General features: G+C 37.2%; 2 protein-coding genes, 2 long non-coding RNA genes and 4 pseudogenes across 8 annotated transcripts; 7 read left to right on the top strand and 1 right to left on the bottom strand.

The window, feature by feature from the left end:
• Positions 1 to 12,330: 12,330 nt before the first annotated feature.
• On the top strand, positions 12,331 to 30,904 carry LOC148869965 (calmodulin-binding protein 60 B-like). Of its 2 annotated transcripts, none has more exons than XM_088969660.1 (9): positions 12,331 to 12,711; positions 12,932 to 13,102; positions 15,042 to 15,117; positions 19,320 to 19,378; positions 23,831 to 24,324; positions 24,405 to 24,565; positions 24,649 to 24,852; positions 28,918 to 29,146; positions 29,721 to 30,904. In XM_088969660.1, the coding sequence occupies exons 2-9, from the start codon at positions 12,984 to 12,986 to the stop codon at positions 30,311 to 30,313; spliced, it is 1,935 nt and encodes a 644-aa protein (XP_088825786.1). In that variant the 5' UTR covers positions 12,331 to 12,711; positions 12,932 to 12,983; the 3' UTR covers positions 30,314 to 30,904. The 2 variants fall into 2 exon arrangements, with proteins under 2 accessions (XP_088825786.1, XP_088825787.1); XM_088969661.1 differs by having other exon boundaries at positions 12,557 to 12,711; positions 12,839 to 13,102.
• Positions 30,905 to 30,973: 69 nt separating this feature from the next.
• Positions 30,974 to 31,390, top strand: LOC148869966 (uncharacterized). Its single transcript, XR_016107215.1, has 2 exons — positions 30,974 to 31,109; positions 31,209 to 31,390. It is a non-coding gene; the product is annotated as an uncharacterized LOC148869966 (long non-coding RNA).
• A 4,002-nt stretch (positions 31,391 to 35,392) lies between these two features.
• LOC148869967 (uncharacterized) lies at positions 35,393 to 36,476 on the top strand. 2 transcript variants are annotated; one of them, XR_016106773.1, is made up of 2 exons: positions 35,393 to 35,624; positions 35,741 to 36,476. It is a non-coding gene; the product is annotated as an uncharacterized LOC148869967 (long non-coding RNA). The 2 variants fall into 2 exon arrangements; XR_016106772.1 differs by having other exon boundaries at positions 35,521 to 35,624; positions 35,978 to 36,476.
• A 9,022-nt stretch (positions 36,477 to 45,498) lies between these two features.
• Positions 45,499 to 47,231, top strand: LOC148869968 (xyloglucan endotransglucosylase protein 7 pseudogene; annotated as a pseudogene). The gene has a single exon (XR_016107425.1). The product of XR_016107425.1 is annotated as a xyloglucan endotransglucosylase protein 7 pseudogene (transcript).
• Positions 47,232 to 48,750: 1,519 nt separating this feature from the next.
• On the top strand, positions 48,751 to 50,026 carry LOC148869969 (xyloglucan endotransglucosylase/hydrolase protein 22-like; annotated as a pseudogene).
• Positions 50,027 to 54,013: 3,987 nt separating this feature from the next.
• On the bottom strand, positions 54,014 to 54,373 carry LOC148869970 (uncharacterized). The gene has a single exon (XM_088969949.1). The coding sequence runs from the start codon at positions 54,371 to 54,373 to the stop codon at positions 54,014 to 54,016; it is 360 nt and encodes a 119-aa protein (XP_088826075.1).
• An 8,289-nt stretch (positions 54,374 to 62,662) lies between these two features.
• Positions 62,663 to 63,775, top strand: LOC148869971 (putative xyloglucan endotransglucosylase/hydrolase protein 23 pseudogene; annotated as a pseudogene).
• Positions 63,776 to 69,779: 6,004 nt separating this feature from the next.
• LOC148869972 (putative xyloglucan endotransglucosylase/hydrolase protein 23 pseudogene) lies at positions 69,780 to 71,012 on the top strand (annotated as a pseudogene). Its single transcript, XR_016107102.1, has one exon. The product of XR_016107102.1 is annotated as a putative xyloglucan endotransglucosylase/hydrolase protein 23 pseudogene (transcript).
• The last annotated feature ends 1,077 nt before the right edge of the window (positions 71,013 to 72,089 follow it).

Raw genomic sequence — 72,089 nt, forward strand, 5'->3', positions numbered from 1 at the left:
CTAAAAAAACACCTCTCAAGAAATGGCATTGATCCTAAACACCTCCTATAATTTTATATACATTAGATAGATTTATATTAAATTATAATTATCAACAAAAAATAATTATATTGAAACGAAGATATTCAATGATATATTACTAGGCTAAATAATCTAGTTAAATGTAAGAGTAATTATGCCACTAATTCTCTCTCATCTTTATTACTCCACTGTATTGCCTAAAATTCATTAATTTATCTATACTCTATATCCATTTCAAAATAACTATAATGGTATATATATTAGATATATTTATATTAAACTATAATTATCAACAAAAAATAATTATATTGAAATGGAGATATTCAATGATATATTATTAAGCTAAATAATATACTTAAATTTAAGAGACAATTTATTTTTAAGTTAATTAATTAAGTAATTTATATTTCAGAATAAATATTATTTAATTCACTCAACAAATAAACCGATGTTTTAAAAGTCAACTTGGAGCCTGAATAGTTTTTAACTCTAGGTCATATGCCAAAGATTTAATTGTCCGGGTTGGAAAAATCAAACCATAACACATCATCCATCTATATATGTATAATATGATATAATATAATTACATTTTGTATGTATATTATTTTAGGTTCAATTTGTACTTTTTATTTTAGCTTTTAATTTTTTTTATAAATAAAAAGTCAGAAATTGAAATTTGAGATCACAAAATGAGGTTTTTTTTGTATAGTGGAGTTCTAAAGATCATGAAAAGTTACCCAAATGAAAAAAGATCACCCCAATCAAAAACAATTGGGCACAAAGTTAAGTCCTCTAGAAGTTTATGACCCAATGACTAGATCAAAAGGGTCAATGGTTCAACCGCATAAATTGAACAGGTTTTGACCAAATCAACGGTTTTTGACAAAATACTAGGTTTTAAGAAACCTAGAATTAGAAATAGGGCCGAGAAAAGGTTCGAAAGGTTTAATTGCCTAAGTCAATGATGAGTTGAAAACATTGAATAAAACATCATAAAAATTATAACCCATTTATATATCATTTGAAATAATAAAAATTAGTTAACCATAGTAAAAATAATTTATTAAATTACTTAAATAAGATAAAAATAATTATTAATTATTATTATAGATAAATATATTTTTATTAATATAATAAAAACAAATAAATTAATAAAATGTAATAAGATAAACCAAAAACTAATGTCCATTTAAATTATATAAAACTAATACAAAATTATCTAATAATTATTAGTTTTATAATTAAATTTTACTAATGAACTTAAATTCCATTAAAAATAAAAATTTAATACAATTAATTAAATTTAATATAGATTAATAAAAAATTATTAAATTTAAATATAGTTTAGTTAATTTAAAATCAACTAAAAAGACTTGCCAAGTAGCCCCTCGTTAATGATACTCTACTGAGTATCGAACTTGTTTGCTTTTGATATACTAACCAATGAGATTCTTTTGGGGCTAGATATGTAGGTACGTTGGAGAAAAATGGAATGTCACTTGGGTAAGTGATTATTTTGATAAGATAAACCACTTTGTCAAATAAATAAAATACCTTGAAGTACACTTTCTTTGATTGAAACCTAAAACTTCCATCAATGGATTTTATAAGTCTTAAAATCATTTTGCAAAATGTATGTGTAATAAATAAATAATCTATTTTTATAAAGGTTATAATTTGGTTTTAATCCTAAGATCCATCTGAGTGAAAGGCGTGGCACAACATCTTGTAGTCAGGAAAGAGGTCCTTCTCTATTAACAATGTCTCAATACTATCAATTGATAGATTAACTGCAAATGTTACTTTGGACCAATAACCTGATGGGCATTTCTTAGTTCAAATTATTGAACTTGGGCTCATAGGATAGATGAAACCTAAGCCACTCACTTTAAACATCTATTGGATCTATTTAGGCCTAATATGTTGATGGACAATTCACTATATGAGGGAGTGAATTCGGCCCATGCACTAAGGAGTGTTTGAATTGAGATATTTGTAGGTCCCATGCCATACATAGATAAGGTTCTAGTTCAGTTTTGAGAAAATTAGGAAAATAAGTGGTAATCTAAACTTCAACGTCCTAGTTTAACTAGGAGGTTACCTAGTTTAACTAGTTGTAGCTGAATTAGAAAACTTTTAGTTCTCTTTATCCTAAGTTATTTGGGTTGTTTCCTAAAATCTAGCTTTTCTATTTAGTTAAGAGTGATAGGAAACTCCTAGTAGAACTCTCTAGAGTCCAAAACTATAGAAGTTATAAAGATGGAGACTAGGGTATGCAGTTTGGACCAAATCGATCTAGTGTTTCAACCCTAATTCGACCTAAGTGAGAGAGAGGCTTTTTTCCCTTTCTGCCATCATTGTTTTCACACACAAAAAAAAAAAAAAAAAAAAAAAAACTACCTTTTAGTAGTATATTGGAGTGTAACATTGCTGAATTTGATTTAGCCCAGAGAGTGCACAATATTCACATTGATTCTCTAAATTTTAATTAATAGTTCAATCACCATTGTATCTATGCCATCTTCAGCTACGTGTGGACTCTGCACTTGTGGACTAATATCAAGTGGCATCTCTTCCAATTTGTTGGAACCAATCTTGCCATGTTTATTCTAAATCAATCCCAGAGAAAAACTATTTTTCTCATGTAAAATTAGATTTTTCTGTGTATTGATCTTGGAAATGTTTGAAATTCACCATTCTCCTCATCAATATTTAATCTTTTTGACTTAAATTTATCCCATTCTTTAGTGGTATCTGAGCATTAGGTTTTGATTTAGCATTAGGTCACCTAGAATTGTTCAATGCGATATGAAAAGTTTTGATTGTTTTCTTTGGAAATTCGATTCTCTCTATTAAGGGCCTTGTGATCTGAATAATTTATTGTTATATTACTATGACTGAGAATTATTTTTGTTTATTGTTCAATGGTTGAATGTCTGGTGTGTGGTGGTGGTTCAAGTTCAAATTTTGATTGTGTTAGTTATGGTTGTAAGTACATAGGTGGCCATTTCTGGTAGTCTTTACCATGGTGCATTCTTCATTTTTTTTCCTTTTTTTAAAAAGAAATGTATTAGGGGTTTTTCCATTGTAATCATTAGATTAGGTTTTTGTTTTATTTTGGACAACTTAGAGTAGCATCCAACTTACAAGGTGATGAAGATCATTGATCAATCTTGGAGGTGGAGACCTTGTTTGATGAGCAAGGAAGAACCATTACTCATTTCAACCACCACACTCCCAATTACCTATTTGCATAATCTGTTATGTTATAATTTCTTTGTTGTTTCTATAGTTATTTACATGATATCAATTTTGATTGGCTAAAGCGATGGCACACCAAACCCTATGTTAAAATTACCCGCAATCAATCTAAATGTTGGATCGATTCTAGAGCTTATTGGTTGAAGTGCCAACATTCCAAAACACCAATTTTATGGTCGTTTATGTTAAAGAAATACCAGGGGTTTATGGGTTAACACCTTACCTAATATAGCCCATGCTTGGAAACCTAATAATTTGAGGTTAAACCAAGGCTAGCCCAAATCGACAGACTTAGGGGTCGTTTGATTGAACTTTTTAGAGGTATGAATCTAAAAATGCTACTTTTCAAACCTCACCCCTTGTTTGGTTTTACCTCTTAAAATTGGTCTGAACCTTATTTTCAGATCTGAAAATAATAAACCTTTGGCTGACTCTTAACGCGCTCAGACACGTTTCAGAGCCAGTGCATAGTCCAAAATATCCTTACAATATTTTGGAAATGACGCTAGTTACTCTTGATAACCCCAAACCCAGAAAACCTAAACATTCGAACTCTCTTTCTCTCTCACTCTTTCTCTCTCTCTCCACCCTATCTTCTCGCCACTGCCGCTGCAAGTCTCTCTCACCCCTGTCTTCTCTCGCTCTCTCTCTCTCTTCGCCCTATATTCTCGCCACAAGCACTGCAACTTGTAGCATCTCTCACTCTCTCTCTCTCTCTCTCTCTCTCTCTCTCTCTCTCTCTCTCTCTCTCTCTCTCTCCTGTCTTCCCACCACCGCTACTGCCATTGCAACACGCAATAGCAGTGGTTCGGTGAATAATAATAATATTTTTATTAATTATTTTAATAAATTTTATTAAACATTAATTATTTTTTATTAAATTTATTTGTGTTATTTATTATTTATTTTTATTAACTAGTAATTTTAATTATTTCATTAATTTTTATTTGTGTAAATTATTAATTAGTAATTATTAATTATTTTAATAATTTTATAGTCATTAATTATTTTTTTAATTTTAATCGTTTCATTTATTAATTAGTAATTATTAATTTATTATTTTTATTTGTATTGTTTCAATATTATTTTGAGGTTGAAAATTACTTTTTATGAGATAATGCAAATTGAATTCAACATTTCCAAATAGTATTTTTAGGGGTAAAATAGTAAAATCATTAAATTTTAGATGGTAAAGGGTTGATCCAATACAAACAAACTTATGGATTTATATCCTCTTAAAAATAGAAAAGCATCTTATGCCTCTTTTCAGATTTCAGACACTTCTAATATCTTTTTAACTTTTCATATCTGAATTTTTAGATTTATCAAACACCACCTTAGATATGGGCTAAATTGATTTTAGAAAAAGGGCCAATGTTCAAGGAAGGTTTTAAATGTTAAAACTAATTCAATAATGGGCTAAAAATGTGTTAAACTTAATGGACTTGGGCTTCCCAAGCCTTTCTTTATTTATGCTTGTGAATAGGATTCCAACTTGCTATGTGGTTTGTGAAATTGCCACATAGGCCATAAGTGCTTAGCCCATGTATAGACCTTATGTGACTCTCTACACCCATCATGATTAGATGCACATCATCACCATGGTGTCCCTTAACCATTGCATGATTCCCTTAATGTGGGTCCTTTTTATTCCCTTAAGAGGAATCTCTACAATAATCCTAACCCAATGGGACCCACCTAGAATCTAACTTTAAAAAAGCCAATAGGAGTTACTATGGTTGGACCAAAACTTGACTTAGAGCTAGTTTTATTCACCCAAGAAAAATATAAATGCTTTAAATAGGGATTAAATTAAGAAGCAATCTCTAAAAGCCTTCCATCAATGATGTGAAAGGTGAGCTAATGCGGTAAATAGATATGCACCATAAAATTGGCTAATCTACTTGACTGTTGATGTTCTTGGAGCACCTCAAAAGATAATAAGGATGTTATAAACAAATGGGAGAGGCTTATTTTAAAATTGAAAACTCTCTCATAGTACCTTTGAACTCATGATATGCTGGGATAGCACTTACTCATTTTAGTGATTTAACCTAAAATGGTTATGAATCCCGTTTAATAGAGGCCAAAGAGGAAACTCTTCCAAGATGAAAGGATGCATGATCCTTCGTAGGAAGTGATTAGGTTTTGCAATTGAAACTAGAGGTGATCATGAAAAACTGAAAAATCGAACCAAACCAAAAATTTTGGTTAACTAAACCAACTAGTTCACTATTTTTGAAAAAACAAAGGTACCGATTCAGTTTCGATTAACCAATATAAAAAATCAGTAGTTAACCGGACCAAAGGCTTGATCGAGTGTCTCAAGTTGGAACTGACAATTTGGGAAACTTAAAAGATTTGCATTCTAGTTAAAATGCCAAACCGGTTAAACCAAAGTACAATTATCGAGTTAGTTGGATTTTTTATCAATTCCTCTTAGATGCCCTCTCAAACCCAATTTGATATTGGCCCTAGTAATTTTAAGGCGCCAAGAAAGAAAACTAGTGATGTTTGGAAATGCTTTTCCATCAAGGCTGTTGCGGGAAAGGGCATGGAAGCAATTTGTAATAAATGTAACAATGATTTTTGCTATCAAAGTAGTGTTGGCACTAGCCATTTGAAAAGACATGTATAAAAATGTTAGATGTCCAACACATGAAATTTTGATATTTCAGCCTATTGGAAAAGCACAAGAAAATAATTATCTTGTGCTTGCCGCTATGACATGTGATATACTAACCCCTTCAATGTCCATAGTAGAATCAAAATCTTGTTTTAGTGCATGAAACAAGGTGCTAGATGAGAGGAGTTGGATGATAGATGGAACATAGGAGATGTGCATTTGTTTAAAAGAAAAGGAAAGTGGGACTTGAAGAAAATTTTTTAGATAATTGTAAATTTTGAGATTTTCAGTTTTATTTGTACCTTGTAAGCTATTTGTAATTTTTTTTCAATTTCATTGTAAATTTTTATTTTCAATTTTTGTATAGCATTTTTCAATTTCATTTAATCATTTTTTATTTTTTATTGTATGAATTGACTATTCATACGAAATAAAATTTTAAGATGTTTTTTTTTTCAAATTGATGTTGCAATCATTGATTTTGTCATTTTCCCTTCAAATTTTCATTATTTTTTGAGTTTTATTTTTTTTTGTAGTGAAAACAACAATAAAAAAATAACGTGAAATAATACTGGTCGGCATGACCCACATTACACCACTACACTTGTGTAGAGATGCTAAAGCAAATACGTGGGTGCTTGTCAGAGAACAAGTTCTTTGAATTTAACCCATTAGTAGAAAAATTACATGAAATCTATTGTCAAAAATTGATTCTATCATCACAATCATGTAAATAATACTTAAACCTAAGGCATCATGGATATCTTATGTATAAGGTGCTACAATTTGATGGTATAAACACTTATGCCTTCACCAAGGGATTTAAGCATATACATGTCAACTATAGTGCCATTGCATGGAGGTATGTGAATGCACAAGGAGAATGTCCTATGTGGTTAAAATTGATGTGACTCAAGAAGTCCATGGCCAAGGTAGTATGATTTATGGAAAGAATTCCAAGTGTCACCATATGAGTAATCACCAATTAAGTGGGACATATGATTGAGCCATAGGATTTAACACATTCACCATGACTCTACTCTTTTAAGACATTATATAATAGAAGGATATGACTATGTGATAACTATAGGTGGAATCTGCAAGATTGAAACTACTAGGGTGGCCATGACATAGTACTAAGTGTCACTCATGATCTATGGAACCCCAATGAATAATGGTCAATTATTCACAATCAAGGGAGAATTAAAAGAGTTTTAATTCAATTCAAATGGAAGGAATTCCATTTGGGATGTTGGAGGAGTTAGGCATCATTTACCACTACTTAATAGTAGACCTATTCATTGGTCGAGTAGCCCAACAGTCTGACCTGACCCATTCTAAGTTAGGCTTGGACATGAATTTAGGCCTGCAGGCTCAAGCTCGGGCCCAAAATACTAGGCCCGTATTTTTTAGGCCAGGCTTGGTTTTTCTCAAAAAAGCCTGGCTCAAGCCCGAGTCTGAGCCTGACTTGATAATATGTTATATAACATGAAACACACACACATATATATATATATATATATATATAGACACACACGCAATATGTTTTTCTTTGTTTCTCTTCTCTTTTTTCAAGTCATAGTGGGATCTTTCATTATTTTTGGATTTTGAGGTCTTTTAATATAAATAAAACAAATTTTAATTAAAAAAAAATATTTTTCCAAAATTTCTGGTCGGGCTTCAAGATTTATATGAGGGTTAGACTCAAGCTTAAGACCTAGGCCCAATGGTTGGGCTAGGCTTAGTCTTGGGCCTGAATGTATTCTATTAATACAAAGACAAAGCTTGGCCTGTGAACAAGTATACTTAATAGTATTGAACTTAAGAGGTTACCCACATTAAGGGACAAAGTGCAAACAAAGTATGAGAGAAGGGTGTAATCACTAAAAGGGGTTTTAATGAAGAGACTTAATTATAATTATGGAAAAGTTATGAGATAAGCTCTCCTAATTGTAATATGAGCATAATTTATGAGATAAGCTCTATAAAAGGAGTGCATGGGGCAGCCCCTAGGGTTTAAGGCAACATTCTTACTGCTAAGCTAAATCCTAATCTAAGAAAAAGATTGCTAGCTCAATCTTGCAGCCCCCCTTATCCCTCTTCCTTATTCTCTTGAATTAAATTCAAGAAAGTGAATTTGGAGCTTTGAGCTATTGTTGTTTTATGTAGTTATCTTGGAGGCCAAACAATTACGAAACTACAAAAAAAAAAGGATCGAGCTGAGGTTTTGTACACCACCATGGACATGATTTGAGAGAGCATTATTAAGGCTATAAGGTTAATCTCCAATTACTAAAGGAGCATTCTATAGTCTGAACTGTTTTTCTTATTGTCAGTTTAAAAAAACATATCAAAACCATTTGGTTTGTCAATAAATTGCTTTTCAAAGAAAACACACGTTCTTGGTTGTGCATGTGTTTTTTGTTTTCAATATTGAAACCAAATACATATTCTTAAATTTATAGTTTCAAAAACATGTTTTCATCTGGTTATTTAATATCATGTTCTATAAATCATATAATATCTATACTACAAAGCTTGTTTTTATTTTTAAACCATTATTTTGATGGTTCTAAAAATAGGTATTGTTTTTTGGAATAAATCAACTTATTTTTATCTTTGAAAACAAAATAGAGTTTAAGAACATGTTTTAGTTTTTATTTTTTTCTTATGGATGCAATGATTTCAAAAACATTCATGTTGTATAACAACCCCTAAATATATATCCAAAAGTAATAATCTCAATAATTACCAATTTAACAAAAAAAATCCAACTTAAATAGAGCAAGATAAGTTTTAAATCATTAAATGAAACAACTACGTTGGTTACATTTCATTAGCTTTAAACCACTTTTTTTTAATTCAATCAAGAAAAGTTCTACAATTAAGTTTTTAGTTGAATTAGATTGCAAAAAGTAGGCTCATGAGGATCAAACACTAGACCGCTTGGTCAAATAGATTTTGATACCATGTCAAGGAATTGTTCAACCTAAAAGCTTAAGGTGTTAAGTGATGTTTATTAATAGGTTTTTATTCTCTATAGGTTTTAAAAAGTTATGGTATACTTAAGAGAATTGAAGAAAAGTTAAGGAAAGTTTTAAATAACAACTTGATAATTAATAGAAGGGACGTGTTTACATATTTATTTAAAACATGAAGGGAGGAAATCTTTGTATAGCTCAAAGTGTAGAGGAGGCTGAAGTTTTTGTCAAAGAACATAGGAAAGGTTTTAAGTAATTTTCCCTTAACACAATGTTATTAGAATTGGACTAGACAAAAAATAAATACAAATTGAAAAGCTCATTTCATAACAATTTTATAAGTTTAACCATTAATTAGATTATTCAACTCATAAAACTCAAAATATAAAGAGCTCACTAGTCATTGGTTTAATTGTTGGATCCCATATAAGTCTGACAACAATGCCCTGGAAAATATATTGGAGTTTGTATATTGATGCATCAAAGGCAACTACGAAATCATATACATATCCGATCGTCCTCCAAAAAATCTAACATCCAATACTGACCATAAAAACTATGGTAGGAGAGACAAATAATATTTGTTAAACAAATAAAGGGGAGAGAATGTCCTATATTAAATGGCCAAAAAGCCAAGAACAATATGGCATATTGAAAAAGGTAACTAACACAAAGTGCAATAAAGCTATCACATTTTAGCTAATCTCTTAACATTAAATATCTTACATTCTAAGATTTTAGTGAAGGGACTCTATTAATCATACTAAGAATAGAAAATGCAAGGTAGAATTGAGATTTGAGACAACATTAAGGTTGTAAGGTTAATCTCCAATAACTAAATACCCAAAGTAACAATCTATATATTTATTAGTTTAACAATTAAGACTTTTCCAACTTAGGCAAATGACAAAATAAATTTTAAAACCTCTTATTGAAACAAATGAGTTACTTGCCTTCCACTAACTTCAAGCCATTCATTATTTCAATTTCAATCAAGAAGACTTATACAACTAAGCTTTTAGTTTGGTATTGGATTCTAGAAAGCAAGCTTGTAGCTATGAAATTATTGGTTAGCAATACTATCAACAACAACCATAAATCATTGCATTCTGTAGTTAGGACCCCTGTTCATAGAAGACATCATTTATTAGATTTTCATATTTTCTAGCACATTAGGGCCCTTGTTTCATTTTTGACATATCATTGCATTCTACTTAGTTATGCACTCACTTGAATAGTGGTTGAAAATTACAAATAGTATCAGATGTCAACATGTTGGAGAATCAACCTAGGTAACTTTTAGGACATGACATTTAATGAATCTCATTTGAAAACATTTATGCTCAGTTTGGGAAGAGTACAAATGCAAATATTTACACTACAAAACCTTATGTAGTTTATTTTTAAACTGTTAAAAAGATTGTCTTATGTTCAATTTAGTGTCATAGACGTAATATTGTAATTTTATTTCTTTTTAAGATCACCCTAATATAAATACAAAGGCTGGCACCGGCAACACATCTTTTTGCTCTCTAACTTCTTCTCCTCTCTTTCTCTCTTCTCTTCTTCTCCTCTCTTTAGCCCTTCTCTTAGCTCTTTTCTGTTTAATATGGTAGAGTAGGTCTATTAGATCTTTGCTGAGAAATTATGCAGATTTATTGGTTAAATTTTTTATTATTTGTTTAGTTAGGGTGGTGACCACAACACACACTTGTCGGGACCGTTTAAAGTGATGTTTTTTAAGTCTTTTATTGAGTTTTTATTTTATTTTATTTTTATGTCAGCCACCCTATAAAGGCATATTAGTCATTGTACATAATTTTTTTACTTAAAGTATAAATAACAATAAGAGGGGGCAGCTAGAACTGATTGTTCTCTCATTCTTTTCTCCATTCTCTCTTCTTCTTCTTCTCTCTTCTCACAAAACCCTCTTCTTCTTCATTTTTTATAATTTTTGTTTCTGTAGATTTCTACTTAGTACCAAAGTAGGATTTGAGTTTTCCTATGCCTCCCATCATGCAACCCTAGATTAGCCAACACTGTGATGAGTTAAAGGGTTGATCGAAGACCTCAAAAGTGCCCAATTTTTTTATTTTTCTGGTGGATATAAAACCCCTTGTAGTAGATCTTGGGTTGATCATCAAAATAAGGAAGAATTGGAGAATGCGGAAGAATTTTAATTGTATTAGGACTCTTTAATTTTGACCTAGGAACGAGTGCTCTAGATTTTTTGGAGTTCTCGGTGATTTCTAAAGGGGGCAGTTCAAGTTTTAGGAATTTTTAAGGTTTTTAAAGGGAGCGACAATCTTTTCTCTTATTTCTATCGACTCCTATATAATTATATATGTACATATAATATGGTTTTTTTTCTTAATTTAGGTTTAACTTTTTCATACTAAATGAAGATTTGAAGCTTGGAGAAAAACAATAGGTAAAAGTGCCCTCAGAACCTTGCAATGCATAGATCATGAAAAATTACTTACAAATAAAAAAAAGCCACCCCTATTTGACTATTGAGCTTAAAGTTATGGCCCCTAAAAGTTTTTTTTTATATAAATTATAATTTGCAGCTAATGATCCATTAATCGGGCCAATGGTTCAACCACTTGGGTCAATGGTTTTTTACCAACTTAGTAATTTTTTCATTTTTCTTTCTCAATTTGTAGTAAAGCCAGATCATAATTGACATCGAGTGACAGTTTGAGCAGTTCAATCGACTAAATCAACAATGATTTGAAAACATTATTTATATATGGAACAGGTTGAATTTATCACATCTTTGTTTAGCCAGGTTAAATTTGGGTTGGAGATTCTTTGGATTTTGGTTTGCCTTGAACAAAAAATGCACCATAATTATATCCATTGGGTTTACAAAAAATACCCGATACCTTGACATCCCTAGATTCACTCACAATATGATATGACATAGGGATGAAAATTTTCCTCATCCCTGATGGGGACCCGACTTCCCTGACCCAATGGGGTCGGGGATGGGGATTGCTTTGGCAAGGTGGGAATGGGGACGAGGATTAATAGGAATCCCCGATCAAGGTTAAGGTTGGGAGTGGGGATTGAGGTCCCTGCCCCGTTCCTCCCTGGCATCGATTATATATATATTATTATATATGATATTATTTATATTATTTGTATTATTTATATATATTAAAACATATTTAAAATATTATTTATATTTAAAAATTTTGATTTATTTAAAATAAATTTATTTTTTTTAAAATACCATTATTTAAAAAATTTAAAGATTCGGGTCTCATAGGAAACTCATCTTTATTAGGGATCGAGGATTGAGAAACAACTTATATCCCAATGCAAATCAGAAACGAAGATGGAGATTAATTTTAGAATGAGGGTCGGGGATGGGGAATCCCCGCCCCGAACCCACCCCGTTGCCATTTCTAATATGACAACAAGAAACAGGTCCGTGGCCCTTACGATTCGTGGAGCTAGGATCAGCCAAGGCCTTTTGGGAATTGGGACAGCCGGACAAGGTTTATCATTAAAAACTGAAAGCAAGGCGACAGTCTAGTGACGTGGCAAGTCACTTAAAAAGTTCTACAGTTCGTCAAATCGGACGGCGAAGATCTCGCGATCGGCGACTCGCGACGATCCTGAGCGACGACCAAGAGAAGAAAGCAAAAGATCTACTGCTACTTCAGCCGTCAAACCCAACTCTGATTCGTGTAAGAACGAAAAGACCGGAGACATTTTGCTCTCGCAGACTCGTCCACTCACATTTTCTGGGGTTGCGTCTACGAATTCTCTCCTTCACTGAAATCTTTTCGATTACAAGCTCATTCTTTTCAGGTTCTGCAATCTCTCCCTCTCCCCCCCCTCTCTCTCTCTTCCTTTACTTTTTTAATGGGGGGTATTTTTGCACTTGGATTCTAGTGAAATTTGTGAAATCCGGAGCTGAATCTATGATTAATTTTAGATCGGCTCTGGAGGATTGGTGTGCGGCTTTGTGGGGAGTTTGATTTTTGGTGGATTGTGCAGTAAAGGAGTGGTTTACTGGTTTTGGTTTCAGATCTGTGGATTTAAGGGTTTCATTTAGAAGTTTTGTTGGGAAGTCGAGTTAAATGCAGAGGCAAACTAGGTATTTGGAGAGATCGAACACTATGAACAGGGAAAAACGCGGGCTGGACCCTAGTGAGGGTGAAGAAGGGCAACCGGAGAAGAAGCGGCCGGCTCTTGCTAGGTAATTCATTCTTCTTTTTGTGTGCTCGACTGTTCATGGCTCTTGTTACTGGTTTGCCTGGATCGTTTTAGCTCATTTGGAATTGTAATTGGTTAAGTTTCTTTCTTGTATGGGGAAAAGTACTAGTTTTGCAGAGAGAATGCAAAATTAAGAACTTCCTGTTGCAACTAACGTAGCTCGAAGAACTAATAGTTGTTTTTAGTTGAACCATATGAGTTGTTGCGGTGATATTTTCCATTTCTGAGTGGAATTATTATTACAATCTAAAAGTGAGCGAAAAATCTAATTTAATCAAATAATCATGCTCCCTTTAGTTTAATATTTAATCATTAAATGGTCTGTTGAATTGAGGGTTTCTGGGGATAACAAAATATCTAAACAATGAATTAGGGGTTCCTAAGAAACTCATAATGTTCTGGTACTCTGATTACATATTGGTGTTCCTTTAATGGCATCCTCCATTTATGCACAGCCTGTTTCTTGTCATGTGTAAGATATGCCCAGGTTTATGTCGTCAGAAGTTGACGAACTTAGCTGGAATGTTGTATAGTTCGGCTAACTCTTGGGTCTGGGGAAACTGGACCTGTTTACAGTTTGGGTCCCCCGAATTTACCAACTGCCCCATGTATAGAGCATGGTGTTTCACCTTTGGATGAGACCTACCAAGGAAATGAGCCGGGCCAAAACTTAGGACGCAGAGATTTTTATCTATCAAAAAAAAAAAGGACGCAAAGATGATTAACCCTCTGATTTTACTGCATTTAATTGAACTTTTTCTTGATTGGTATACTTGGAGGAAAGTTTCTCCTGAAGTTAAAAGCATCTTTACAAAAAACACCCAAATTATATGCTTATATTCCATTTGGTTAAACTGACCTTTTTGCTTGTCCATGTTTTAGTGGAGCCTCTTCAGTGGTGGGTCCTAAATACCTAATTTTAAAACAAGGGACAGGTGGCTAGTGAGGGGGTTGCCAGTTATATGATCTTTTCATCTAACAGGAAGGACATTTTGGTTCAGTCTTGGGCCTCTTGGCATTCTCCAGCACATGGATCCATCAAGATGAACTTTGATGGATGCTCTATGAGCAACCCTGGGCCTTGAGGTATTGGAGGTGTATTCAGGATTCGGGAACCCACAAGGGACAGATCATGGTGGTCTTTTCATGGTTGGTTACGCAGACTCCATTAAGGATTAGTTTCTAGCACTGTCTATAAAAAATAACTTTGATATTGCATATCGTGAACAACATAAATTGAAAACAACTTTTTGAGACTTGAACCTATGAATCCTTAGTAAAAAGACAATATTCAAACCAACTTTACTGAAATACAATATAAATTCAAAGAATGTATAAGCATAATATATATTTAATTAAATCAAACTGGATCATATTGAGTCTGATATTTGATAGATTCATATTCTATCCAATTATAAGTGGACCGGATTCAAATCACCCTTAACTTGATTAAATTCAACTTGAATTTGGACAAACAAATGGGTACTGTTTGCAGCACTACCACTTATGGGGGCCTCGGATCCTTCCTTGCTTCTTGTGTTCTGAGTTGTTGTTTAGTTATACTATAAAATTGTAGCATATGGATACACTGAGCAAGATGACTCTTTAATACATAGAAATATCTGATTGAGAGTAAAAAGGAAAAATGGAATCAACCAAGTTTAACATAGATTCCTCATTAGAGTCCTTTATCTGCTTCTCAATCAAGTTGGCTAGTTTCTTGTGGTGTTGTTTCATGCTGTTTTTGTTTTTTGGGACATTTTATTTAGACTAACTTAAAATCTAAGAAGAAATTGTGCTCTCTTTTCCTTTTCCTTTGTGCATTCCTGTCTAGCTGGAAACTTTACTGCATCTTGCATGAATGAAAATTATACATTTTGAGGTCGAAACCCTTTCTATTTTGACATATTATTGGCATGCAGTGTCATTGTTGAAGCTCTCAAGGTTGATAGCTTGCAGAAACTTTGTTCATCTTTGGAGCCTATTCTCCGTAGAGTTGTAAGAAAAATGAACTTATACTAGCACTTTTTATTTTCTTTATATTAGATATTTGGGATGATTTTATTTTAATACCTGATCTGTTCTACTGATATCATCATCATCTAAACCTTGTGCCAACTATATGGGGTCTGCTACACTTGGAAAAAATTATTTTCTTTGGTCCTTGTGGTTAAAGGGCCATTACCCAATGTTGGTCCCAGCTGTCTAGGGTGTTGGGAGGAATGGATTGGATGTAGACCTGACAATTTTTTTTTTTTTGCACAAAGTGGCTTTTCTCAAACTTGAACCAGCAGTCTAGTGCTTCTTCTTTTGAGATTTTACCATTGTATCAAGCTGTATTCTATTGTATATTTACATATGTCACATGCTCAACTGAAGATTCTCTGGTATTTTTTTATGATTTGCAATTACAATGGTTGATGCATGTTATTTCACTTGAATGTTGAACTTGCTTTTTCTTTTTATTTTTTCTTGTTTTTTAATCCTAACAAAGTTGGTGTGAATAATATTGATTGAAATCCTATGGGTCATCCTGAAAATTTCAATTTATCATGGCTGTCGATTACCTATTATATTAGTAGTTAATACGTGCTATGCATGAATATTTAATCTCACCAATGGCTTTTTAGATGCATGGGGCTATGTTATTGATCACATTTTGATGTGGAAACAGAGCATTGCAATTCTCTGTGATACATCTGTTGACTGTACCACAGTATAAGCTCCAATTAAAATGCATAAGGCTAGTTTTGTCCCCGGTAAGGAGATGTGTGAAGTGATTATTTGTATTATTGCCTAATAAGGGCATAATTGTCATTTTATATTCCTTAATATAAAAGGGGGCTTCCTAGTTGACAGAGCCATTCTAGCTTACAGTCCATCCTTTCTACCCAAGATTTCTCTCTCTTCTCTTCTTTTCTCTCTCCTTTTTTTCTCTCTCTGCTTTATCTCCATATTAGATTATTGATTCAAAAGTTGGCATTGGAGAAACACCTGCCAAATCTCAAGAAGACTTGGGGAGATTGCAGACCTAGCAGAGATATGATGGCATAAACACACTGTTGAATGATGTCAGCATGCCATGTGGACAGCATAAACCCTTGGGATGAAGACTCTAGATTACAGTAAGGCTGATTGATGGGTTTTGATACAATATCTAAGGCATGGGCTTGATTTCCTCTTTTACAGAGAAATCAGAAAAAAATACAGTTCTCATGTTTTTGATTTATATGCATGATTGGAGAAGGTTTTATGTATCTAGCTTGAAGCTTTTGATCCATAATGCCTTTTTGGAGATGTAGAAGCTTATTTAACTTGATTATATGGTATTTGAAATTCTGAAGAAATTTCCATAGTCCTATATTGCCTCCAGCCTAGTTTTTTTCTTTCTTTGGAATGTACTTGTTTGTGAAACAAATGTGCTTTGTTTCTAGTGAAGGCAGCCAATAATTGTGACCTTGAATGAAATTTGTTTGGTGATGTCTTTTTTTGTTATTATTGATTCTAGTGTGTTGGTCTCTTTTGTCTTTGTGGGAGCTTGTTCAGAAAACGTGCTTGTTGATAGTCTTAATTATCCTTTAGTTTTATTATTATTCTTTGTTTTATTCATTGGTTATGGCGGAAGGAGTGTTTTTTTGATTTTCAGTCTAGAGTGTTTATGTAATGAGATATTTATATAAATGAAAGGGTGCCCACCTAGATCAGTTCATTTTTTCTCCCCTACACTTTTTTCTCTTCTCTTCTTTCTGCCATCTCTTTCTTGGTTAAATTGCTACAGCTTTATTCTGTTTTTGGCTTTTGGAGATTCTAGAAGATATTTTAAGGAAGATTAAATTGTTCTTGAACTAGAAAAACAAGATGGTATCAGAGCAAGGATAGTCAGATGATGATGAAGATGTTGATAATGATTAGATCTTAAATTGCTAATGTTCAAACTTTAATTGTTAGGTTTTGCTAATGTTGCTCAGTCATTCATCCGAATAAAAGATATTTTTAAAAGACAATTAAAATTATAAAATTTCTTTTTTTTTTTTTTGTAGGGATTAAGAATTTAAGATCCTAACATGGATTTGTTTGGGCTTGCCTCAAGGGGCTTGGTACAAAGGTGGCTCGCAGAATCAGAAACGCATAATGTTTAACATAACATTACCTTAGCTATTTCAAGTAATGCAATTAGGGAAAGAATAAAGAGATTGAGAGTTTTACATGCTTGAATATGTTTTATATATTTTATTTTATTTTTAAATTTTCATTTTAAATATATTTTACATGTTATGTATATATGTTTTAATTTGAGCTAATATGTTTTCTTAAAACTTTTATTTTAAAATTTAAGTTTATATGTTTAATAACTTTAATTAATATTATGCTTAATATTTTTTTTGATTTTTTTTTTATTTTTTTTTTCATATTGTGCCTTGCCTTGTGCCTTGCACTTCAGACACAATGCCCCTTGCGCTTTTAAAACACTGGTTTCATAGGAGGAGAGGAGTTTACAAGAAAATCTTTTAAAGAATCGGAATAGAGATTTAAGATGCCAGTATTAAATAATAATGCCAATGAAGCCTCAGAAGAAAAATTTTCAAGAAATGAAGATAATAATCATGGTTATATGAATTTTTCGGGACAGGGATTGTCAATGAAGAAGGTGGTGTGTTGGTTAGTGACCATATTTTTGAAAGGAATTCAGTGATGGAGCTGGAGAGGATTAATGATATGCCAAAGGAGTTGAAGATAGAAAGGAGGAACTCTCTTGCGGTGAGAAGATTGGAGAAAACATCAAAATGTGTTGGTTTCAAAAGTATTTGCTGGATTAAAAGGGGGCTTATTTGGGATCAGTTTGAATAAAAAGGCGATGAAATCAAAGAAAGCTCTTAAGAAGTAGAGAGGTCTTTGGTTTTTTTTTTTTTTTTAACTGTTATCCTCTTTGGAATTTCTTGTGGTTGGTTTTGGTTGTTTGGGTTTGATGGCCTGGCTTGGTCATCTTTATTGTTTGTTTTGTTGGTTAAAGAGCCTGTGGCTTGTTTAGTCTATTTTCTTCATATTGTTTTGATCTTGGTTGAATTGGAGTTTGTTTGGGGAGTTTATGAGAGTTTCTTATCTTCTCTCTCAGGCAACTTCTGGTCACCCTGCTTGTGATCTTTTTTAATAATAAATTTTATTTTATTACCCAAAAAATGTATGGATTTGATGGTTGCATTGTTGGATGACCAAATACAAGTTGGTATGACTTATGAATCTCATTGATAATCTTTTTATTTCTTCTTTCCATCTACCACTGCTGGAGTTAATTTTAACCTAAAATTAAGCTCAGAGGTGATTTTTACTGTTGTAATAATGTAACTGTATATTGAATACTATTTGGTGATAGGGATTTGGGCATCTAGGTAGACAATCCTGTATTTAAAAGGAGCTTAATCATGAAACGTTTCTTGATATGAATTTTTATATATCAAGTTCTTCTGGTGCATCATGCTGGATTTTTTTGGGAAACTTGAAAATTTAAAGCAAGCAGCTTTATTATCAATGCATGAATGTACTGTTACTTTTGTTAATCGTAAAAATGATATTTATCCTGATGTCCTGATGTAAACGTTGTTGCCTTTGTGGTGGTGCAATCAGTTGAGACTTGTCTTGTGCACAACTTTTTCTCTGATATCCAAGTTATGCAACAGTGAAATGGTGGGAAAGGGGATGTGTCTCTTACCAAGACTAATTCCTGTGCATCATATAGCAAATTCATGGGTGTTTTCTTTCCTAGGTGCCTGTGCCTTGGCAACTCCCATAAAATTACCAAAAAATTAAGTATATAGTCACACCAGGAGACAACCTTTTGAAACAGCCTCTGCCTGGGTTCAAGTGAGGCAGACATATCAAAAGCACCTTGCCTGTGCTGCACCTTTTAGAACACTGGATTTGCTCAGCTGCTCCCCTCACCACTTCAATTTTTTCCATCCTGGGATTTTTGAGCTCAAGTGTTGTATTGTTGACTAGGAGCAATATATGGACATGTTAATTATCATATTCATTCTGGAATATCCAGTTGGCCTTAGATCATAAACAAGTCTTTATTATTACTTTTTTATTTTATTTTATTTTTTCTTGATAGGTAGAAGTATTTCTTTTTTTTGATGCCCCAATTTTGTACATCATTTTTTTTTTGTTTCTTATTGGGTTTTATCAAATTTAATGCTAAATAGGTCAGTGAAGAAGTGGAGCGTGCTTTGGCAAAGTTGGGCCCAGCAAGACTTAATGGAAGGTATGCGGCTCCCCTGATAGATAATCTCTCGAGAAATACATAATTTTAGTGGAGGTTGCTTTGCCTTTGGAAACAGCCCTCTGTATGTTCAGGAGTTGCATACATCTATCCCTTCCCAAACCCCACATTGGCGGGAGCCTCGTGCACTGGGCTGCCTTTTATATTCTAACACTTTTCAAAATGCCTCTTCCGCCTACACACATAAATACACATACACACACATGTGCACAAAAAGGATAGGCATAAGATAAAGGATGATGAGACAGGGACCATTAATTGATTGTTTGTTAAATTTCCATTATGATATCTTGTAACAGAACTGTAATGGTGTTTCATATTAAAAACAGCATTATAACGGTTAAAATCTCAACAATGTTACGGCCATACTTTTGTACATTCCTATTTATGAAGTTTGAATATTATGACTGCAAGTCTGCAACCAATGTACTGAACAAAAAGTGTAATTTTCTATAGAGGAGTGCTATTAAAGGTCTTATAACTAAATTAGATGCTTTAAGCTGTTTAGCAATGGCATTCTATAAGAAGTGGTCCAAATGGAGGATCGGGATGTCTAGTTGCTGTCTGGGTCCATAATTTGTGTTCATTGGAAGTTACTCCATAACTTGCCATCTGTTGTATTTACACTTCACAGAGGATCAGGGCTCATCATTAGATAGGTCCATCTTGGAGAGTGTCTATATAAAAAATCATCATGATGACATGAATTTTATCCATCTGATTTATGCCTTGCTCTGACAACTATCCAGATGGTTATGTTAGAACTTTCCTTGTCATTCAAATATATGCAGTACAAACACAGTCTCACAATTATGTTCAAACCTCATTTTTTCTCAGTTAATAACCATGAGAGGACCCATCGAATAATGGATCCTATCTAATGAATCTCCAACAGATGGAAAGCTATGGGGCAGAAACCAGTCTACAGGTGTAGCCCCAGACCTGAACTATTTTACCAATTAATGATGATAAATTGGCTTAAGGAGAAAGCAAGGGAATAGCTTATTAGCACACCATTTTCAGACTTCTTGGCCGGTTATGCAACTTCCTTCTAATTATTAGGCAGCCAATAACTATTTTATCTTCTGTGTTTAGTTGGAGAAAATTCCCTTTAGAGGATCATAGTAGTGAACTAGCAGGAAAATAATGTGGAGCATGATTAAGGGCGTGGTTTGACAACATAATTGGTTTTTGTTTTTGAAAACAAAAACAACTGCCACATCAGCAAAATTATATTGTTTTTTTTTTTCTGATGTGGCACTTTTTTGGATTAATAACTTCAGATTTCATTAAACCAGAAAATAGTTTTTTTTTATCAGTAACCAGAAAATAGAATACAAAGAGGGAGAGATAAAATCTCTTTAACTCTCCCCAAATTTAATGAAGAAGTTACAATTGAGCCCAAAATAACTGATTTCTTCCCACCCCTTATTTTGCCAAGACACCGGCAAAACCATTAGCTGTTCTTTTGACCCAATTGAATCTCACATCCATGCCTCATGTTAACCATTTAACTTTCTTCCTTTCATTACTATAACTCCATAATCCGGCTTCTTCCTTTTGTAGCCAACCCACCACTAGTTTTGGATCTCCTTCGGTAATCAACTTGTTGATGTTCATCTCCTTTTCTCTTTGCACTCCTTCCATCAAAGCCAACATCTCAGCCCTCAATGAATCCCCAACACCAAATGGCCTTGAGAATAAACCAATGATGTTGCTTTCTAGTCAGAAGACCTTTTCAAGATTGGGAAGTGGACCAAGTGGTGAATCTGTTAGAATTGCTTTCTAGTCAGATCTTGAACCCCCTGGAAGAAGACTCTTGGATCTGGAAGTGGAATGCAGATGGAATTTTCACTGTAAATTCTTTTGCCAGAAGACTAGCTGGTGGAGGAATTGAAAATTTTCCTGCTGCTAGAATCCGGACTCAGATTCCTCCTCTCAAAGTGAATGCGCTGCTGTGGGTGGTAGTGTTGGATAAAAACCTAACTAAACAGAATTTGGCAAAAAGAGGAATTCTGATTCAAAACATGTTTTGTGAACTGTGTGGTCAAGCAGAGGAGGACAACAATCATCTCTTCATCCATTGCCCTTTCGTGACAGGAATTTGGAACCATTTTCTCTCTTCTGAAGGTATTTCCTGGGTCATGCCAAAACAGGTATCAGATCTGCTAAGGAGCCGGGATATGTTAGGTCTGTCAAAACTGGCTAGAAGTGTGTGGTGGGCTATCCCTGCAGCTGTAATCAGTTCCATATGGGTGGAGAGAAACAGAAGAATCTTTCAAAACAAAGAAAAGGAGGTGGACTGTCTGGTGTCTTGTGCAGTGGGAAAATTAGTGTCTTGGACTACAGGCATGAAAGGCATCCATCCTAGGGTCTTGGGGCCTCAGTTAAGGTCTATTAGTATATTTGAGTTGTAATGTAAACTGAGAGGCTGTTCTCAGCATTTTCTCCTTCCTGGGAGCTTCTTTGTATGGTTCTGATTTCAGTCAATAAATTTATCTTACCTTTTACAAGAAAGAAAAAAAAACCCACTGATGTTGCACACCTCATTCCTGAAGAAACCACCAATGCCTGAGGGACCTAGGTTGCCTGCAGTTCTGCCATCAGAGTTCAGCTTAATGAAGCTGTGAGTTGGTGGGGACCAAGTACCAACCAGGGTTAATAACGAGCTTATTTCTATATGAGCAAGCCACCTTCTTCCACTTTCTCATAATGTCACCTGCTGAAAAATCATCAAATAACTCTGAGTATTTTGTCCATTGAACTGCCCTGACAGTGATGGTCTCAACAATGGTCTCTTTTCTTCTTTCCTTTTCTGAAAATATCTTTGCCTTCTTTTCCTCCCAAATAGTCCAAACTGATGCAACTTTTACGCATCTCCATAACAATCTTCCCCTCTTCTTTGGCCAACTAAAAAAGTAGAAGCAAACAAACTTTGCACATTTAGTGGAGCGTTCCACTTACACCCAAATAAAGAAAAAAACCAATCCCAAATGGAAGATACAAAGGGGCAGGAGATTAATAAGTGATTGCAAGACTCCCCACTGGATTTACAGAGAACACACCAGTGTGGGGATAAGCACCAACTGGATCTTTTCCTTTGGAGCAAATCGTATGTATTTATTCTTTCCAGGAACACTTCCCAACAAAAAGCTCCTATTCCGGGAGGGATAGGCCTATTCCAAGCCTTCTTCACAGGGAAAACCAGCCCTGCACTTGACCTTGAAAAAAGAAGCACCAGGAAAGGTACTGGTGGGTGCTTGAGTCCAAATACGACAATCAGGTTTGGACGAATCCAAGAAAACCTTCTCAAGTAAATGTAGCAAGTTTAGAACATTATTAAGTTCCAAATCCCTTGTTCCCATTCTAAATCCCAAATCCCAGTCAAAACCATAACAGAACTAGAAGGAACAAGGAATGTGGAAACGGGTTTATCCTTGTCTCTTGAGAGGGCAAAAAGGGAAGGAAATCGATTTTTCAAAGTAGAGTCCCCCACCCAAACATGTTCCCAAAATTTAACCAAGTTACCAGAGCAGACAACGACATTGTACCTGACACAAAGTAGGAAAGAAGGTAGAGTCTTGTAAATGGCTCTTGTTTTTGTTTTAAAAAACAAAAACCAACCATGTTGTCAAACACCCCCTAAATTTGCAATTTGTTAGGATATTATGAAGTAAGGCATAGAATAATATTTAATCGGAAACAGAGTAACCAGAGGAGGAATATTTGCTGATATTTGCTTTTATATGATGGAATGGCTGGTGATACACCCCAACTCTGATGATTTGAGATCTTTGTTTGGTTCTGAGATCTGGTCTACTTTAGATATATGATTGATGCTGAAGCATGCTTTATTTTATGTTTTGTTATTTTAGAAGGTGAAACCTTTTCACATTTTATTGTAACATTATTTTTTTTTCTTTTAATGAAATTTTACCTTACTATAAAAAATCCAAATGTTTAAGATGCATTAGGCAAGGGACCAGGAGGTCCATGACCTTAAGATGTGTGAAGCGTGATCCTTGAGGGTTTAGATGTAAAACATAAGCCTCACAAGGTACCATTTTTTTTTTTAAGAAAAACATGAAACTGTAATGATAAGTACCAATATGCACAACTGGAGTATATTTTTGTATGGGAGTCTACAAATAAATAAATGTCACATAGAGGACATATAAGAATATGAATGACATGCTTTCATGTATGAACTCAAGGTTGAGCTTGAATGTGGTCCTCAAAGTGTAATCCTCATATGGCTTTCAAAACATATTTTTCTTATATTGTTCTACTGGTATTTAGCCATACGACCCATACATTTGAGTTATTGTGATTGTTGTGCTTCATGCATTCCATGGCCATAACTCTGTTCCCATGGTTATTCTTTTGGTGAAGTCATTATTGATGGTTTCTCCTCATACTTCTAAAAAATTGCAGGTCTTCTCCAAAACGTATAGAAGGGCCTGATGGGAGAAATTTGCAGCTTCACTTCCGGTCTAGGCTGTCCCTTCCCCTTTTTACTGGAGGGAAAGTTGAAGGAGAGCAGGGTGCTGCAGTCCATGTTGTCTTACTTGATGCAAACACAGGTCATGTTGTCACAACAGGGTCAGAGTCCTCAGTAAAACTTGATGTCGTTGTGCTTGAAGGTGACTTCAATAATGAAGATGATGATGACTGGACTCAGGAAGACTTTGAAAGTCATGTGGTAAAAGAGCGTGAAGGAAAGAGACCCCTTCTTACTGGGGATCTGCAAGTAACACTAAAGGAAGGTGTAGGAACCCTAGGAGAACTTACATTTACTGACAACTCAAGTTGGATAAGGAGCAGAAAGTTCAGGCTTGGACTAAAGGTTGCCTCAGGCTTCTGCGAGGGTATCCGTATTCGTGAGGCAAAAACAGATGCTTTTACTGTCAAGGATCACCGAGGAGAATGTATGTTCAATTCTCATTGTTGATATATGATTTCCATAGTATATGGGGTATTGATAATCTGTAATTTCTTTTCTTTGCAGTATACAAGAAGCACTATCCTCCTGCATTAAATGATGATGTTTGGAGGTTAGAGAAGATTGGCAAGGATGGATCATTCCATAAGAGGCTGAATAAGTCTGGAATATACACGGTGGAAGATTTTCTTCGGTTTGTGGTTAGAGACCAACAAGGACTGAGAAATGTAAGGACCTAGCATCCTATTGTTGAATTAGGAAATCCATGTTTTGCATGTATTCCTCTGATTTTTTTATCTGGTGGTTGTAGATCCTTGGAAGTGGCATGTCCAATAAGATGTGGGAGGTTCTTGTAGAGCATGCTAAGACCTGCGTTCTGAGTGGGAAGCTTTATGTTTACTATTCCGATGATACAAAGAATGTTGGTGTTGTTTTTAACAACATCTATGAGTTGAGTGGGCTTATTGCTGGTGGACAATATTACTCGGCTGACTCTCTTTCTAATAGTCAGAAGGTCAGTATCATATACTCTTTTACATGACATATCTTTATTTATTTATATTTGTATCTTCAACAATAAACTGTTAATTTGACCTCTTTAACCTAAGTCAAGGCTGCTGGACTGATACTACTTGGCAAGCTTCTCTGAACTATCCAACTTGAGGAAAGAATACTTATTTTGCTGATTTGTCCACATGGTAGTTTCAACAGAGAAACCCCATCCAATTTCAACTACAACTCTGTACTTCAGTCACGATTCTTTAAATCTTTAGATTTCTACTATGTTTTTTTCCTAATTCCTCAAGTTGTTGCTACTTTTGTGATCATGCTTAGGTTGTCACATCCAAATCATAATGAGTATATGTAGTCCCTACTTTTGACCATAAACCCTGTTAAAATGTATATGCGTATGATCTCAACCAGGATTTATGTCTACCCAAAAAAAGAAAAAAATACAGGATTTGCATCTATATAAATGCTTATATCCACCTAATTTGAGTAAAGAACACTTCTGTTCCTTTTTTTCCAGACTACAGTACATCAATCCCATACAATTTGAATTAGATTTTGATATCTGTCTGATTCCTTAAGTATAAACCTAACCTTGCTGCCTTACTGTTTCTTCAAGTTCCCGAATCTATTGCTACCATTCTCTAGTTTCTATCCCTTATTCATTACTCTCTTAGCATAAAGGAGGGCTTCAGCCCAATTTTCTGGGACTGGAGTTTTTGGTGAGACTGTATATTATTGAGATGAGCAAAGAAGCACGAGGTTATCTCATTTGGTAGGTTCAATGGGAACTAGGTGGGCTGAGAGTCTTGTAGGAATGCCTGACTTGTGAGATGAATTGCAGCTTTGTGATAGCTTATTGGAGCTAATAGTTCATCCCTATTCACCCCTTGGCTTATGTGTCAGACAAGCTATTTGCAGACCTAGGAACCCAACAAACAATTTATCATAATCTCTTGCCATTTGTCTTATTTTTAGCATCATGTGTTGGTACTGCCATTCTTTCATGTTCTGCAGCCATATCACCACTGCCTTGGAGTCACCTTCTACCACTACTGCTGTTAGGTCAAGCAATTGAACCAGCCTGAGACCTTGTCATAAAGTCAAAAATTCTACCCATGTTTAGTCTCAAAGTCTCAAAGTATACATCCAACATGCATGAATAGGTTAGTCGTGCTTTTTGGGTGACTGATACACTAACTCTTTTTTTTATTTTCTTTTTGTTTCAGATTTTTACGGGGGGGGGACCTGTGGCTCAATGATACGATATAATATGCCCATATTGTAGCGAAATTTTGAGCCTTGTTAGTCACCAACTCCTAGTGGGCCTGAGTAGACTACTAGTATAGTACCTTGTTGATCTCTCTTTACCCCACAAATGCCTAGCGATCTTGGATTTCCCAAGCTGCATCCATCAAAATGCAGCTTAACTTAATTGGGATTGGGAGGATTCCATTAATCAATAATTACATCTCTCATTGTGGATGAGTACACAATCCAACTCCATGATCTAGTTATGTTATCCATAGGGAAATCATCCAACATATTCAATGTCTTCACCTAGTGCACTACGCCACTACCTTGATTGTGATACTTTATGTATGTGCTTCTTTGCCATGCTTCTTTCTGTGAAATTTTGGCATTCCTCTCTTTCCAAAGTTTCCATATAACTGCTGCCCTGGTGCACCTCCACATTAGTTTTCCTTTCTTCCTTGGAGATGTAACAAAGTTCATGTTGATCAAGCATGGCACAACCATGTGAGAGTCCACCTACAGACAAAAAGTGAGAAGAATCATTCCCCACCATCAGTAGTAAAAGAATAGGAGATTAGTAAGTGGTGAGAAGTTTCTCCACTTGCATAACATAAAAAGAACATATGCTGACTTGTGGAATTGGGGATAAGCACCAAGTTGGTATTCTCTCTTGAAGCACATTGCAAGTGTTAATTTTTCCATGATGCATCTCCCAACACAATGCCTGGTCTTAGGTGGCACTGAATTGCACCAAATTTATTTTACTGGAAAAGACTAGAACATCATCAGGGACTGATGGAGCTTGAACGAAAGATGAACAGGAAAAATACCCCAAATAATTGATTGTCCAAATTCTTTGGTCCAAAACAGAAGGGTCCAAGAAAGCACCCATTGGAACAGTCAACAAATTAAGAACATGGGTTGTTTCAAGTCCCTAATACCCCTATTGAATCCAAAATCCCAAGCAAGGCCATTAGAGGAAGAGATTGCAACTTAGAAATAGGTTCAGTGTTTTAAAAGTGCAAGGCGCAAAAAAGGCATAGGGGTCAATTTGCGCCTGAGGAGGCATAAGGCGAGGTGTGCGCCTTTTTAAGCAAGGCGCAAAAAAAAAAAAAGTCAAGCATATAAAACCCACAATCTCTTTTTTTCTTAATTACATTACTTAAAGTAGCTAATGTGACATATTACATTCTTGATTCTATGAACCGCCTTTGTGCCATGCACCTCGAGGCAAGCCCAAACAAGTCCATGTTAGGGTCTTAAATTCTTAGTTTTTACACAAAAAATAATGATTTTGTAGTTTTAATTTCTTTTTAAAAAGATATTTTATTAGGACGAATGAATGAACAACATTACCAAAAAAAGCATCAAATTTTCAAAAGGCGCGTGCCTGGGTTGAGGCGCAAGGTGCACCAGGCGTGCGCCTTTTGAAAGGGCTGCGCCTAGGGCTTGGGTAAGGCGCCTACCCTAAAATGCGCCTAAGGCGCGCCTTTTAAATCACTGAATAGGTTTGGCCTTAAATGAAGAAAAAGCAAAATTTTTTGGAGAACACTTTTTGAGGAGAATCCCTTAAAAGCAAAGATCCTCCCAAAATTTAACCTTGTCCATAGCACAAATATCATATTGGATGACATGATAGAAGATACTAAGATAGGTGAGAGTGTGAAGATATCTTTCGAAGGGGGGGGGCTAAAGCAATTCTATTAGCTAGGCCTGCATTAACACTCCATGAATGCTTGTCACCACTTTATGCCACAACTTGTTAACCTCAAGAAGAAACCTCCACAACTATTTCCCTAGTAGGGTTAATATCCTTACCTTAAGTCTTCTTATCCTAGTTCCCCTTGACTCCTACCCTTTTAGATCACCTCCCATTTCATTAAATGGTCCCTCATAGGTTCCTCTGGGTCCCACATGAAATCACAAATGATTTTCTCCAATATTTTGACCACCAACATCAGCATCCTAAAACCAGAGAAGTATATGGGAAGGTGGGTTAGAGTGGAATTAATCAAGGTTATTTTACCACCCAAGGAGATATAACTTATTTAGGCTGACAATTTCTTAGAGATTCTATCACAAGGTTACCACCTAGAGGCAACCCTAGGGTTTGATGGGCTTGAAAGATATGGATATTCTGAGTATGGCTCCATACCTTTATACCACTTCTTCCTCTACAGTGTTTCTGGCTAAGCAACTCTTGTCTAGGTTTGTTCTCAGGTTTGAGTTCTTCTCATAGATCTGAACCAACAAACTCAAGTTCCTAATTCCCTTCCCTTATCCTTTATCTCCACAAAATAGGATGATATTATCAGCAAACTGCAAATGCCTCACCACTATCCTCTCCCTTCCAATCCTCCATCACCTAATCAAATGAAACCTATCTGCCCTCGATATTAGTCTACTGAAAACATCTGCAATGATTGTAAAGAGGAAAGGAGAGAGAAGGTCCCTTGCCTTAGGCCCTTTTAGTTGGAAAGAAGTTCTTTACTACACTATTAATCATAATAGAATAATTACAAGTTTGTTATAGCCTAGAATCCATTTTCTCCACCGACATCCAAGCCCACATTTTAGCATCACCTCCAGAAAAGAGTCAAAAGACCAACAATCCACAAGATGGGTCTAGGAATGGAATTTCTAAGTTTGGAATGCATGTCTGATCTTATATTTCAATCTAATTTATGGTGTGCAGTTGCACCATGATTGCATGTTCAAGTACATAGCAGAAATAGAGTGAACATTTGCTTTCCATTTAACAACGAAGAGCATAAAAGGAAACCTTTGTGAAGCTGGAAATTCATTGTCTTTGCAGGTGTATGTTGATACCTTGGTGAAGAAGGCATATGACAACTGGGGGCATGTAATAGAGTATGATGGGAAAGCACTTTTGAGCTACAAGCAGAACAAGAGGCCTAGTTCTTCTAGATCTGAGCTTCCAATGGGTCCAGAATATTCTAATTCATTTGATCAGCAGATCTCTGTACCTCGCCTGCCTGTTCCTTCAGAGCAGCCTTCGATGGATTCAGGCCTGAATGTTGAGGGTAAGCTATTTTTGGACTATGAATTATTAATGTTGTGCAGAATATACTTTAGTGAACTTTATAATAAGTGGCAAATTATGATATCATAAATTCATAATCACAGTGCTAATATCATTTTCTATTCTTGAAAATTGATAAACAAACTCCATTTCACTGTTCTGAAATAACCAGAAATTACCTGTTCTCCTGATGAAAATGAACACGTTCTGGTTTTAGTAAGATTGATGTACGTTTCTAGTATGATTAAGTCCATAAAGTTCATTACCCAACAATGCTGGTCTCAACTATCTGGGGTCTTTGTAGTAGACGGGGTACATATCTAAGCTTCAGCATTTTTAGCACAAAATTGCTACCTAGAGACTTATCCCTTGTTCTCATGCTTGTCATCCTCTTATAAAATTATGTCAGTATTCTCTTTATGCTGGATTAGTTATTTATTTTTGAAATTCCATATAGTACTCTCTTGTTGCCCCTCTCCCTTTTCCTCTCCACAGCCACTCCAGTCACCTGTTGGAACTGTGTAAGAGGTTTTTTATGGAATTTTACATCATTCTGACCAGTATTTGCTCTTCAGTTTCAGGATATAATGATAATCTGGCAACTAGATATCCAGCACAGTCACAAGTAAATTCCAATTCCCCTGTGCAATTTGATGGCAATTCATTTGCCTCACAGAACCAGATGATTAGCACTTCACACCAAACACAATTCCCAAGAAATGAAAACATTGTAGGATTGGCCCTAGGGCCACCACAATCATCAACATCAGGATTCCAGAATGTGGGTCCATCCATCCAAGCATCAAATGTATCTTCTTATGATGATTGGTCCCGTATCCGAGAAAATGGGGGAGTTGATGGATTCTTCTCAGAGGAAGAGATCCGCATGAGAAGTCATGAAATGCTTGAGAATGAAGACATGCAACATCTACTTCGTATCTTCAGCATGGGTGGCCAAACTGCCATTAATATATCAGAGGAAGGATACTCTTATCCGTCATACATACCATCCCCAACGCCGAACTTGGGTTTTGATGAGGATCGCTCACATTCATCAGGCAAAGCTGTTGTAGGATGGCTCAAGCTCAAGGCAGCGTTGAGGTGGGGCATCTTTATCAGGAAGCAAGCAGCTGAGAGGCGGGCACAGCTTGTTGAGTTGGATGACTAGTTGATATGCTATTGGGGCTTGTTGTCAAACCACATATTCTGCCTCAAAAGTTGGACTCACTATTTAACCATCTTTGACTCAATGTTGGTAGGGGGGGATGGGTCTTTTATGCAGTTGCTGGGGTTCTGATTGATTGGGTATTATCAGACAGCTGGGAATCTCTGCTTGTACAGTTCTTGCCTGTACAGTAAGTCTGTTTCTTCTTTAAGATCCTTACTAATATTGTGTTGAATTGATTAGGATGCTTTTCTTTCTTTTCTTTTCTTTTCTTTTCTGAAAGATGCTTATCCATCTACTATCTTTCTCCACAACTTGCTTTTCTATCGATGTGGGGGTTGGTTGGAGTTCCGGTCTCGGTCTATCCTATTGAGGATCCTTAATGATGCAGTGTTGGAGACTGGCTTCAGGGGACAACTTTTGACTGAAAGTTGTGTTGACTTGGGTGTGCTTTGTATGATGAAACATTGACTGAAGACCAGAGCTGGTCTATTAAAGTTATGCTAAATAGAAATATATATGCTTATGTAATCTATGTGGATTCCAAAACAAGCATTCTGACAATACACAATAAACTTTTTGTTGCCTGGTAAATCTTTTAAGGTGATGTTACCTTCTGTTGGTGTGTAAGCAGAACACATCGCCATGGAATGATTCCAAGGGCTCCTAGCAGGCTTCCAAGGTGCTTGTTTTGGAGGTGGGGAACGCCGGAAATGCAGTTATCTTTGTATCTTAGTTAATTAGATGCTGCTGTCATTGTGGCAGGGTGGCTTCTTGAATCTTGGCAGGTTCCAGTCAGGTCATGCTTATTGCAATGATACTATTTAACAGTGTCACATTTTGCAATCTATATGCCAAGATATTCTCTATAGATGAATTGTCCTTATCTTGTCGGCAGGCTGGATAAAATCCACTCAGATGAGATGCCAGTTGGAAAATATGTTCAGAATTCAACTCTGGTTGAAATACTTGATGGTGTCGAGGTTCATCTATGGTATAACCCATCAACTATGCTGTTATTCTAATCTATTTCCTTCCGAAATACAGTCACAAGTGATGAATCAATTATTTATTCGAAAATCTTATATGGTCACCCCTACAAGGCACAAGGCACAAGCCCTGTTGTAAGTATGGCTTGGTATTGCTTCTATGCGATTGCAGGATCCCAATCAAAGGGGTGATCATCAATCATCTTTCTGCAAAAGACCTGACATGGGACATCTGCCATTGCATCATAAGCTAGTACCTTGCACTGCTTGGTGAATGCCCGAGTAAGGGGAGGGGGATCAACCATTGCAATTGAGAAATTGAGATGGGAATGTAACTACATCTTTTCCAGTTCGAAGGACGGTGTAGGAAGTAGAGAACTTGGCTAGTTTTGCAAATCTGACTTGCTTATTTGAGCAAGGGATAGATGCTTCATTAGAATGATATTAGTCTTGTGCGGTTCTAAGCAATTACAAGATGGAACTTCCTTATTGATGGTTAAGGTACTCGGTCACACGAGTGTGTTGGGCTTGCAGGGGTCGGTAACTATACTATCAACATAACCGTGTGCTCAAATCACAATTGGAGATGGGTTATCAGTCATAATCAAGTTTAAAGGTGTGCATTTTAGAATAGCAGTTTTAAGATGTATATTAGGAATTTGGGATCATATCCTTGCTCAGGATGTACGTGGAACATAAAAGTGGTAGCCAACTAGGATCGGACTTGGGGGAGTGATTCTTTCCTCTCATCGTTCTCGTTTATTTTTCTATGGTCGGTTGGTCACACGGTAGGTGTGGCATCTTCAAACCGAGTTCCAATCTCTGCCCCACAACACATCCCCGCCTTGTATTGGGAGATGTTCCCAATAATGGCGAGGATGTGCTGTGGGGCGGAGATGTCATCTTCAAACCAAGGACCCTCACTGCATAAGCTCATCCTCTTAAAGACAAATCAGTAGGACGGTCTTGTTTTCTCTAAGGCCAACAAGGATGTTACTTGGTGCTTTGGTGCTCAACAGTGGCTGTTGAAATCGATGCCTTGGGCTTTTGTTCTGTGAATTTGATTAGTTGCAAAAGGGGGTGCAGCTACTATTACATGCATTCTCCTTGCTATGAGCCTGTTTCACACATCATTTTGGGAATATCTTTTGGTAGCATTGATAGTCAAAAGATGCATTGAGCTTTTGCATGAAGATCTAAGCAGTTTGAAGTTAGTTTGGTAGTATCATGTTTTTCTGTGCATTTTTCCGTGTCTTTCTTTGCAAGAATAAAACACGAAAGATGTGAAAAGTTTCACTTGGAGCTTTTCGAAATCAGTCCAAAATGGGCTTTTCGCATCTTTTCGACACTCTAGCTTTTAGCGGTTAGATCTTCTGCAAGCCAAATGGGAATAGACCGAAATTCGATCTGTCTGACTTGTAAATAGCCGAAAGACCATGCGGAAAGATGCACCAAACGGGCCATGTCAAGGAACTGGCTCTTCTGTCTATTTTAAATCCAAAATGTTTGTCTTAATGGGAGTTTGATGAAACTATCTACACTAGACAATGCCCACATTGATTTTTTTTTGGAAAAGAATAGAAATGGGGGTGAGGGGGGGGGGTAGTATGTCCCCAAAAGTCAACGGAACAAATAAGAAGAGAAGGGGAAAAGATGAGGTGTTAAAATCTAAAGAAGATGAAGAAGAAGAACAAAGAGCCTCATGAGCAAGCCAGTCAACCGTCTGATTTGCTTCTCTGAAAATATATTAATATTGACAACCTCCTTTTATCAGATCTCTCTTCTGCAAGTAACTTGAGATAATACCTTTCAACTTTCAAGGAATGCCCACCTTTCTTTTGAGGTAGAAGATGACAAGAGACGAATCACCCTCAATGATGATAGGAAACTCCCTATAGTTTGTGGCTTGGACGTGGGCTTCCCATGTAGCTCATGCTTTAGCTTGGTTGATAGAGTATGTACCAAGTTTAGAAGTTTTGACTGCAAGTACCTTAGTAAGATGGTCCTAGACTATACTGACCATTGAACATTTTCCATCACTATTGCGAGAGACATTGAAATTTATTTTAATATAGTCATATTTTGGAGCATTCCAACTAATTTGTTTCCAAATCTTGCGAGATGTGATAGAGGTACTAAATTTACTCTCATAAAAAATTTCCATAAACATATTGAGAGCTCTATCTAAAATTATTGGAATGGGAGTAATAACCTCATTAAAGGTTTTGGAGTTTCTATTTTTCCAAACAACCCAGAGAACAAAAGCTAGTTTTTCCTTTGCTAATAGAGTTCTGTTTTCTTTTTTAATGCACATTTTGTCCACCAATCACTTAGATTTACATTTTCATTTGGGCCCTCCATGGGTGTGTTTAATGTAAGTCAAACTTGCTTTATGTGATCACAACTTTTAAAATTATGTTCAGTATATTCTTCAAACCCACAAAAATTGCAAGAACCATCAATATTGAATCCTCTTTTTCTCAAATGACTTTTAGTAGGCAATCTAATATTAAACATAAAAAATAGAAATAATTTAATCTTTGGAGGGCATTTCAAGTTCCAAATGTTATTAAACCAATTAAAGTTGCCCATTGGGTTTGAAGTAGATGAACATTTAAGCAAATAAGTTGTTTTTATCGAGAAGGTCTCCTTAGGATTACACTCCCAAACCGTTTTGTCCTCCATGTAGTTAGGGGCAATATGAATACTCTTAGGCTGTGTTTGGTTTAAAGGAAAAAATAGGGAAAGGTAGGGAAACCTATACAAGGTTTGTAAGGATTTCCTTATCTTTCCCTTCATTTCCCTACCTTTTCCTTCAAACCAAACATAGCCTTAATGTCTTGCCAAACATTTTCAAAGACCTCAGCTTTAATTTTGGCCTCCTTCCAACAATCCCTCTCAAAATCTATCATTTATACTACTTTAATATTAATATTTTTCAGTTAGAGGTTTGTCCTATACCCAATTATCTAACCAGAAATTAATAGTACTTCCATCACCCACTTGCCAATGACATCATATTTTAATGAGATCTCTAGCAAGGAGGACGCCTCTCCTGGCTCAAGAGATTCGATTTTTAATTTTGGTGTTCAAAATATTTTCCCTTCTCAAATATTTACTCATAATAACTTTCACTCATAAATTATTTTCCCCATTCAGTATCCTCCGCCTTAACCAAACTGACCTCATTGACCCAATGGAGTCTTCTTATTCCCGTACCTCCCCACTTTTTGGGAGTGCAGGTTGGTTTTTCCTAATTCATCAAGTGGAGAGCATTCTTACTATTAGTATTGTCCCAAAGAAAACCGCTTTGAATTTTATTTAATTCATCTATCACATTTTTAGGGATTTTAAAGGAAGTTATTATACATTAAGGCAACATGTTTGTTGTTGAATTGATGAGGGTTAATGTATTCGCAATTGAGAGGGACTTGTTTTTTTCCAACTTATCAATTTATTTATCATTTTCTCTTTTATCTAGTAAATGTGTTTTTATAACTCTTCCTGTGATAATGGGGGCCCATAAATAAAAATTAGATTTAACCTCTAAACGAATCTGAGAATTAGATGTAACTCTTCCTTCTTATGTCTGTAAGCTAAGCTATAAAAATTGCTCTATAGTTCAAACAGATCTATAGACGAGATCTCACATGGTCACACCCAGTTACTCTCTCTCTCTCCTTTTTTTGGGTTTTGTTATTTTTTGTCTCTTGGATAAGCCCCAGTAGTCTTTTTCTTTTTATATGTTTTGTGTAAACGGTAAACCCAATAGTCAGAATCACCAAACATTTAACACATGGTGGTATAGAATATGGATAGCATCTCGAAGCTCATATAACGAGGGTGTCCTCATTATGGACACTGTGGAATTAGAATTCTGCTACCCATCTTCCTCGCTAGACGTCAGTCCCATAAATTACAAGTCCCAAGGCCAGAAGGCCTGCATCTTATCTGATAATATAGCTTGACTTTTTCCAAAAATCCACAGTAGACTAAAGCGGCGCCGAAAGTGAACAAGCCTGGCTGTTGAATTGAAGAGCCGTGAAGGACTCAAATTAATCCCACTTAAAAAAAAAGTAATCGGATTTCGGTCAGTCATTTTTGTTCATTTATGGTAATATCTATCTCTAGTCTCTACCTCTTTTGGAGTGGAGAGGATTCTTTGCTTGCCAATTTGACATTAGGTTCCTTTCTTTAAGTCTATAACCACCTATAAATAGAAAAGAAGAGGTGAGAGTAGGAAAATGGGATCTTGGGTTTTTGCCCAACAAAGCAAGCCCCAGGTCCTCTCAAGGAGCTCCCTCCTCAAGTCCAAGCTACAACAGGTACGGTTCTGGGTTCTGTCTTCTTTTTTCTTTTGATTCATTATTTTATTTTATTGGTTGATTGTTAACCAATACTTTCTTTCTTTTTCCATTTCCATTTCCATTTCCAACCCAAGAAATGCTACAAGCCTACAACTTCATGGGATGATCCTTATTCTTGATGTGTTTACTTTGTAAAAAAATTATTTGGGTCTTGGCTTATTCAACCAAACTGATATTTGGACGAGATTATATTGCTTGTTTATGCAAACAAAGAGGGAGGGAGAGAGAGAACAATGTATATATACCATATAATGCCAATACTTTGCTTTGACAGAAACAAAATAGTGTAGTATCATGATTTCTTCTTTCAGTCTCAGTGTACTATTTCCTGGTCAATAATATGTGATAGAAATGAGGGAGCGATGGATCAGAGAAAAAGCTTAGCAACAACATACAAGGGCAACTTCGTTAGCACTCAGTCAACAACAGATACCAAGCATGAGGAAATTAAAGCACTGCAGCAAATTTCTGCAATCAACAACTAGGATATTATGCTCCACCTCCAAAGCAAACTTGATACCTTGGAAACCCACATACGTCTCAGCCTGCACGGACGAATAAAGAGCTAAGGGAATGGAAATGGCTCTCACAAATAAGCAATCCCCACACTATTTCCTATACCAACAGCAATACTTTCAGCCGTGCATTTGGAACATCCCCCGTATCGTATTGTATGTGATGTTCCCAATGCACGGCTGCGCTGTCCTGTGAGGAGTGCCATGTGATGTGAGCTAATACATGTAGGCTGTTTTGAGGCTTATGTGTTTGACGTGACAATTAAGTTAATAAATTTGCCTCGACAATAAAAAAGATTGCTTCACAATTCAGCAATGCCGACACCATTAAGCGCCACGTAGGGGTATTTATATAAAACCAAAAAAACCTAACTGAAAAATCCCATTAATCAAATTGATCGATTTTGGTGCTTTTGAAAAAGCCAAAAAGGATCGGTTCAAATTTTTGGATAACTTAAACAATTGGTGGTTAAATCGAATCAACCGATATATATTATTTATTTATAATATATTATATATTATCTATGTAAATATATATATATATGCATTGTATATTATTTAATCTATTTAATTTAAATATATATTATACTATATATTGTTTATAGAGATCGGCTTCTATCTGAACAGATTTGTGTTCACACCGCTCTAACATTTTTTTGCAATCTTGCATTGAAAATATTTTCTCATAAAATGAAGTACACAAGTACGGAGATATTCTCAATGCAATACAAGGCAGTAAAAGCTGGTTAAATGAGCTTTGCTGAACTCTTATTTATAATAAACGGAGTGTTTTTTCAGTTAAAGGCCTATTTGGTATTAAGGTGGCATTGTTGCTCCGAGAAACCCCTTGTGCTTGGCAAGCATGTATGTTATCCACCTTAGCAACTGACCAACTAACTTCATAGGAACAAGCAATTCAGTTAATGACCCAAAGGGTTGAAACTATAAACTACTTGGAAAGGGGCGAGGTGTGTGCTATGGCGGACACTCTTGTTATTTTATAGCCTTGCAAGAGGCAAAGTAGTATCTCAAGATTGGGGCTTTTAATGGTGAGGTGTGTATCAGTTTGCAGTCCAGATGAGCTGGAGATAAAATCATATACACCCGGCTGAATTACTTTGAACAAACCAGTGCTCACTGTGGGTCCCATCTGGGACCCAGTTATACTGAACACTGGCGTGTTCCTGACTTCTCTGTTGACTACTTTGGCCTGGCGGTTGATTTTGGGGTGGTATGAGTTGTTGAACATTAGCTTTGTGTTCAACCTCACCCAAAGGTATTGTTAAAATTTCCTATCTTGGCCTGAAACTATAGATTTTGGGAACTCCCTCCATGGTTTTGCGTGAGAAGCATTGTTGGACTTTCGACAAGGAATGAAATGTGTAATCTTAGAGAATCTATTAACCATGATCAAAATGTTATCGACATTGCATGAGGTTTTGGGAAGACTGAGGATGAAGTCCATACTAATATCCAAACTTGAATAAAAACTAGTGAGAGGCACAAGAGAGAACTAATGAACCAACATGTTTGATGTCCAAACTTGAACCATTGTCAATGTTTAGTTCTAATCCATTACCAAGTCTTATGTAAGATAACGAGTGGCACCAGAATGGAACAGTTGATGTAGACGGAGTTGAATAGAAAGATCATACAGGCATCAACAAGTCAAAGCTCCATGGCCGAATTGATTACATAGACAAATGATATAAAATTTGAAAATTCCCATACTATACATGTTCTTGAGTATTTTTAATTAAAAGGGGCACCACCATGTCCACATCCTTTGCCTCATGCAACCCTTTGATTGGAATTATTAGTATTAGCATTATTCTATGGTATGGATTTGGCCACACTTGCAAAGGGTTGGAGTTTGTCTTCAGAAGGTTGAAGAATCTACTTGATCCATGATTCATGACTTAGAAGTAAGCCAAGAATATCGTCAATGCTTAAAGAATTTACATTTTGCCATATAATTATAATGGTACCAAGAGATCATACTCAAAGCTTAATCCTAAGTGTATACATATAGAGTGAGATCACAACGAGTAGTTTTACTATTTAGCTTTATAACTAAATATTGGGGAAGTTAAACATGGTATTGATAGAAGAGGTGATCGATGGAGTGATTGATGAAACAAGAGAGGCAACCAAACTTTGAGAATGATTTTGAGCCATGGAAGAATAAATCGTATGGTAATTGCTTTGGTACCTAGTTAAATAGTTTAGGAGAGAAGAATATATTCGAAACTAGTCCTTTTCAAGTTCATTTGTGTGGAGCATTATTTAGTATATGACATCATAAGTTTACTTGTTTGACTAAGAGCTAAATGTGTTTTTGTCTGACTTTTAAAACATTTATTTTTATCAATGTTTTTTTTTTTTTTTAATTTCATGGTCAAATCAACTAGTTGATTGTTGATCTATTATGATACCTATATTTCTCTTAAGAGAGATCAAACATAGACCAATAACTAAAGTAGAAATAACCAAAAGTTCATTAATTGTCTTTGGATCAACTTTGGGAATGATGGATTTTGGCATAGAATAGTTTATGAGAATATGCACTTTTATTGCAAATATTGTAATAAAGCAAGGCTAGAAGAATTTGAATATCTTTGGAAGAAGAAAAAAAAATGAAAAAACAAAAAAGGAAGCCAAGGTGCATAAAGAAACTATGATGCAAAGAGAAGGTAAAGAGGTGATTAAAACTAAATATAGACCTAGGTACCATTGGTAGGGATGAAAATCTTGAGGATACTTCCATTAATTACTTCCCTGATCATGGTAGAGAAGAGTTTAGTTTTAAGTCAAAAGACTCAAAACCAATGTAAGGAGTAGAGTCTTAGGGTGGAATTAATCCTGAGGAGCATATATACTACATTTTTTTTTTTGCTTGTGGTGGAAAAGGGTTCTAAAATGAAATTGGTGTTAGAAGGGAAAGTAGAGTTTTAGTTGAAAGATAAAGTGAAAAAATGCACTAATAATGCTCATGATAAGGAAGCTTCATGCCAGTTCACAGTTGTATTATGAAAATATTGAGGTGGTTGTGGTAGTTAAGAAGGATAAGGATATAGATGTAAATGCCCACTAGATGTTTAATGTGGAGAATGGTTGTATGATTCATCAAGATGTGGCACTAGAAAGTGTCTTGTGATTTTGTTCGCAATAGTGAATTAGAATATAGATACGAAATAGAAAAATAAAATGCCCACAAGACTCATTAGTTCCTTTAAACTCTTCAAAGTAGTAATGTATCCTCTCATCTCTATTACGGACCATCAAACCCTATTAGATCTAGGTTTGAACTTTGAACATACAAGATAAAATTTAGATAGTACATCGATTATGAGAAATTTTTATTGATGCAATTAGTCATCCTAGTCATTTTAACCATATGAGACATCATATCACGAAGGAATATATCACCATCCACACATCCCATATGATCAATTGGACCTCTCGAATGTATTTCATATTTATATAAATTAGGAAAAACTTCACTAAAATCCTCACAAATTTTTATTTGTTTGTAACTTCCCAAAACCTTCACTTATGACAACTTAATAAAGAATTGTCAGGTGAGGGTAAATAAAAAATTTGCATATAAATTAAATAGGTGCAAATTTTATTAAAGGGTTCCTACTCTCAAGGAGAGGAGAGGAAAAGTAATATATTTATATTGATATCTAGATCATGCATGTGGGCCACCTCCCTCATCTTAATAGGCTGTTTCTCGTAGATGATGGGCTACTTCGAATCTTATGGGCCATTTGCTTTTACACTCCTCAAGTTGAAGAGGGGGAACAAGAGTGAATGCCCACCTTGGGTCGAATGAGCCTGATCAATTTGTTCTTGTCTAATGTCTTACTGAAAAGATTCACTAGTTGATCACCAAAGGATATATAATTGGTCCCTCAAGCCAATTTTTTCTCAAATGAGATGATAGTTCAGCTCAATATGCTTGGTGTAGGTATGAAATATTGGTTTGATGGATATGTGTAGAACAATTGATGTTGTCATAATACAAAGTAGGCAACTTAAGTAGTGGAATCCATAAACGCCTGTTGGTTTGTTCTGAAATCTGACATCTGAAAATGCAATAATTATATTAAGAGATATATTAAGAGGTATGTTGCTTTGAATTCTGAATACAAAGTAGGCAACTTAAGTAGTGAAATCCTTAAGGGCCTATTTATTTGCTCTGAAGTCTGACATCTGAAAGTGTAATAATTACATTAAGAGGTATTGTTGTTTTGAATTCTAAATACAAAGTAGGCAACTTAAGTAGTGGAATCCTTAAGTGCCAATTCGTTTGCTCTAAAGTCTGACATCTGAAAGTGCAATAATTACATTAAGAGGTATGTTGTTTCGAATTCTGAAAATTATCAAATATCCATTTTGGCATCAAGAAGTATGCAATACCTAATAGTAAAGCATTTTGTGAAAAAACATCATGCCCAATCTACATTTGAGTAAGCATAAAGATTAAAAGAGTTTTTAGCTAGAGAGATGAAGCCCATAATCAATGGTATTGCAATTATATCTCAATATATGTTTAAATAGCTAGTAGTGATATTCAATAAGTTCATGCATGTATTGGCAAACAAGATTGACCAAATATATAGGAGTGCAAATTGGATAACCGATTTTAAGATTTTACACTACATTGGGTCTAGTTTTCAGGCCAGGCCTATTCAAATTTTGACAAAACCCTAGCCTAAGCCCATCCAAGTTGCACCCCTAGAAATATATAAGAGAGGTCAAGTACCTCTCTCCAAGAGATAAGAACTAAATCTATAAATCAAAACAAGGTCGAAGAGCTTGTTGTAGTCCATATAGAGCTTTTTTGAAGGAAAAAAAATGATTGGAAAGAGATGTATCAATGAATCCAGGAGGTTAGTTCGTCTAAATTAGTTACTTATGAAGACCATGGAGAAAGACAATTTTGGCATTAAGTTGCCTAATTTTCTAGTTGCACATAGATAGAACCAATCTAATAGTTTAAAATTAATTGCACTATGAGAATTCAAAAATACAGTCATAATCAATTGTTAATTGTCCTACTGACAGCATATTTTTTGTCAAATTAGGAACAAGGAAAGCGTTTTTCAGTTGTTAACTTACCAGCAAATGCAGTACCAACAAGCTTATTGCCATCACCAATAACAACCTTCTCTCTTTGTTATATGTTTTCAAGAACGTAAAGGTACTTGCATTGTTGGACGTGTGATTTATTATCTGCTCCAATGTTTTCAAAACCGGATTGGACTGGAAAACCGGGAACCAGTCTGTTTCAGCCCAGAATTATTTTTTGGCCAAAAACCATTGATTTGAGTGGTCAAATTGTCGATCTGTTAACTCAAACAATAATTTTTGGCCGTATTTTTACATTTTTACTATTTTTTTGTCAGAACGGGCCATCTGTTTGGTTTGAACGATCAAATTGTTTGACCTGAGAACCGGACCCAGAACAGTTCCCTGTCTGGTTCAGTTTTAAAAACCTTGTTCCGCTTCTGTATTAGGTATCCATTCTAAATCTGTTGGACGACTCAATGTCATGGCTACCAAGTCCTTGTGGAAGATACTCTCTTTGATGAGCATGATTAAATCGATTGAAGCAATCAAAAGCATGGTTTTGCAAAATCGGACCGGACTGGAAAAGGTTTTCCCCAAAATCGGATTTTTCATAAAAACCGTTGATTTTGGTCAACAAACTACTAACCCGGGCGATTAATCGTTTGAACAGTTTTGACTGGTTTTCATTTTTTTTTTATTTTTTCTAAATTTTTTTGTTAGAACGGACCGACTGTTCAGGTTGAATGGTCGGACCGTTCGACCCAGTAACTAGACCCTGACCGATTCAGTCTCCTAATCGATTTTAAAAACCATGATCAAAAGTCTCATGTCCAAAATTCCTACAAATTTAATAACACTGAACAGTCTTTTGATTAGTTTGTAACTGTTGGCTCTTGGAGTGTTGATTGGTTTTCCTAGTTTGTTCGTTTTGATGGAGGCAATGCCCCCCAAGGGTTGAAATTCTAACCTCCATTTTGATTCTTATAATTTTTTTTTGTTCCAATTTTGATTCTTGTTCTTGTTCCCATTCTTGTTTTGTTGTTGCCCAGCCAATGCTTGAGAATAATTGGAAGATTCTCTCTTTGTTAAGCTAATTAAATTAAATCTACTTTCATGACTTCCAAGAGAAGGGACTAATTTAGCAAAGGGAGGATATAGTGGTCGAGAAGCAGCAAATAATACGAGACCGAATCAGACCCCCACAACGTTTCACAGCACATGCCCGCTGTGCATTGGGAACATCTCCTAATGACTATATCATCATTCCTTATATTATCATTCAGAGATGTTTCCAATGCATAACAGGGATGTTCTATGGGACATTGTGGGGGGCTGATTTGAACTTAAATAATACTTATGCTTTGGTCCAAGATTATTGACCATTTAATTAACTTTGTAGTTATAAGTCAATTTCTGCTTTTGTAATCTATAGCGACGAATACTTTCCAATTATGATTATAAATATCTTTTAACCACAGACAAAATGTTTATAGTTAAAGTGCAACATTTTGCCACGGATATCAAATTGTCCGTGATTAGATTCCATCCATATTTTTGCTATGATTTTTTTGATCCCTCTACTTGATGTTTCAGCAAAGGACGTTTCAAGACATGGAGTTTTATTTAGGCCTATATACCATGAGGCTCAAGGTTTCCTCAATGAGTATTTCCATAGATTATATTCTTCAGTAGTCTATGCCTCAAGCTTCTACTGTTTCTATATTCACCAATTCACCATAGGTCTTAGCTTCTGAATAGATGTGCTCCAGCAGCTATGCACTCTCGATTAAAGGGTAGAGACTTGCATTCAACTTCATGGTCACCATGGATGCAAGGTGTGCAGGAATTGCCAAAAGTCAAGGCAGAAGTTGATGCCGAAACCACTGATAAAAGAGCATGAGTTTAAGCACCCTAGATGCAAGGCCTTCTCTCTCTCTCTCTCTCTCTCTCTCTCTATCTCTCGTATCGTAAACAAGTATAAATTCTTACTTGGGTAAGTTTTTTCTAGGAAACACTGACCCGGGTAAATTCATTTACCCATGTTCTTTTATTTCTTAGATAAATAAGGTAATGACCATTTTAGCCATAAAAATTCATTATTAAAAGGAGTATTTTTGTCCCATTCAAGTGTTAGCAACTTTTCCCCTATGTGGAAAAGTTATTTACCCACATAGGAGATATGTATCACTTACCTTCTCAAGAAAATAAACTTTCCCTAGTCCCCACATAAATCTGAAAAATAAATATGGGATTCTTGGTCAATGGAAACCAAAATCCCATTAACCAATTTCCCCCCTCAAAATCCAAAAAAAGTACACTCCCTCAGTGTGAGCTAAGAGAAGTGGGAAAAAATTATATATTTATATTGATATTTTGTATTACAAATCTATTTACATCAATATTATATATATAATACTCTCACAAAGTAATAAGCTCAGTTTGGAAGGTTTAGAAGGAACATAAATACATATATAGAATGCAAAACCTTGTATTTTGTACTCTATTGTGTATACTTATAGTTTTATACTGTACAAAGAGTACAAATATAAATATATTAAAAATGATACAAAATATAAGGTTTTATATTCTACACATTTGTATTTATACTCCTAAACTGAGTCTAAGGCTCACTTTCAAAAGAATACAAATACAAATATGTACAATGCACTACATACAAAATAATAGCAAGTACAACATATTTATATTTGTACTCCTTCCAAACTGAGGCTAAAGAACTTATTCTCAAACTAATCAAAATATTTTCTTTTTTAATAGATAGATTTGATCCAGATTTTAATATGCAAATTCTAGATCAAGTGGGCCACCACCCTCATCTTCGTAGACTGCCATTTATGAATCTTGGGTCTCTGCTTGTGGGCCACTGCTTTTACATAAATATTTATTATTATAAAATTTATTATAATAAATTCATATTTTATTATATATGTTAAAAAGCAAACAACTCTTTCAATTCTTTTAGTTTCTTTTTATTTTAAAGGAATATAAAGCGGACTAAATCCGAATATATAATATAAGTTCGGTAGGATTTTAGTTTGGGTTAAGTACACTGCAACCCAACGTGACTCGATGGATGGATCCAATCTGAATGTGATTTGACATGAATCCATAACCATTTTCACCCATTCCACACCCTTTTAAATGAAAAAAATTGGCTATTGGGCTGGGCTTCCCCAACATGACGCTTTAGCTTTTGTACAAACTTTATTTAACGATATTGGTATATATTGGTGGTCAACGAATTGTTGGGGGTAGGTACATACCTATCTTCCAACAAAGGCCCAGTTGATAGCCCAGGTCATCTAACGTGGTTACTGGTTAATCAAAGTTTTTTTTTCGTGTTGGTGGTTCCTGACTCGTGATTGGTTACCCAATCTAAATTGTGTTGGGTTAATATGCGGTTGGGTCTGGGTAGAAAAATTCGGAGCTGGGTTTGAATTGGACCAAGTTCAAGCCGGAAGTTTGCGTCTTAGGGTTGGGCCTCAGTTGATCTTCAACCTGATCCAACCCGCCCAAGTTGCACCTCTACTACCATTGGTCCTGTTCTATGGATTATGAGGTCTAGTTGAAATTTAAAAATAATAAAAATTAATTAACCATAGTAAAATTATTTAAACAAAAATAGAATGATTATTAATTACTATTATTATTATTGATAAAACATTTTTATTAATATAGCAAAAAGTAAAAAATAACGAGATAATTTAAAAACTTAAAATTCATTTAAAATTAATACAAAACTATTCAACAATTATTAGTTTTATAATTAAAATTTTCTATATTAAACTGACTTAAATTCCATTGAAAAATAAATACTTAATATAGTTAATTAAATTTAATAAGGGATTAATAAAAAAATTATTAATTTAAAATATAGTTTAATTAATTTAAACTCAATTTAAATTACACTTAGAAATAAAGAAAACCTCCTTAGATTTTTTAACAATCCTATGCAACTCCCCCGTGTTTGACCTTAACAAAAACCACTCCTATTGCTTTGAAAAAAAATATATTCAAATACCTTCCTTTCATTAGCATTTCAAATAGAAAATTCTGATGTAATGCATTATTATTTTTTTAAATATTAAATTTACCCTTAACCAACTTCGTTCAGATGTAAATTTATTAAAATACATTGGAAAAAAAAAATTCCTTTTACTTCACTTTATCCTTTTTACCTTGTTCCAAAAAGGGTACATCGAATTAAAATTGTAATAAGAAGAGGTTTTTTTAACCTAAAAAATAATACAAAAATAACAACTTAAATTGTGACAAAAAATAATGCTTGAAGTAGACTTAATTAGATCAATTTCACTTAATTAATTAGAAATGTCATTCAGTTCCATTCACAATTTTGTTTAATAAAAAACATGCATAACACGGCTCCGACTAGTTTTATTTATGCAAGAAAGGCACGGTGAGAAGAAAGACGAGGAATGTCTCCACTCCAAAACAAAAGATCATTTCATGTGGACCGCGCAGCTGCGTGCATAGGCTGGCGCCTGGCAGTAGGAGAGAAGTGGTTGAAGAAACACGCTTTCTCTGACGTATACTGTTCTGGAAGCACGCTTGAAGTTGTTGAAGACAAAATGTACATTTTCTCCTCTGGTACTGGTAGGCACCATTCAACTCATAATCTAATGTGAGAGGAGTAGAGACCGAACTTTCCTCAAGGCTTCTTCACCTTCATGGTTAAGCTTCAGTCGTAGCGCATACTAGCTATAAATTAAGCCCATCAATGAGTTTTCTCTTCACTCACAGCTAAAATTAAACCTAAACAACTCTCCTGAATTCTTTCTTCCAATCCATCAAATCTGCTAATTCTTTACAATTCCTTAGTACATAGGCATAGCAATATGGCTTTTTCTGAAAGAGCATGGTTCTGCTTTTGGGCTTGCCTAGTGATTTTAAGCTCTTTAACCATGTCCGCTTTGTCTGGTAATTTCTACCAAGATTTTGATATCACATGGGGCGATGGTCGGGCAAAGATACTCAACAATGGGGAACTCCTTACTCTCTCCCTAGACAAGACCTCTGGCTCTGGCTTTCAGTCCAAGAACGAGTTTCTATTCGGGAAGATTGATATGCAGCTCAAGCTCGTCCCTGGCAACTCTGCTGGCACCGTTACTGCCTACTACTTGTCATCTCAGGGACCAACCCACGATGAGATTGACTTCGAATTCCTTGGCAATCTCAGTGGTGACCCCTACATCCTCCATACTAACGTCTTCAGCCAAGGCAAAGGTAACAGAGAGCAGCAGTTCTACCTTTGGTTCGACCCAACTGCTGATTTTCACACTTACTCCATTTTGTGGAATACCCAACGTATTGTCTTCTCTGTTGATGGAATTCCGATCAGGGAATTCAACAACTCGGAATCAATTGGAGTTCCATTCCCCAAGAGCCAACCCATGAGGATATACTCCAGCCTCTGGAACGCTGATGACTGGGCCACAAGGGGTGGCCTTGTCAAAACCGACTGGACACAAGCACCTTTCACGGCCTCCTACAGAAACTTCAAGGCTGATGCTTGCATTTGGTCCTCTGGTGCTTCTTCTTGCGACTCTAGATCTCCCTCCTCGACCTCTAACGCCAACGCCTGGTGGCTCTCACAGGAGCTGGACTCAACAAGCCAAGAGAGAATGGGATGGGTTCAGAAGAACTACATGATATACAATTACTGCACAGATACAAAGCGCTTCCCTCAAGGCCTCCCTCCGGAATGCTAGCTCTAATACCACCATACCTCTTAAAGATTGATAATTCCTACACCCATCAATCGTTTATTTCTTAATTTTTATCATTTCAGGGATTTTGACAGACCGTTCGTTCATTCATTTATTCGTTTCTCATATATAATAATCTTCACTTGTATATCTTATTCACGGTGACAATTGCTTGTAATTTTGATTAAGTTATGAATCTATATATAAGACGGCATAATTTTGTTCAACAGTTGTTTTTATTACTTGGCTTACTGCTAAAATCTTCAGTGGAATAAAAACAGACAACAATATCTGATTATTATAGCTTACCGAAAAACAGATTATTATGAAAGTATAATAAAACACAAAACGAAAACAAAAGACAAATCATCATGTGGCAGACAAGTTGCCGATGAGTGAGAAACTGGATAAACAAAGAACGGGAGAAAACCCAAGGCAGCTCGAGTTCTTGGGAGAAATCCTTGCTATTCAATGGCTTCAAGTTCTTTAATTGGTTCGATCATATACAGCTCGAACAACGGTTGTTCCTCATTTGGCATCCTCATCATCAATTTCTTCCCTTAGTATTTCCACTGAGTTTGAGTAAAACATCATTCTCTATTGAAGATGACACGATAAATCCTTCTCTGTTGAAGACATCAATTTCTTTCCTTAATAGTTTCATTGAGTTTGAATAAGACATTAACGATAAGACTTAATGAGAAGAGATTAAATGAGCTAAAAATTAATAATTTAAGTTATATTTTTAACTTTTATAATTAGAGATAGAATAAATACATAAGTACCACCATTTTAGTAACTATTAAAATTATAATAAAATAATTTTTATTCCTTTTTTCACACCAAAAAAATAAAAGGTAATTTTAATCCAAAAAAAAATTTGACATTGTATCCACACTTCTATAAATAGTATAAATAAATCTATTTTATTTTAAGATAAATTGCAGATAGGTACCTATACTTTAGGGGTAGTAACAGATAGTTACCATGAACTTTCAATTGCAATACTTGAATACCCTGAAGTCTCAAAAATAAACACTTGCAGGGTTCACCCATTAATATTCAACCAGTTAAACATTATATAATGCCAAAACTACTCTTATGCCAGTTAAACATATACAGTCTAATTAATATCGTAAACAGTATTAAATTATTATTCATCATAGGAAAGAAATGGACAGAGATGATTTTAACATTATATAATGTTTAACTGACCGAATACCAACAGGTGAACCCAAGTGTATATGTTAAATGTTTAACTCAAATATTGCAATTGAAAGTTCAAAATATCCACCTATCACTTACCCCACAAAGTACAAGGTAGCTATATCTAATTTACCCTTTACTTTAACCGTGATAATAAACGAGATTAGTGTGCTTGAAGCTGCACCTACAGCTCACAAAAAAAAAAAAAAAATTGTTTGGTGAACAGTATTGCTCTGCTTTTGGTAAAAAACTAAAATGGAGAAGCACAGAACCACTAACGAGGAATGTCTCTATTCCCAAAACAAGCTAGAGATCATTTCGTGTGGGCACCTCTAATGCAAATGAGAGTGGAGAGCAGCTGTATATGGTCTGGCACTTGGAGAGAAGTGGCCAAGCCAAATTCCAAAGAAAACCGCTCTTTGCCTCTTGGGTCTTGGGTTCAGTCACCTACCGCTGCCAAAGAAACGCGTGACACTCTTCAGTCTTCACTCACTTCTTTATATTGTTGGAATGAAATAATAGCTGTTCTAGAGACGCGCTTGAGTGGTTGAAGACAAGTAGGCCTTGGCCATTGGCCAACTCATAAATCTTACGTGAGATGGTGAGAACACTGAGAGGAGAGGCCGATCGAACAGTCCTCCACCAGCCTTGTTCTTCAAGTTTCAACCACTGCCCAGTTCAAACTAGTTATAAAAGGCCATCACCATCAACCAATAGTCACAGCTAAACACCGATTGTTTGATCTCCTGTGCTCCATTGTTCATCCATCAAATCTCATCAGCCCTTAACAAGTTTCAACCTGCTTGACAGTATAGCTGCTTCTAATTATAACAGGATCATCACTTGGTTCAATTTCCTATGCTGCCTATTAGTAATTTTGAGCTCCTTAAATATGGCTGATGCTTCAGCTAGTAATTTCTACCAAGATTTCGATATCACATGGGGCGATGGTCGAGCAAAGATACTCAACAATAGGGAACTTCTCATTCTCTCTCTAGACAAGGCCTCTGGTTCAGGCTTTCAGTCCAAGAACGAGTATCTATTCGGGAAGATTGATATGCAGCTCAAGCTTGTCCCTGGCAACTCTGCTGGCACCGTTACTGCCTACTACTTGTCATCTCAGGGACCAACCCATGATGAGATTGACTTCGAATTCCTTGCCAATCGCAGTGGTGACCCCTACATCCTCCATACTAACATCTTCAGCCAAGGCAAAGGTAACAGAGAGCAACAGTTCTACCTTTGGTTCGACCCAACTGCTGATTTTCACACTTAGTCCATTTTGTGGAATCCCCAACGTATTGTGTTCTCTGTTGATGGAACTCCGATCAGAGAATTCAACAATTCAGAGTCAATTGGAGTTCCATTCCCCAAGAGCCAACCCATGAGGATTTACTCCAGCCTGTGGAATGCAGACGACTGGGCCACAAGGGGTGGCCTTGTCAAAACTGACTGGACACGAGCGCCATTCACGGCCTCATACAGGAACTTTAAAGCTGATGCTTGTGTTTGGTTCTCTGGTGCTTCTTCATGTGACACAAAATCTCCATCTTCAACCTCTAACGGTACCAATATTACTTCGTGGCTCTATGAGGAGGTAGATTCAAGGAGTCAAGAGAAAATGAAATGGGTGCAAAAGAAGTACATGATATACAATTACTGCACAGATACAAAACGCTTCCCTCAAGGTCTGTAAAACCAGAGCTTTTCTGGTTTCTCCTTTCTTGTTGTTATTCATTGAGAATGCCGAATGCTAATATATATACAATCGAGTCTCCTACGTTTACAAGGATAACAGAGACTCCTAATTCAATCATAATTCTAATCCTAACACCCCCCCCCTCAAGTTGGAGATGCAGATTGTGAATGTCCAACTTGTAGAGAAAGTACTCAAATTCTTTGTGACCCAGTGCCTTTGTAAAAAAGTCAGCCAGTTGAACGGTAGTCGATACATAAGCAGGACGTATGCAGCCATTTTGAATCTCATCCCGTACAAAATGACAATCAACTTCAATATGTTTCATACGCTCATGAAACATTGGGTTTGTTGCAATATGCAAAGCTGCCTGACTATCACAATATAATCGCATTGGGTTTGAATGCGTAACTCCAAGGGCCAATAACAATCCCTTCAGCCATTTTAATTCACATGTGACCATGGCCATAGACCGATACTCTGCTTCCGCTGAAGAACGAGATTTCCCAAGCATAATAAACCACCCAGACAGAGAACGTCGAGACAAAGGACAACTCGCCCAATCTGAATCACACCATGCATATAACGGCAAGTCACAATCTGAACGCAAGAGAATTCCTCGACCAGGATTTCCTTTCAAGTAGCGCACCACTCGCAATGCAGCCTCCCAATGTCTTTCTTGCGGTTGCTATATGAATTGAGACAGAACATGCACACAATAAGACAACTCTAGACTCGTTGCCGAGAAATAAATAAGCCTCCCCACCAAGCGTCTGTATCACTCAGGATTAGATAAGAGGGGCCCATCTGTCAAGGTGAGATTGTGATTCTGCTCCAGAGGAAAAGGAGTAGGTTTTGCACCAAGTAATCCAACTTCAGAGATAATATCCAAAGCATACTTTCGTTGAGACAGAAAAATTCTTGTTGAGTTTCGGGCAACTTCAATGCCCAAAAAATATTTCAATGATCCCAAGTCTTTCATATGGAAGCAGTCACTCAAATATTTCTTGAAGACTTGAATTGACATACGATCATTACCTGACACGATAATATCGTCCACATATATGAGAACAAGCACATGCACCTTGTCCTGGCGAAAGGTGAAGAGAGAGTAATCTGAACATGATTGCTGAAACCCATATGTCTTCAAAGCTGCAGTTAATTTAGCAAACCAACATCTCGGCGCTTGTTTCAAGCCATACAAAGATTTTCACAACCGACACACCATACCTGGTTTATCTGACTGAAAACCCGGAGGCATTCGCATGTAGACTTCCTCAAGAAGATCACCATGCAAGAATGCATTATGTACGTCCATTTGATGCAGCACCCAATTTCTAGCTGCTGCGACTGCAAGGAAGGTACTGACAGTAACCATTTTTGCAGTTGGGGCAAAAGTTTCATTATAATCAATTCCCTCAACCTGCTTGTTCTCAAAAATCAAGAGATGAGTTTTATATCTTTCCACTGTCCCATCAGCGTTATACTTGATTCGATACACCCATTTGCATCCTATGGCTCATTTTTTGGATGGCAAGGGCTCTATAGTCCATGTCTGATTATTTTCAAGTGCCTGTATTTCTTTTTGCATAGCATCCCTCCATTTTTTATCCTTTATGGCATCAGCAAAAGAAGTAGGTTCAACTCTTGCAGTAACAGCTGCCAAGAAAGTACGATGTCAACAAGAAAAATTGTTACAGTTCACATAGTTATTTATGGGGTAAGGACTACCTACAGAATGTGATTGGCTGAGTAAGCTTGCAAATAGACACGGAGAGGGACTCAAGCGTTGTGTAGTGTGAAGCACATAGTCTCTTAACCTTGTGGACTACTATTTCTGTCGATGCCCATGCCCTAAATGAGAATCAGAGTGCCGTTCTTGCTCAACATTGCCACCCCCCCCCGACGTTAGGACTGTCTTCGCTTGCATTTTCTGTGGTGATGTCAGAAGAATGCATGGGTTCACTAGTATTGGCATTCGGGTCTACGTGGGTTCCTTCTTCTACACTGACTCCTTCTGCGAGTTCACCTTGCTGGTCAGTCTCCATCTCGCCATTTTCTAGTCCAGGTGAATAAGTGGATGGTACCAACACCTCATTTGTCTCACTTATTCTACAATCTTGTGCTTTGTTTGGTTGTGCATCCTCTTTGTGTTCATACGGGAATTCATGCTCAAAGAAAGTAACTTCTCTGGAAGCAAAGAACATGTCAGACTCTAAATCATACAAGCTCCATCATTTCTTCCCAAAAGGATACCCGACAAAAACACATCGTCTGTTTTAAGGATACCCGACAAAAACACATCGTCTGTTTCGACTGACAAATTTATCCCCTCCATGACCATGATTGTGCGCATATGCTAAGCAACCAAAGACTCGCACATTATCATAAGAAGGAGGTCACCCAAATAACATTTCATAGGGAGTCTTTCCCTTTAACAGAATGGGCAGTGTCTAATTGATCAAATAACATGCGGTTAAGACACATTCCCCCCAAAAATCAATAGGCAAGCTAGCTTGAAAGCGCAAGGCTCGGGCAACAATGAGTATGTGGCAGTGCTTGCATTCAACCCTCCCATTTTGTTGAGAGGTCCTGACACAAGTGGTTTGATGAATAATACCACTTTCAGCAAAATAACTAGCCAAGCAGACAAACTCAGTCCCATTGTCAGTACAGATCACCTTGACAGGTTTGTTAAATTGCCTTTGAACCATAGCAAAAGAAATTCGAAGGACTCATCCCACTTTCGTCTTATCAACCAGAAGATAAATCCAAACGCCTCTAGAAAAATTGTCTACTATGCTCAAGAAATAATGTGCACCACAAGAAATATAAGAACCCCACAAATCACAATGAATTAACTCAAAAATATTAGATGCTTTATGATTACTAGGAACAAACGCTTCTCGACACTGTTTAGCTTGGAAGCATACATCACAACCCTTAATACTGTCATTATGCTTTGTACTAAAAGGTAGCAATTTAATAATTCTATAAGAAGGATGCCCCAACCTTTGATGCCAAATATCCGACGTCCTGCTCTCTATAGTCTTCATTGCTCTTGTCGATGCAATGCTCCAGAAATAATAGTCCCTCTCGCTGCTCACTCACTCCAATCAGCATCCTCGTAGTGCAGTCCTGTATCACAAAATTTATTAGTGAACTAGACGATACAATTCGATTCCTCAATTAATTATGATACAGAAAGTAAATTGCAATTCAAACTAGGCACATATAAAACAGTAGTCAGTTTCAGGTGATCGTCTAGTGCAATTGTGCCTTCTTTTTCTGCTATTGTCACTTACCCGTCTGGCAGCCCGACAAAGCATGGAATGATATTCTTTATGTCTCTCATCAACTCCCTTCTTTCTGTGTGCTCAAAAGGTTGAGTAACATGTTCCATTGCTCACTGCTCAGTCCATTTAACACGGTATTGGCTGCATCGATTGATTCTCCTTGAGACGTATTGCCTTGCGCAGAGGCTTTGGCTGTATTGGCCTTAACTTGGCTGTCACAATCTTTTCCTCCTACCCCTGTTCGTTGTTTCTGTCCACCACGCCCTCGGCCTGTTCCATGGGCATTATTTTTTGGCCAATTACCCCACCATTCAGGGTAGCCGATCAGTTGGAAACAAGACTTTGCATCGTGGCCTGGCTTGTTGCAGTGAGTACGTATTGTGTTCTTGTCTCTGCCTTCGCTTTGCCTCTTTCCAGCGTGGGTTGCGAAGGCCACAGCTTCAACTTTCTCTTCTTTTGTGCGCATCATAGTCTGAACTTGCTCCTCTTAAATCACTATGGCATAGGCTCAATTCAAACTTGGCAAGGGTTCCGTACTCAGTATATGCGAACGCACACCTCCATAGACCGTGTCATCTAGCCCCATAAAAAATTGATGAAGTTTCTCTTCATCTCGCTTCTTATCCCACGCCCTGCTTATGTCGCAGCTGCACTTGCCACATTGACAAGTGAGATATTGCTCATAATTTCCCAATTCCTCCCATATCATCTTGAGTTTGCCATAGTAATTCAAAATCGTCATACCTCTTTGCTTGCAATTCGCCAGTTCGGATTTGAGTTGTTGAACTCGTGGTCCATTACCAACAGAAAATCACTCCTTTATATGGTCCCAGAGTGTCTTCGCAATCTCAATGTACGTTACGGTTGAAAGTAAGTTTGGTTCGATCGTATTCTGAATCCATGACACAAGCATGGAATTCACCATCCACCAATCTTCCAATTCCACTGAATCCTCCAAAGGTTGTTTCATCGATCCATCGATGAAGCCAAATTTCTTCTCGGCTCGTAGTGCCATTCTTATCGCTCGAGCCCATTCATCATAGTTATCACCTCTAAGTTGGATCTGTGTGATAATGCTCCCTGGATTGTCATTGGTTGATAGAAGGTAGGGTGAGAGCACGTTCCTTGGACATTGATTGCTGCCCTGCTCCTTATCTCTGTTTTCAGCCATGCTGACTATTGTGTTGGTGCCACAGAAGACAAAGAGACGATCTCTAGATGGCTCAAAAAAACTGTCGTAGAACGTTGACTCGCCGGAAGAGCTCTGCGAAAAATCACAGTGCCGAACTGATCTGGTCTATGAAAAGCACAGTGCCGAACTGAATTTTCTTTGTGAAAAGCGCAGCGCCGGACTGAATCTGTTATGCACAAGAACAACGTTGACGCGCCGGAGTCTTCTCTGTTATGCACAAGAAGAACTGTCAGAAGAGCTCTGTGAAAAACCCAGTGTCGGACTGAATTTGTTATGCGCACAAGAAGAACGTTGATTCGCCGGAGTCTTCTCTGTTATGCTCACAAGAAGAACCATTGGAAGAACTATGCGAAAAACATACAGTGTCGAACTGTATCTAGTGCGCAAGGCTTGTCTTTTACTGGCGCCGAGCAATCGTCGTTGCCACCGCTGATCACTGGTCCGTTTTACAAGTGTCGCAGTTGTTCAATGAAGGAGATGATGAATAGTGGTACTTCAGAAACCACGGGTGCAGGCGACCTCGATGTAACGAGAAGGACTGTCACTGCTGATCACTTGGTCCTTTGCTGGCGCCGAACAATGGTGCGCAAGGCTTGTCCTTTACCGGCGCCGAGCAATCGTCGTTGCCGCCGCTAATCACTGATTCGTTTTACAAGTGCCACCGCTATTCAATGAAGGAGACGATGAACAGTGATACTTCAGAAACCACGGGTGCAGGCGACCTCGACGAAATGAGAAAGTGTCGCCGCTGATCACTGATCCTTTGTCGGCGCCAAACAATTGTTGCTGCTGCCGTTGATCTCCAGAGGTCTTGGAACACAGACCTCTTGCTCTTGTTTCAAGGCTCTGATACCATGTAAAACCAGAGCTTCTTTGGTTTCTCCTTTCTTGTTGTTATTCATTAAGAATGCCGAATGATGATATATATACAGTCGAGTCTCCTACGTTTACAAGGATAAGAAGATACTACAAAGAAGATAAACAGATAGACAGAGACTCCTCCCACCGAAATGCTCCAATACCAACCTCTCTTAGAGTGATTTTTCCTGTATCAAGCTATTTTCCTTTTCTCCATTAATATAGTCGAAAATGATCGTTCATTCTTTTATTCATTTCCTGTATTAGTTCTTCATTTGTATCTCAAGCGAAGTTTTGAGTTTCTTTATGTGGTCTTTGGAAAAACTTTATAATGAAGGGTTTATACCTTTGTTTTCAGCTTGGAATCTTCATTTCTCTTTGCATGAACAACAGAACAACTACACCAAATTAAAGTAACTCCCCTTAACTATAACCATCAAGCCAGATATGTCTTTGTGTCACGGATCAACCAGTTCAAGCAATGTATTACAGGCATGAATTCATAATGACAAAAAACTAAAAACTAGGTAACTGGTTCAGCATGATATTTGTTCTATATTCTAGATGGTTCATATTTTGGATTGCTTCTAATCAATCATGGGGTGTTTTTCTAAACGACCTAAGCTTCATTTTGTGTCAAATTTCCTTCAAAACTAGATACAAAAAAAAAAAAAAAAATACAATTTTGTATGCCTCCTTATATTATGGGGGTGCTTCACTTAAGTATATATATAACTTTCATTTGTGTCTAAGCTAAATGGATGGAAAACCAACTGTCTAGCTATCTCATATATAAGATTCACTGCCATTCTTTCTTTTTACATGTCGAACTTCCTATAAAAACCAGAAATGCTATAGTTTATAATTAATGCTAATAGCTAGGCGGCATATCTATCTATCTAACTATGGCTTATAAAAAAAATTAACTAACATCCTGTTGAACCCTACTCTAGTGTATACGTTATATTATTGCCGCAGGAGCTTATTGCGTGAATTTGAGCTCTCTCCTTTGATGATTCATATCGTGCGTACAGGATGCCGATCAATTAGTTAAATTTGCTGTTTCTATCTCTAAAGTCTGAACCATTAAGGGGTTGTTTGGCGTCATCGCCGTTTCCTGGAGCAACAACACCAAATCAGCGCCACATCAGAAAAAATGGTGCTTCAGGAAATGGGCATTTGTTTGAAACTGTTTTTCTATAAAAAACGGTGCTTCAAGTCATGCCTCGGAAATCAGAAAACTATGGCTTGGAGCAATGCCAAATTTGATGTTTCTTGGAGCTGCAGCCCGTTGCTGCCAACAGGGCAGTGATGTGGCACTGGATAATGGGTACCAGTGCTGAAAACGTTTCCTGAAGCAATGGTACCAAACAGAAAAAGTTATTGTTGCTCCAAGAAACGTCCTACCTAGCAGCAACAATTCCAAACAAAAATAAAGGTGAAAAAATGGTGCTTCCAACCACACATCAGTGCTGCAACTACAGCATGGATGCCAAACAACATAAAATGCCTATGGTGGGCTTAAACAAAATCTTCATTTTGTGTCAGATTTTCAAAAGACTAGATTTATGGAGAAACAACATAAAATGAAAAGGACAAGGGAAAAATCATGTAGAGGGATAATTTGGGCATTTAAAATGTATCATGTGATGTGCACATAAGCATTTCTATCCATTTTTTGACGGAAAGCTAACAAAAGTATTTATTACTTAAATTGTGATAATTCATGAGGGAATGTGTCAATCCAGTACCTGAATTTCCAAAATGTCCCCGTTCATTCTCTGTCATTAGCGGTGGTATGTGCATTATGTGATGGCATGTGTGATTTAAAACTTTTGAAAATGTTAAAAATTACTCTTCAAATAAGACATTATTCATAATCTTCTTCCTCAAGAATCAGGATTGAACAAAAGCAATGATAAACAATCCAAAGGACATTTGATTTTGGGCATTTGGATGGTTTGTAAAGAAAATTAAGTGACACTGGAAGAACATTTACATCTTTTCACATGCCACTTAATGTAGTTAACAACTTTAAATTAAATGGAGACATTTTGGGAGTTTAAGTACTTGATTGGCACCTTTTGAAATTCGGGTGCCAAAGTCAAATTAAGCCCAAACTACAGGGTACGAATATACAATTTACCCTTATTTATATCATAATTTAATAGAGTAGAAGAGTTAAACCTCCCGTTAAGATGTTGATAAATATTTACACCTCCCTTAGGATAAGACTTAAACCTCCCTTGGTGGGATGGGATGCTGTTAGGTTTAATGGAATTAGTAAAAAGACGTTTTTACTCAATATTCCTTTTTAAATTTTCAAATGAAACCACTAAACTGTAACATACGGGAAAAATGAGATGGGATGTTTTAGGAAGCTGTCATTGTGAAGGCATCAGACCTGGAAGAAAACAATAAAGTAATAAATTTTAATAAATAACAAAAAATACAAGTCTTGATTATTCAATTTCAAGGTTCAAGTTCAACGCCAAGCAATTGGATTGATTGATCATGGAAGCTCTTGGTCATCCAATGAAAAACCCATCAAATTTTTAAATCTAGTAAGCAGTAAATCCTTGTAAACTACTGACAAAACTCATGGATTGGAAAGTGGGTTGGCCTTGGGATTGTTCTGTTATGTCATGTAGAGCACAACCACTCTTTCTTCTCAAGCCATACTTATCAATTCTCAATCTCCTGTATGGAAGCAGATGGAATTGTTGGTTTTTCTCTGTCTTGATTCTTGGAATTAGGAATATTAGAATTAACATTACTAGGCAACACATATACCACAATGTATAATTAGGTAAAATGAAACAACCAATCAAAATTGTTATCAGTTGATGAGGGATATGCCTATAATTCTTGTATGATTCTCCCTTTCCCATAAATTTGCATGCAGGCACACAGGCTAAGAGATGAGAAATAAAATTCAATCAACTAAACGAGAGAGCAGATGTTAGGTACGATTGGAGCGTAGTTTTTTATGTAACCGTTTTCGGCCACGTACCAATGTTTTGTGATGTAAAATTTTTTGGCTAAGTACTTCGTTATTTGACCCGGTGGTGACGTGCCTTAGTGATGAGATACTTGGTGGTGAACTGCCTACTGGCGAACTGCTTGTTGGAGAACTGCCTGGGGGTGAACTGCCCGGTGGTGAACTGTCAGGTGGCAAACTGCCTGGTGGCGAGCTCCCTGGTGGCAAATTGCTTGGTGGCGAGCTGCCTGGTGGCGAGCTCCCTGGTGGCAAATTGCTTGGTGGCGAACTGCCTGGTGGCGAACTGCTTGGTGGCGAGCTGCCTGGTGGCGAATTGCCTGGGGGCGAACTGCCTGGTGGCGAACTGCCTGGGTGTGAACTGCCTGGGGGTGAACTGCCTGGTGGCGAACTCCCTGGGGGCGAACTGCTTGGTGGCGAGTTGCCTGGTGGCAAACTGCCTGGTGGCAAACTACCTGGTGGCGAACTGCCTGGTGGTGAACTCCTTGGTGGCAAACTACCTGATGGTGAACTGCATGGTGGCGAACTGCCTGGTGACGAACTTCCTAGTGGCGAACTGCCTGGTGGACTCGTCACTTGACTTGCTCCTAGACGGCCTGCAACTCAGAGGATGGTGGAGCTCCCTGGTGCAGCGCAACCCGACTACCCTCCGTGTGAGGTGATTTTCTCTTCTTTGTAGGCGGCGGGAGCTGAGGGACATGTGAGAACTGAATCAGAGGTCTCGGGGGTATTTTCCCGGTGGGGGTTCTCCGACGCTTAAGTTAGCACTCTTATTGTAGAGAGCTTTGAAGATAATATGAGAGAGCTAGAGAGCAGGGGTTACTTCCCTTTTTTCATCCCCCTCCCCTTTGGGGGATGAGGTCTTTATATACCGGAGTCCTCGCAGGTTAGGTGGGTGAAAAGCCTCCAAACGGTAAGACTCGTCGCATCCTGTCAGAACCGGGGTACGGTGGTGAACTCCTCGAGGTCGTCAGGCTGGCGCTTGTGTCAGGCGGCCAGGTCGGCGCGTGGGCTGGGTTGTCAGAGGGGTGCCTGCGTCAGTCGGCGGGTCAATGTTTAGGCCAGGTCGTCGAGTCGGCGCCTGTGTCAGTCGGCGGGTTAGTGTCTAGACCAGGTCGTCAAGCTGGCGCCTGTGTCAGTCGGTGGGTCAGTGTCTAGGCCAGGTTTGTCGGTTGGCGCCTTGGCCGGATCATGCGCTAGGCTGGTGTAGGTCGGCCAGGTTGCGCAGGCCGCACGCCGCACCCAGCTCGCACAGGCCGTGCACAATTCGCGCAGGCCGCGTGTGCCGCGTGCAGGTCGCGCAAGCACGCGTCAAGCCGCGCGCAGGTCGGGTGGGTCACCAACTTTGTAAGTTTGTTGGTTGGGTGTTTTCCTAGTTGTCACGAGGTGCCACGTGTCGCAATTTCACTGGAGGCCAAATCAGCCCTCATCAATAGCCCCCCACTCCCGAGCTGATAGTAACTCAGCGAAGGGAGTAGATTTCTTTTGGCCCGTAAGTCGATGAGCTAGTAAGTGCTGATCCAATTACTAGTGTGGCCCGTAGGCTTTGGGAGCGACTCGTAGTCTACTATTTTTTTACTTTGCCCGTGCCTGAGAGGCGACCGGGTCTTAAGCAGTAATGTGGCCCGTAGGCTTTTGGTAGTGACTCGTAGTCTACTCTTTTTTGACTTTTGCCCGTGCCGGAGAGGCGACCGGGTCTTAAGCAGTAATGTGGCCCGTAGGCTTTTGGGAGTGACTCGTGGTCTACTCTTTTTTGACTTTGCTCGTGCCGGAGAGGCGACCGGGTCTTAAGCAGTAATGTGGCCCGTAGACTTTTAGGAGTGACTCGTAGTCTACTCTTTTTTGACTTTGCCCGTGCTGGAGAGCCGACCAGGTCTTAAGCAATAATGTGGCCCGTAGGCTTTTGGGAGTGACTCGTAGTCTACTCTTTTTTTACTTTGCCCGTGCCGGAGAGGCGACCGGGTCTTAAGCAGTAATGTGGCCCGTAGGCTTTGCCTGTGAGGTGTCGAGCTATGATTGTGCTGCATCAGCTTCGTAATGCCGGTCACCCACTCCTACAAGAAGCTACTAGGAGCTCGACCTTCGGGGGCAGCATTACTAACTTTAGGTCGCCAGCTCACACGGGAGCCTTGGAAGGCTCGACCGGTAAGGGCGCCTATGTAGTCTGTTGGTCGTCAACTCCCACGGAAGCCACGAAGAGCTCATCTTTGTAGGGGGGACCTTGCGGAGAGGACTGATGAGGCATTATCTGAATTGAAAGTAAGGTTGGTAGAGATACTTAGTCTGTTAGCTCCCTGCATAGTTTTTGAGTTCATAAAAAATGTAAACTATAAAGTGATAGCTTCAAAACAGTGAGGACTTAGCTTTGGTAAGATGAGAACTTAGCTTTTGTAGGATGAGAACTTAGCTTTTCGTAGCGTGTTCCCACAGACGGTGCCAATTGATGTAACCGTTTTCGGCCACGTACCAATGTTTTGTGATGTGAAATTTTTTGGCTAAGTACCTCGTTATTTGACCCGGTGGTGGCGTGCCTTAGTGATGAGCTACTTGGTGGTGAACTGCCTATTGGCGAACTGCCTGGTGGCAAGTTTTCTGGTGACGAACTGCTTGGTGGCGAACTGCCTGGTGGCGAACTGCTTGGTGGCGAACTGCCTGGTGGCGAACTGCCTGGGGGCAAATTGCCTGGTGGCGAACTGCCTGGGGGCGAACTGCCTGGTGGCGAACTCCCTGGTGGCGAACTGCCTGGGGGCGAACTACTTGGTGGCGAACTGCCTGGTGGCGAACTGCCTGGTGGTGAACTCCCTGGTGGCGAATTGCCTGGTGGCGAACTACCTGGTGGCGAACTGCCTGGTGGTGAACTCCCTGGTGGTGAACTGCCTGATGGCGAACTGCTTGGCGGTGAACTGCCTGGTGGACTCGTCACTTGACTTGCTCCTAAGCAGCCTGCAACTCAGAGGATGGTGGAGCTCCCTGGTGCAGCGCAACCCGACTACCCTCCGCGTGAGGTGATTTTCTCTCCTTTGTAGGCGGCGGGAGCTGAGGGACCTACGAGAACTGAATCAGAGGTCTCGGGGGTATTTTCCCGGTGGGGGCTCTCCGACGCTTAAGTTAGCACTCTTATTGTAGAGAGCTTTGAAGATAATATGAGAGAGCTAGAGAGCAGGGGTTACTTCCCTTTTTTCATCCCCCTCCCCTTTGGGGGGTGAGGTCTTTATATACCGGAGTCCTCGCGGGTTAGGTGGGTGAAAAGCCTCCAAACGGTAAGACTCGTCGCATCCTGTTAGAACCGGGGTACGGTGGTAAACTCCTCGAGGTCGTCAGGCTGGCGCTTGTGTCAGGCGGCCAGGTCGGCGCCTGGGCCGGGTTGTCAGAGGGGTGCCTGCGTCAGTCGGTGGGTCAATGTCTAGGCCAGGTCGTCAGGTCGGCGGGTCAGTGTCTAGACCAGGTCATCAAGCTGGCGCTTGTGTCAGTCGGTAGGTCAGTGTCTAGGCCAGGTTTGTCGGTGGGCGCCTTGGCCGAATCATGCGCTAGGCTGGTCCAAGTCGGCCAGGTCGCGCAGGCCGCACGCCGCACGCAGCTCACGTAGGCCGTGCGTAGTTCGCGCAGGCCGCGCTCGCGCCGCACGCAGGTCGCGCCAGGCCGGCCAGACTGGTGCCCGGGTGGGTCACCAACTTCGTAAGTTTGTTGGCTGGGTGTTTTCCTAGTTGTCACGAGGTGCCACGTGTCACAATTTCACTGGAGGGCCAAATCTGCCCGTTTTGAATTAGGGTAAAATTAGATTTTTCTCAGCACAAAGGTTTAAAGTCTTTTACCCTATTTAATATTAATTAGTATTTATAAAATAATAATTAAAAATGTTTTGGAGATAAGGGATCATCTCCGTATGAAAGATAAAACGGGAGATATTTCCAATATGCACCACTACTCTCGTCTGAATGGGGATGAGCCTGATGGGGGAAGAGTTTTGTTGGTTGGGATATGGGCTAAAAGAAGGGATCTGCCTGTTTTTAATGGTCTGACCAATCAGATCTATTGTTGTTGTCCTTGTACATAATAAAACGTGGAAAGTAACAACAGACATCCAGGCCATTAGGCCATTTACAGCTGCCGGTTTTTAATGGCGGTGACAGAGACGCGTCTTATGTCTGTGACAACTGCACCAAATCTCAAACCGCGTCAGTGCGGGAGAGGGACAATTGTTCATTTGTTCTACAGTCAAAACAAGTAAAGTTAAAAGTTTTATGCTTTTACTCCAATGGGCTGTAGCCAGTTCAGACCCTCGCGTAAAAGAAAGGAACACAGTCCGAACCTTCCTCTGTTCATCCCTCTCCGCAAATCCCCCAGTCCCACTACCTATAAAAGGTCATCAATCACACTCCACACAGAACTTACAACCAGTTCCTCATTCTTCGAGTCCTACTATTCAAATCTCCGCTCAACAATTACCTATGGCTTCTTCTCATGGGTTTTTCTTAAAATCTCTGTTTTGTTTTCTTATTTTGATATCTTTGGCCATTGCTACCGTTTCAGCTAGTAGTTTCTACCAAGACTTCGACATCACATGGGGCGATGGTCGAGCACAGATACTCAACAATGGGGAGCTTCTCACTCTGTCCCTTGACAAAGCCTCTGGCTCTGGCTTCCAATCCAGGCACGAGTACCTCTTTGGTAAGATAGACATGCAGCTCAAGCTCGTCGCCGGCAACTCAGCCGGCACGGTCACGGCCTACTACTTATCATCTCAGGGACCGACCCATGACGAGATTGACTTCGAATTTCTCGGCAACCTCAGCGGTGATCCCTATATTCTACACACTAATGTCTTCAGCCAGGGGAAGGGAAACAGGGAGCAACAGTTCTATCTCTGGTTCGATCCTACAGCAGACTTCCACACTTATTCCATTCTCTGGAACCCCCAACGCATTATCTTCTCTGTAGATGGAATACCCATAAGAGAATTCAAGAACTCAGAATCCATTGGAGTACCATTCCCCAAGAATCAGGCCATGAGGATCTACTCCAGCCTATGGAATGCTGATGATTGGGCCACAAGGGGTGGCCTTGTCAAGACCGATTGGACAAAAGCACCATTTACAGCTTCCTATAGAAACTTCAACGCCAACGCCCGCATCATGTCTTCAGGCTCCTCTTCTTGTGACTCCAAACCTCCCACTTCAACAACTGACAATCTCCAATGGCTCTCGCAAGAGCTGGACTCAGCTGGTCAAGAGAGGATGAAATGGGTGCAGAACAATTATATGATCTACAATTACTGCACAGATACAAAGCGTTTTCCTCAGGGCCTCCCTCCTGAGTGCTCCGACACCAACATGTCTTAGAGCAGCTTGTTTTAGAACATTCTTTTGTTTTCGGGCTTCACAAATTATTTCATTTATTTATGAATTTATTCAACTTTTTGATAATTAATAAATTTAATTCTTCATTTTGTTTTCACTATAGTATTGTAAAACACATCATAAGGATTTTTTTTTTAATATAAAAAATTTATGATATTTTATCCAGCACACATTCACACTTCATTTCTCTGTTGATGGAATAGCTTACAAAGTAATACGTAGATTTTTGGTGGAATAGCTTACACACATAGCGGAAGGGGCCCAATGAACAATGCAATGTCATGAAATTGAATTTTCAAGGTGCATGAGCATAGAGGTGGATGGAATTTGTATTACGATTTATAAGTTAACGATGCAATTTTCACGAAATTGAATTATCAATGTGTATGAAGAGTGCAAAAACCTTATAATATTTTTATATGTATTTGATATTTGCATTTATATTCCTTTCAAATTGATCATTAAGTATTAATAATTAAATTTTGACATAATTTAATTAATCTGGATTTACATGGCATATTGTTGGTAACCAATTAGCGAAAGTAACACCTAGACCCAACGCAGATTTGCATTTTCTTGCCTTGCTGGTGATCAGGCCCATTAGAACCATTTTTACCCGTTGGCCGGTGTAAATTGGGGTCATTTTTATCCGATGGCCTAAGAGTAGAGGTGTAAATCGGGCTGTGCCGTCCACAGGATGGACGGCATGATAGCCCATGGGCCGTGCCAGGCTTGGCACAATGGTCTTCCAATGGCTAGTTTCAGCTTTCTGGGGGTCTTTTATATAAATACCCCCTAATAGGTATAAACAATTATATAGGGGGTATTTATGTATTTTTCTTATGGAGGGGAAAAATGATATAAATCTCCATCCAACAGCTATATAAAAACTACTTTATGGATTTTTTTGGATAAAGTTATAAATAACTTTAAAATGACCAAAATATCCCTCCCAACAACTAAAAAACAACTAGTTTTTAGGGTATTTTGGGTAATTGAACTATGTTCAATTCCTATAAATAGCCCTATCCTTCACCAATCTCATCACATTGATTCAACAATTGTCTTAGTCTTTTCTCTCTCATATTCATACATTCTATGCAATCTGAGTAACTCCGATTGGCTGATTGTTTGATTCTCCAATTCTTAAGTCTCAACTTTATTGAAATTTCAACAAGAAAAAGATTTGCTCAACCAGCTCAAGTATTTCAATTTGGGAGGCTTAGATGTTGAATGGTTTTTTAACCGTTGAAATCAATTTGGGATTCTGAACCAACAATCCGGACAAGTCCAATTAAATTAATTTTTATCTTTTTGGATTAAAAAAATGGTCGGCTCTTCCCAAAACCGATTCCCCACCATGTTCATTGTTGACGATATTCAATAACATCATGATAATTTAGCACTGATGCTATTGATATTGATGGAAGTGGAACTTTCACCCCTGGTACTGATACTAGGGGAAAGAAAAAGAGAACCTCTAAGTTGAATAGCCCAGTTTGGAAAATTTTTAAAGTAGAGGATATTGAGGAGAAGGGAAAAATAGCACTTTGCCAAAAATGTAGAAAAGACTTTAGCTATTGTAACAAGGGTGGTACGGGTCATTTGATCAGACATTTGCTCATACATGAGAAGGAAGAAGAAGAAGAAGAAGAAGAAAAAGAAGAAGAAGAAGAAGAAGAGAAACAACACATACACAAATTGGGAGGGGGAGTTTTGGTACAGTTAAATATTCACAAGAAAAAATGAGACAATAATTAACAAAGTATATTGTACATGCAGAACAACAATTTATATTAGTTGAAGATACTAAGCTTGAAAGATGGTTGCGTAATTCTGTAAATCCATAATATAAAAAAGTTTCGAGAAATACTATTAGATCGGATGCTTTAAATTTTTTTTATTCAAATTAACAAAATTTAATTTTCTTGTTATCAAATCCTAATTCTAAAGTTGCAAATACTTATGATATTTGGACATCTAAATTTAACATAAGTTATATTTGTATTACCGGCCATTTTATTGATGAAAATTGGCTTTTAAATAAAAGAATTTTAAGTTTTACTAGGCTTGAATGACCACATACTGGCCCAACTATTGCTGCAAGTATTTTAAATACTTTACATGCTTATGGAATAGAAAATAAATATTTTAAAATGTTAATTAAAACCATATTTAAATGGTAAATTATTTTATATCAGATGTGCATGTCACATCTTAAATTTATGTATTCAAGATGCCTTGAATATTATTTCTACTCACATTTCTAAAATTAAAAACTGTATTATATATATTAAAAGTTTAGGGGCAAGAAAATAAGAATTTATATATTTATGTGAAAATTATGGTTTAAAATATAAACATTTTATATTAGATGTAAAACATAGGTGGAATTCTACCTATGCTATGTTAAAAAGTTGTATTTCTCATAAATAAATTCTTAGTGATTTTTATAATGCCAAAATGACTAATGATATTATATTTGATGAAGTTTGGGAAATGGCAGTTTGTACAAGAGATTTTTTTAAAACATTTTATGATGCAACTAATGAATTATCAAGTATTTATTATCCAATTAGTTATAATTTACCTTATCTATTAATGATAACTAGTAATTGTTTTTCAAAATATAGAAATAACCCACAATTTAAATGTATTGCTGAAATAATGGAGAATAAATTTAAAAATATAGAAAGAACATTTCTCCCCTTTATTGTTTAGCTACAATATTAGACCCTATGATTAGGAAATATGGTTTATATATTTTATTTGAAATATATTGTGAAAATATGAATATTGAAATTAGAAATAAAAAAGGAAAAATTAATAATTTGTTATTTGAAGTGTACAGTTTATATGAATCTGAAACAGTAGGAAATATTCCCACAATTTGTATAGCATCTTCTACTTCTGATTTTGAGCCTAATAGTAGAAGAGAAAAACTTTTTTATTTAATAAATAGAAGGCAGAAATCTGCTACTTCTACAACAAGTTCATTTACTGAACTTAATTTTTATTTACAAGCAAATTTTTCTAGTTTAGGTGAGGGAACAAATAATTTTGATATTTTAACTTGGTGGAGTGAGCATTCAAAAATTATCCAGTTCTTGCCGCCATGGAATGTGATCTACTAACCCCTCCAGTGTCAACAGTTCCATCGTAGTTTTGTTTTAGTGTAGGTACTGGGGTGTTGGACGACAAAATAAACTGCAAGAACAATGAAAGTATGGAGATGTGCATAAGCTTTAAGGATTAGATAGATGCAAAAGATAGATTGCAAGACAAAGGAGGGCATGATAGTACACTAGATGAAGAAAATCATGATTCATTAAGTTGACTAGTTGTATAGAATTTTTTTTTTCAAATTATTGTAATTTTCTCTCATTTATTTGCTATTTTTTTAGAAATTTTTTAACAATATAATTTTGTATTTTCAATTTGTAACTATATTGTATTTTTTAAATTTTATTAATTTATTCCATTTTCATATTTCATTCATCCAATTATCCAATGATCTAATCATTGTATTTGTAATTTGTATCACTCAAATTTAAATGAAATAAAATTCTTATTTTTCTTCCAATTTGTTATTCCATCATTCTTATTTGGTTAAGTACTTTTTTTTTTCATTTATGTGTTAGATAACTTAGATTTCTCATTTCTCATTTCTTAATTTTTCAAATATCTTCTGATGCGGCACGATCCTGGTACTCCTAGCTGGCTGCTGACTGGCTCCTTGTTGACATTGGACGACACTTGAGAAAATGGAAAATAAGGATTCCCGGGGATTTACCCGGTGGGAATACTCTGAAGCTTAAGTCAGAATGTTGGGGAAGGAGAAAAAAGAGTGCGAAAGCTAAGAGTGTAGGTCGCGCTTTATCACTGTGCTCGAGAGATTAGCTCGCGAGCAAGTAAAGACTCAAGTTGAGAATATGAGAGTGCGGAAGTATTCAAAAGTCTGAAAAATATCCATTTTCTAATTTGCCTCAAGGGCTTTTATAGGGGAGTTCTTGTCAAATCGAGCATAACCGCCACTGGGCCCCTGCCGCAGCTATTACCTGCCAGGGCTGCGTAGGTGGTCGTTGCAACGTACCTCTTGCTAGGATGAGTGACACGTCTTAAAGGGGCAAACACGACTCTGCCTGCTGAGAGACGTGAGTGTAGACTGTCGAAATGACAGGGACTTCGCCATAAGTCAAGAGACGTGGTGCAGTCTAATCGGTATGGTTTGTCAGGTAGAAGCTTCCTGAGAAACGTCTGTGCTGCTCATTCGCGAGCTACTTTGTAGCAAGCTTAGGAATACTTCGGGGTTACCCTTACTAAGGTTGTTCTCTGGGGTGACTTATCCGCTTAGGGGCTGGAGCGAGTTGGTTTCCCTAGCTCGCGAGCTGAAGCAGTCTTGGAGTATCCCCTTCTAGGTAGCTCGGCGGACCCAGAGCTTGTGTTGTAGCGAGCTCCTCCTACAGCGAACTATGATATAGCGAGCTGCTCTATGGGCTCGTTACTTAGCCGTGATTAGGCTATGATGCTAAGTTGTTGCCCATGATGAGTCAGGTTCATGTGTCATCATTTCATAGATCGGGTCAAATCATCCTCCATCAACTTCCAAAGTTCAAAGGAAAATTAGATTTCTCATTTTAGTTGTACACTTTTACTTAGAAAATAAATAAAAAATTTCAAAGAAAAAAACAAAAAAAAAGTCAAAAAAATCAATCTAACCCGGTTCGGCCTAGGCCCAAGGCCTGCCTTATGGCCCAGCCCGACCTAGGCCCACAGCACGATAAAGCATGGCACGGGCCCGCACGGGCCTAGGCTGTGGGTCGTGCCAGGCCAACCCCAAAAATTACCACCAGGAAGGGTGGCACGGCCCGTGGGCCAGCATAGCATGGCCAACACTTTGCACAGGCCACCCGTGAGCCAGCCTGGCACGACCCACTTTACACCTCTACCTAAACGCTCCTATACAACAAATCAGCTGGCACTGTCATCTGTCTAGTGGGGTACATGTTTCCCAAGGGGTTGGTTAATTAACTATATTTAAAATAATTGTAGTATTTAAAAAAAAAAGAAATAGTATTTCCTAAAAAAAAGTAATTAATTAACAGTAACATACTTAACAGTAATTATTTTTAAACCGTAATTAAATTATTTTTAAACTATAATTAACAATAATTATAATTTAAGATTTTAAGGTATAAATAGCAGAATTTAATTTTCATAAATTAGTGTATTTATTAATTAACAGTAGTTATATTTTAATTATTTTAATTTTAGATAAATACAATAGTTTAATGATTACAATATTTTAATAGAAATAGTATTTATCAAATAACAGTATTTATAATTACAGTGTGAACATTATCTATATAATAATAATAATAATATTATTATTATTATTATTATTATTACTATTACTATTATTATTATTATTTAAGTAACCTGTTAAATTATTTTTAGTTTGATTAATTAATTTTTATTAATTAAATTCTTTTTGTAATGATTATATTAATAATTGATAATTATATAAATAAAAATAATTTATATTAGTTACTTAAATAAATATAATAATATTATTATATTGTTATATTAGTTGTTTAACAAATTGATTAGATCATTCTTTTGATTGTTTCAATTTATTTACAAGTCTTGATTGTTTTATTGTTGAATCTTGATTAACAAAACCCGTGCCTCGCACGGATCCCCACCAGTAATAACCCCTAATTCTGTAAATGACAATTCTAAATTTCTAATCTCTCGTTGTTGCCATATTTGAAGACTTCTAACAATCCACCAAGGAATATATGTCTCAATCACAAAACAGAGTTGCTTGAACAGCTTTTCTTGGGGTTTGACCAATCAGATATATTGTTGTTGTCCTTAACTCCTCCTATGCAAAGATGGTGTACCGGTTGCTATTGGCAACAACACTACAGACTCCAGATACCAGCGGAGATGATGTGATTTCTAATGAAACGTGGAAAGTGACAACCGACAACCGGGCCATTTACTGTTTCGAGCCCTCTGTTTGTAATGGCGGTGACAGTGACGCGTCTTCTGTCACCACTCACCTGCACCAAATCCAATACCGCGTCACCGAGTAAGCTCTCATTTTTTTTCCATAAAAAAATTGTCGAACAAATTTCCAAGTGGGGGACAACTGAGAATTGTTTATTCGTTCACTTTCTCATATGGGCTGTAGCCAGTTCAGAACCTCGCGTAAAAGAAAGGAACTCAGTCCGAACCTTCCTCTGTCCATCCCTCTCCGCAAATCCAAATCCCACCACCTATAAAGACGACCTTTTAGCATTAATGAATCTCACTTCACTCACAACTTTAAACAATAGTTGTTCATTCTTCGAGTCCTGTCAATCAAATCTCTACAATCAACGATTAGCGATGGTTTCTTCCTCTTCTCCTTATCCTGGGATTTTCTTAAAATCTCTGTTTTCTTTTCTGGTTTTGAGCTCTTTAGCTATGGCTAGTAGTTTCAACCAAGACTTCGACATCACATGGGGCGATGGTCGAGCACAGATACTCAACAATGGGGAGCTTCTCACTCTCTCCCTTGACAAGGCCTCTGGCTCTGGCTTCCAATCCAAGCACGAGTACCTCTTTGGTAAGATAGACATGCAGCTCAAACTCGTCGCCGGCAACTCAGCCGGCACGGTCACTGCCTACTACTTATCATCTCAGGGACCGACCCATGACGAGATTGACTTCGAATTTCTCGGCAACCTCAGCGGTGATCCCTATATTCTACACACTAATGTCTTCAGCCAGGGGAAGGGAAACAGGGAGCAACAGTTCTATCTCTGGTTCGATCCTACAGCAGACTTCCACACTTATTCCATTCTCTGGAACCCCCAGCGCATTATCTTCTCTGTAGATGGAATACCCATCAGAGAATTCAAGAACTCAGAATCCATTGGAGTTCCATTCCCCAAGAACCAGGCCATGAGGATCTACTCCAGCCTATGGAATGCTGATGATTGGGCCACAAGGGGTGGCCTTGTCAAGACCGATTGGACAAAAGCACCATTTACAGCTTCCTATAGAAACTTCAACGCCAACGCCTGCGTCATGTCTTCAGGCTCCTCTTCTTGTGACTCCAAATCTCCCACTTCAACAACTGACAATCTCCAATGGCTCTCGCAAGAGCTGGACTCAGCTGGTCAAGAGAGGATGAAATGGGCGCAGAAGAATTATATGATCTACAATTACTGCACAGATACAAAGCGCTTTCCTCAGGGCCTCCCTCCTGAATGCTCCACCACCACCATGTCTTAGAGCAGTTTGTTTTAGAACATTCTTTTGTTTTCAGGCTTCACAAATAATTTCATTTATTTATAAATTTATTCAATTTTTTGATAATTAATAAATTTAGTTATTCATTTTGTTTTCACTATATTATAAGGATTTTTTTTTTATAATATCAAAAAATTTTGATATTTTATCCAGCACACGTTCACACTTCATTTCTTTGTCTGTTGATTGTTTATCTAACTGTTAACCCAAAAAAAACAACTATTTCTATATATATTGTATCTGCCAGGTTCCAAAATATACTTTCAATTCCAGCAATGGATCAGAAATCAAATGTATAGAAGTTGATGGGCCTTTACAAAGTAATACGAAGATTTTTGGTGGAATAGCGGAAGGGGTCCAATGAACAATGCAATATCTTGGAATTGGATTTTGAAGGTGCATGAGCATTGAGGTGGATGGAATTTGTATTACGATTTTTAAGTTAACAATCCAATTTTCACGAAATTGAATTATCAATGTGTATGGAGAATGCAAAATCCTTATAATATTTTGTATTATTATATATATATATATATATATTTGTACTTAATCTGAATTTATATGCCATATTGTTGGTAACCAATTAGAGAAAGTAACACGTAGACGCAACACAGTTGTTGGGCAGCCTGCGCAAAGTGAGTGCCCTGCCGTGCTGGCCCATGCGCTGTTACAGGCTATACCGCTCTTGTCGGTGAAAATTTTGGGTTCAGCCCAGCACTGCTCATTGTTCATGGCTCAGGCCCGTGCTGTATCGTGCTACGGGCCGGGTTGGCCTGTGGACCGAGTCAGGCGGCTTATCGGGCCAAAGATATTTATTTAAAAAAATAACAAAAAAACTTAAAATTTTAATTTTATATAAATTTTGTGTATACAATTACTTATATATAATAATTAAATAAATTAGTATAATAAAATTATTTATTTTATTAATATATCATATATTATATAATATATATTATTATATAATTATAATTTATATAATATAATATATAAATAATATATGGGACATGCCAGGCTGTGCCACGGGCCATGTTGGGTCAGGCTGTGGGCTGGGCTGTGCCGGCCGATGGACTTAAAACACCAGGCCCAGGACGGCCTACATGATCATGTAGGGCCTGGCACGGCCCATAAACCATCATGCCGGGCCATGGATGGCACTGCCGAATTTACACCTCAA

Source organism: Nelumbo lutea, chromosome 2 (genome assembly GCF_056320005.1).
Source record: "Nelumbo lutea isolate HS-2025 chromosome 2, American lotus-T2T, whole genome shotgun sequence".
NCBI classification, from domain to species: Eukaryota; Viridiplantae; Streptophyta; class Magnoliopsida; order Proteales; family Nelumbonaceae; genus Nelumbo; species Nelumbo lutea.

Bases quoted from the DNA above. Each gene is read 5' to 3' on its own strand.
- LOC148869965 (XM_088969660.1), top strand. From the start codon at position 12,984: ATGCAGAGGCAAACTAGGTATTTGGAGAGATCGAACACTATGAACAGG. The intron at 24,325-24,404 runs GTATGTTCAATT...TTTTCTTTGCAG, and splicing joins CAAGGATCACCGAGGAGAAT to TATACAAGAAGCACTATCCT. The intron at 24,566-24,648 runs GTAAGGACCTAG...TGGTGGTTGTAG, and splicing joins ACCAACAAGGACTGAGAAAT to ATCCTTGGAAGTGGCATGTC.
- LOC148869970 (XM_088969949.1), bottom strand. From the start codon at position 54,373: ATGGCTGAAAACAGAGATAAGGAGCAGGGCAGCAATCAATGTCCAAGG.